Source organism: Rutidosis leptorrhynchoides, chromosome 1 (assembly GCF_046630445.1).
Source record: "Rutidosis leptorrhynchoides isolate AG116_Rl617_1_P2 chromosome 1, CSIRO_AGI_Rlap_v1, whole genome shotgun sequence".
In the NCBI taxonomy this organism is placed as follows: Eukaryota; Viridiplantae; Streptophyta; class Magnoliopsida; order Asterales; family Asteraceae; genus Rutidosis; species Rutidosis leptorrhynchoides.
The window spans coordinates 163,227,942-163,300,030 of record NC_092333.1 but is presented as its reverse complement, the minus strand read 5'-3'; the positions used below and the strand labels follow the sequence as shown (position 1 = coordinate 163,300,030).

General features: G+C 34.6%; 1 protein-coding gene and 1 pseudogene across 1 annotated transcript; one reads left to right on the top strand and one right to left on the bottom strand.

Annotated features, from left to right (window-relative positions):
• Positions 1–32,701: 32,701 nt before the first annotated feature.
• LOC139866729 (alcohol-forming fatty acyl-CoA reductase-like) lies at positions 32,702–39,404 on the bottom strand. Its single transcript, XM_071855019.1, has 10 exons — positions 39,202–39,404; positions 38,934–39,037; positions 36,004–36,206; positions 35,676–35,776; positions 35,360–35,555; positions 34,894–35,055; positions 34,318–34,399; positions 33,849–34,118; positions 33,111–33,238; positions 32,702–33,039 (listed from the first exon to the last, which is right to left on the bottom strand). Exons 1-10 carry the CDS (start codon positions 39,278–39,280, stop codon positions 32,886–32,888), a joined length of 1,479 nt encoding a protein of 492 aa, XP_071711120.1. The 5' UTR covers positions 39,281–39,404; the 3' UTR covers positions 32,702–32,885.
• LOC139887498 (U6 spliceosomal RNA) lies at positions 36,759–36,836 on the top strand (annotated as a pseudogene).
• Positions 39,405–72,089: the final 32,685 nt, after the last annotated feature.

The following is a 72,089-nucleotide window of genomic DNA, read 5'->3' as shown; positions in this document are numbered from 1 at the left end:
ATTTAAGTTATATATGGTCGGTTATACCGCCTGAATTATATTTCTGTAATCTAACTATTATTAACTTCACTAACATTTATATTTATGTTATATATGGTCGGTTATACCGCCTGAATTATATTTCTGTAATCTAACTATTATTAACTTCACTAACATTTATATTTATGTTATCTAACATTTATGATTACTTATTCAATTAATCATTATTTATTTCATGCATACTAATGTTTATTCTTAAATTTATTATTTATGCATAATATGTTTATTCTCTTAATCTTCGTATTTATACTAAACGTATTTATACTAAATGTATTTTATAGTAATCATGTTTATAATAATAAAATTCTTTTATTAAAATTATTATTAATACAACGAGTACATAACAGTCGTTAACGTCAACTAACGACGTTACAAAGGTCATATATATACATAACGGTTGTTAACGTCAACTGACAACGTTACAACGACTATATTTTTCAAATATAAAATAAACATCTCCGTTTTCACATTTTCACAAATCAATCTTCATTTTCTTAGATTACCACTTTCAAAAAGTTTTTGTAAAGATGATCAACACAAGGATGATTTTTCCTATTGTATTGGTCATATTAACTATCATCATTGTTGCTAATATACCACCGGGTGAACCTATATTCTATTCTGCCCTTGTGGTTTTATTATTTGTAATCATACCATTATTCTGTTGTTTGCTACTTATGAATTTAAAATGATTCTAATTTCATGTTAGAAATTGATTATGATTATAATTTATGTTGTTCATCTTTCTGAAAATAGAAAATGTCAAACTTATCAAAGCTTGAGTTTGATGCCCTAGACGTATCGGGAAGAAACTACACATCATGGGTCATGGATGTAGAAATAAATCTTGGATCATTGGGTATTCTAGAAACTTTAAAAGAAAACAATACTTGTTCTGATCAAGATAAATTAAAATCAATTGTTTTTATTCTCAAACATATTGATATCACCTTAAAACATATGTATCTCACTATCAAAGATCCAAATGTTTTATGGGAAAGTATCAAGAGTAGATTCGATAATCAAAAGGAAATATTACTCCCAGCTGCGAGGGAAGAATGGAGAAATCTAAGGTTCCAAGACTTTAAAAAGGTAAGTGAATACAGCTCGGCCATGTTCAAGATCCGTTCAAAGCTTCAATTCTGTGGTCAAGAAATAAGTGATGCTGATATGATGGAGAAAACTTTCTCCACAATGCATTCTGCAAACATCACTATACAAGAAAATTTAAGATTGCAGAATTACAAAAATTTTCCAAACTTATCTCTTAGTTGCAGAAGTGAATAAAGAATTACTGATGAAGAATCAAGAATCTCGTCCTACGGGTGCGCAAACATTCCCTGAAGCTAATGCTATTAACAATAATAATAATAATAATAATAAAATAAATGCACCTGGACGAGGACGTGGGCGAGGTCGTGGTCATATTGGCCAAAATCATCATCATGTAAATTACCATAACAATAATAAAAATCATAACTATGTTCGAAATCACCCTTATGGTAATGGTCGTGGTAGTGGTCGTGGTCGTAATGGTTACGGTGATCGTGGTCGTGGACAAAGAAATAATAATCCACAAAATTATAAATTTCAACCACCATACAATCCCACAAATCATAATGTTGAAGGAAGCTCTTCAAAGAATATTGAAGATTCTTGTTATCGATGTGGTAAAATTGGCCATTGGTCTAAAAACTGCCGAACAAATCAATATTCTGTTAATCAATATCAGGAATCCCTAAAAGGAAAAGGAAAAGAGGCAAACCTTGTGGATGACCTTGATACAAAAATCACTGAGCCAACAAGTGACTACTTTAATGAATAAATTTCCTATTATATGTCCATATCAAATAAATGGATGTAGATTTACGATCTATACCATATCTACTTTAGTATATATTTCCGTATTATGTACTTTCGTTTATAACATATTTTTGAATATAATATATTGATGAATTATGTACTCATTATTTGTTTCTCATACTTTGAAGTTCATGATGTACACTACTGGAGTGCAAAATCAGTCAAATGGTGGGGATCTTTGTATTGCAGACAGTGGTACCACACATACTATACTCAAATCTAAAAAATATTTCACTGATTTTAAAGCAACCAAAGGAACGGTATATTCTATATCAGGTCCTGCGGATTTAATAAAAGGAATGGGAAAGGCAAAATTCATGTTACCAAATGGTACAAATTTTCTGATAAAAAATGCCTTATTTTCTCCCATGTCAAAAAGAAATTTGTTAAGCTTCTCTGGCATTTACCAAAATGGATATGATTATCAGTCAGTGACTACAAAAAATGATAAATACTTAAGTATCACTGAGAAGAATCATGTGATTGAAAAACTACCAAGACTTAGTTCTGGTTTACATTATACATATATAAATGTACCAGAAGCGCACATGGTAGTAAATGAAAAGGCATGTGATCCTGTAATGATCAATCTGTGGCATGAAAAATTAGGCCACCCAGGATCAACAATGATGAAAAGAATAATTCAAAATACACATGGACATCCATTGACGGATCAAAAGATCCCTCATGATGCACTTATTCCATGTACATCATGCTCGCTTGGAAAATTGATAATAAGACCATCACCTCTTAAGGTTGAAAAAGAATCACCAATGCTTCTTGAAAGAATTCAAGGTGATATATGTGGACCAATTCATCCACCATGTGGATCATTTTGATACTTCATGGTCCTAATAGACGCATCTAGTAGATGGTCTCATGTTTGTCTATTATCAAGTCGAAATGTTGCATTTGCAAAATTTCTTGCTCAAATTATTAAATTGAGAGCACATTTTCCTGATTATACTATTAAAAGAGTGAGATTGGATAATGCTGGTGAGTTAACATCTTAAGCATTTAATGATTTTTGCATGTCTATGGGGATTGTTGTTGAACATCATGTTGTCCATGTGCATACACAAAATGGTTTATCCGAATCACTAATCAAACGATTACAGTTAATAGCTAGACCATTGATAATGAGAACAAAACTCCCAGTATCTATATGGGGTCATGCAATTTTACATGCTGCATCATTAATTCTCATTAGACCAAGTGCAAGTCATACATATTCTCCTTTGCAACTTGCTTTTGGCGATCAGCCAAATATTTCGCACCTTAGAACATTTGGTTGTGCAGTTTATGTCCCTATCGCACCACCACAACGTACTAAAATGGGTCCTCAAAGAAGGATGGGAATATATGTTGGATATGAAACATCTTCAATCATAAGATATATTGAACCCATGACGGGTGATGTTTTTACAGCACGTTTTGCTGATTATCACTTTAATGAAACGTTGTTCCCTAGATTAGGGGGAGAAATAAAAAATAAAGAAAATGATGTTTCATGGTGTGAACCTCAATTAATGTATCTTGATCCTCGTACAAAAGAATGCGAGACCGAAGTTCAAAAAATAATGCATATGCAAGAACTTGCGAATAAATTGCCTGATGCATTTACAGATACAAAAAGAGTGACTAAATCATATATAGCAGTAGCAAATGCTCCAGCTCGAATTGAAATTCCAAAAGCTGACAATAATGTCGCTCTTGAGTCTTTGCCACGCCAGAAACGTGGGATACCAATTGGTTCCAAAGATAAAAATCCTCGAAAAAGAAAATCAGCTGATAATGAGGTAAAAGAAAGTGTTCAAGAAGAACCAAAAATCAATACTCCTTATGCAGAGGAGATTGATGATGTCAATACAGAATTTTCAATCAATTATGCACATTCAAAAATATTATGGAACCGAAATGAAATGAAAAATCTTGATGAGATATTTTCATATAATGTTGCATATGATATCATGAATGATGATGATGATCCAGAACCAAAATCTGTCATGGAATGTCAAAATATACATGATTGGGATCATTGAAAAGGAGCAATACGAGCAGAATTTGAATCGCTCAATAAAAGAAAAGTTTTCGGATCTATCATTCTCACACCTAAAGATGTGAAACCTGTGGGATATAGATGGGTGATAATGCTAAAAACGAACATATATTTCATAGCATTATTCCTCAAGAAAGACAAGCTTTTAGTTGCAATTGTTCTATTTACAAGTGATATTCGTTTAAATAATAAAAGGTGAAGACAAAAGACAGATTCGATGAATTGAAGACGCAAAGGTCCAAAAAGCTCAAAAGTACAAAGTACAATCAAAGAGGTTCCAAATATTGATGAGAAATGTCTTGAAATTACAAGAGTACAAGATTCAAAAACGCAAAGTACAAAATATAAAATTGTACGCAAGGACGTTCGAAAATCCGGAACCGGGACATGAGTCAACTCTCAACGCTCGACGCAATGGACTAAAAATTACGAGTCAACTATGCACATAAATATAATATAATATATAATTAATTCTTAAATTTAATATATATATTATAATATATTTATAAATCGTCGGCAAGAAAGAAGCCAAAGGAGGGTGAGCTGTATTTTCAAACTCCGCGACTCGCGGAGTTTGAAGGCAAAAATTGCCGCGAGTCGCGGAGTACCCCTGAACTCAATTCCCTATAAAGCCAAACGAATTCTGATCATTTTTATAATCCAAATTCAATCTCTCTCTATATATGTATACGTAAATATATTTATATTTATATTTTAATTTTAATTTTAATTATAATTCTAATAATAAGGGTATGTTAGCGAATGTTGTAATGGTGTAAGTCGAAATTCTGTCCGTGTAACGCTACGCTATTTTTAATCATTGTAAGTTATATTCAACCTTTTTACATTAATGTCTCGTAGCTAAGTTATTATTATGCTTATTTAATCCAAAGTAATCATGATGTTGGGCTAATTACTAAAATTGGGTAATTGGGCTTTGTACCATAATTGGAGTTTGGACAAAAGAACGACACTTGTGGAAATTAGACTATGGGCTATTAATGGGCTTTATGTTTGTTTAACTAAATGATAGTTTGTTAATGTTAATATAAAGATTTACAATTGGGCGTCCCTATAAATTACCATATACACTCGATCGGACACGATGGGCGGGGTATTTATATGTACGAATAATCGTTCATTTAACCGGACACGGGATTGGATTAATAGCCATTAGAATAATTAAAACAGGGGTGAAATTATGTACAAGAACACTTGGTATAATTGATAACAAAATATTAAAACCTTGGGTTACACTCAGTCGACATCCTGGTGTAATTATTAAACAAAGTATTAAAATCTTGTTACAGTTTAAGTCCCCAATTAGTTGGAATATTTAACTTCGGGTATAAGAATAATTTGACGAGGACACTCGCACTTTATATTTATGACTGATGGACTGTTATGGACAAAAACCAGACGGACATATTAAATAATCCAGGACAAAGGACAATTAACCCATGGGCATAAAACTAAAATCAACACGTCAAACATCATGATTACGGAAGTTTAAATAAGCATAATTATTTTATTTCATATTTTATTTCCTTTATATTATATTTAATTGCACTTCTAATTATCGCATTTTATTTATTGTTATTGTATTTAATTGCACTTTAATTTTCGTACTTTTTAATTATCGCAAGTATATTTTATCGCACTTTTATTTATCGCAATTTCATTATCGTTATTTACTTTACGCTTTAATTTAAGTCTTGTATTTATTTTTAATATTTTACATTTGGTTTTAACTGCGAATAAAGTTTTAAAATCGACAAACCGGTCATTAAACGGTAAAAACCCCCCTTTATAATAATAATATTACTTATATATATATTTGTATTTTTATAAAAGTAAACTAATATAGCGTTAAGCTTTGTTTAAAGATTTTTCCTGTGGAACGAACCGGACTTACTAAAAACTACACTACTGTACGATTAGGTACACTGCCTATAAGTGTTGTAGCAAGGTTTAAGTATATCCATTCTATAAATAAATAAATATCTTGTGTAAAATTGTATCGTATTTAATAGCATTTCCTGCTAAAATTTAATAGTATTTTATACCCCTTAGCTTTGACATCAAGTTATTTTTGGCGCCGCTGCCGGGAACAATCTAGCTTAAAAGCCGGAAGCGCAACGCTACATAAAAAAAAAGATTTTTATTTTTAGTTTACTTTTATTAAAATTCACTTTTGTAAAAATACGTTTTAAATATTCGAAAATATAAAAAGAAAAAGAAAAATTTATATATTTTTAAGATTTTGTTAAATATTTAAGTTTTATAAAGTTTCTTTATTTTTATTTTATAAAAATATAAGTTTTATTTAAGTATTTTGTTTTTATTTAAAACATAAAAACAAAAACTGAAAAGAAAAAAAAACGCGTCTAATTTTAAACTGTACCTGAGTTGAAAATTGGAATCCCGCGACTTGCGGAGTTTGCAGCCTCGAATACCGCGACTCGCGGAGTAGCCCTGACACCCGTGACTGAAACCCTAATTCGCATTAAATACGGAGTAATTATTAATTATTATTATTATTAACCCTAATTACTTATTATTATTATAATTAGTTTTACTTTTTATTTAATTTATATTTTAGTTAAATTAGTTTAATTAAATTGTAAAATTAATAGTTTTAATAAATAATTAATATAAAAATAATATTTTTATAAAATTTGTACTTTTTACAACTTTTTGTATATTTTTATATTTTGTCCCTTTTTAATCGTTTTAGCGTAATATTTGTATTTTTAGCTCATATTTAGTTTTAAACTTAGTTTTTGCCATAGTTATTTTTACTTCTAGATTTTTAGGCTTTGCCGTAGAATTCCTTAAGTGCTTTTTCTTTAGACTAAGATTTAAGTGCTTTAGAATTTTGCGACGCCTTTTTAAGTTTTAGTTTCTTTTTAAGTTATTTCCATTTGGGATTTAGTTTTTCCTGTAAGCTTTAATATTTTTAGACGACTTTTACCTATGTATCAATTATCATTCCAATTAATAATCTCAATTTGCGATTATAATTTTAAGTTAGTTGTAGTAATAAGGTTAGGTTAGTCAAGTGTTTTTAAGTTTTATAAGTTTCTTTTATTTTTCCGTCACCTTTTATTTTTCAACCATTTTTCTTTTTCGACCTTTTTCGACGAACTCTTTTTCTTTCTTATTTCTCATCATTCTAGTTTTTAGGACATAGAGTTTTTATTCTACTTCTTATCTAAATTTCTTAAAATTACGAAAATTTATTTTAAGTGGTTAAATTGATAGACATCAAAATTTTCTGGTTCGTAGTAATAGTTGGATTTGTATGTGGACCGGGTTATTGGAGCCAAACAGTCCTCAATTATATTGAGACCAAACAAATCCTGCCCCTCTGCTGCATCTTTTGGCTATTCGAAACGTGGGCAAAATCAGAAAAGTCTATTAATTGGATAACTTATTATAATTTTTCTTTCCTTTTAAAAACTAATAGGATATTCAGTGAATGCACCGAGCAAGACGTTCATCACCTTTTGTACGTTCACCACCTGTAACTAGATCAAGACATCTAACTAATATTGTCACCGTTGATAATCCATTTTTTGAACCCGACCTCACAATTGAGAATCCGGAGAATATTCAGGGACGATTCGTAGATCCTGAACCACTAAACTTTTCTCCGAAACCACCAATCATTCAAACAGAGATTGTTGAGGAACGAACCATTAAATCAGAATCCTCTAGTGATTCCGATTCAACAAATTCAATTATGGAAGTAACAGAACCATTAAGTATGGAAGACCGAATGAGAGCTAAACGCACTGGCCAAGGTCACGCAATTACTCATCCAGACATTAATGCGCCAGATTATGAAATCAAAGGACAAATTCTACACATGGTGACTAATCAATGCCAATTTAGTGGTGCGCCGAAGGAAGATCCAAATGAACATCTACGTGCCTTTAATAGGATCTGCACACTATTTAAAATCCGAGAAGTAGAGGATGAACAGATATATCTCATGTTATTTCCCTGGACTTTAAAGGGAGAAGCCAAAGATTGGTTGGAATCGTTACCTGAAGGGGCAATTGATACATGGGACGTTTTAGTTGAAAAATTTCTTAAACAATTCTTTCCTGCATCTAAAGCGTTAAGACTTCAAGGAGAAATTGTTACGTTCACACAGAAACCGAATGAAACTCTATATGAGGCGTGGACAAGATTTGGAAAGTTATTAAGAGGATGTCCGCAACATGGTTTAGACACCTGTCAAATAGTACAAATATTCTACCAAGGATGCGACATCACTACAAGGAAAGACATAGATATAGCAGCTGGTGGTTCTATTATGAAGAAAACCGAAATTAATGCTTACAAAATTATTGATAACACTGCTTCCCACTCACATGAGTGGCACCAAGAAAAAGATATCGTTAGATCATCTAAAGCAGCTAGAGCCGATTCTAGCCATGACTTAGATTCCATTTCCGCAAAGATAGATGCTGTGGAGAGACGAATGGAAAAGATGACTAAAGATATTCACTCAATACGAATTAGTTGTGAGCAGTGTGGAGGACCACATTTGACAAAAGATTGTCTCAGTATTGAATTAACAATGGAACAAAGAGAGAATATTTCATACATAAACCAAAGGCCTGGAAATAATTATCAGAATAATTATCAACCGCCAAGACAGATTTACAATCAAAACCAGAATTATAACCGAAATATTCCATACAACAACCAACAAGGTCCTAGCAATCAACAAGTATCTAACAATACTTACAACCAGCAAAGACCTAATTTTCAAAACAAACCACCACAACCCGATGATAAAAAGCCGAATTTAGAAGATATGATGACGAAGCTAGTTGAAACTCAAACGCAGTTTTTCACATCTCAAAAACAAACTAATGAACAAAATGCTCAAGCATTTAGAAATCAACAAGCTTCTATTCAAAATCTGGAACAAGAAGTAAGTAACCTAGCAAGGTTAATAGGTGAAAGAAAACCGGGAAGTTTACCTAGTGATACAAATGCTAACCCCCGGAATGAAACAGCTAAAGCCATTACCACAAGAAGTGGTACAACACTTAAACCACCCGAAATACATGTAACTTCAGATGAAACTATTCCTACTCCACAAGAACCACAACCTGAACAAGATAAGGAAACAGAACCGGTAGTTGAAAAGGTTAATGAAGATAACACAGTTAAGGCTAAACCTTATGTTAAACCATACCAACCACCACTTCCTTACCCGAGTAAAATGAAGAAAGAGAAACTTGAAGCCGAGCAATCTAAATTCTTGGATATGTTTAAACAGATAAATGTAAATCTTCCTTTCATTGATGTGATTTCAGGAATGCCTAGATATGCTAAATTCTTGAAAGATCTGATCACGAATAGAAAGAAAATGGAAGAACTCTCGGCTGTTACTATGAACGCTAATTGTTCAGCAGTGCTGTTGAATAAGATACCAGAAAAACTATCTGATCCAGGAAGTTTCACAATTCCATGTTTTCTGGGTAGTCTTAGTTCAATAGAAGCATTGGCAGACTTAGGTGCTAGTATAAATTTAATGCCGTATTCACTATACGCTAAACTAGACCTTGGAGAATTGAAACCAACAAGAATAAGCATACAACTAGCCGATAGATCAATAAAATATCCTAGAGGGATAATGGAGAACATGCTAGTTAAAGTTGGTACTTTAGTATTTCCAGTAGATTTTGTTGTTCTGGACATGGAAGAAGATTCTCAAGTTCCTCTCATATTAGGAAGACCATTCTTAAACACAGCTAAAGCAATGATAGACGTGTTCGGTAAGAAACTGACCCTAAGTATAGAGGACGAGAGTGTTACCTTTTCAGTTGATAGAGTAATGCAACAACCGCAATCTGCAGATGATACATGTTATTATATTCAAACTATAGATGCACATGCAGAATTGTTAGAAGAATTTCCAGAATTACAAGGAATAGGAGAATGTTCTTTAGGAGAAGGAACAGAACTATTGATGAAGCTGAAATGTTAGCTACACTAATAGCTAATGGATATGAACCAACAACAGAAGAAATTCAAATGCTAAAAGAAGAAGACATATATCGATATAAATCATCGATAGAAGAACCTCCGAAATTAGATCTAAAGCCACTTCCAAACCATTTGGAATACGCTTATTTACATGGTGAATCTGAATTACCTGTAATAATATCGTCTTCTCTTACTGAAAATGAGAAATCACAACTCATTTCTGTGTTGAAAGCTCATAAACCAGCTATTGCATGGAAGATTCATGATATTAAAGGAATAAGTAATTCGTATTGCACACATAAAATCCTTATGGAAGAAGGTCATAAAACGTATGTGCAACGCCAACGAAGACTAAATCCTAATATGCAAGATGTTGTTAAGAAGGAGATTATTAAACTGCTAGATGCAGGTTTAATTTATCCAATTTCTGATAATCCATGGGTAAGCCCAGTTCAATGCGTACCTAAGAAGGGTGGCATGACTGTCATTACAAATGAGAAAAATGAGCTTATTCCTACTAGGACTGTAACAGGATGGCGTGTATGTATTGATTGTAGAAAATTAAATGACGCCACCAGAAAAGATCACTTTCCCTTACCTTTCATTGATCAAATGTTGGAAAGATTAGCTGGAAATAGTTACTATTGTTTTCTTGATGGATTTTCCGGATATTTTCAAATTCCAATAGCACCCGAAGATCAAGAGAAAACCACATTCACGTGCCCTTATCGTACTTTTGCTTACAAACGCATGCCATTTGGACTTTGCAACGCCCCTGCAACCTTTCAAAGGTGTATGATGGCGCTTTTTCACGACATGATAGAAGAATGCATGGAAGTTTTCATGGATGACTTTTCAGTCTTCGGTGATACATTTGAAACATGTCTAGCTAATCTTGAACGAATGCTTATTAGATGCGAACAATCAAATCTAGTACTTAATTGGGAGAAATGCCATTTCATGGTTAAAGAAAGCATCGTTCTTGGACATAAAATTTCAAAAGAAGGAATTGAAGTGGATAGAGCTAAAGTAGATGTAATTGCTAAACTTCCACATCCCACCAATGTTAGAGGAGTTAGGAGTTTTCTAGGGCATGCCGGTTTTTACCGACGTTTCATAAAAGATTTTTCTAAAATTGCCACTCCTATGAATAAACTCCTAGAAAAGGATGCTCCATTCATCTTTTCAGATAAATGTATCAAATCTTTTAATATTCTTAAAGAGAAACTCACTAATGCGCCGATCATGATAACACCGAATTGGAATCTACCATTTGAACTAATGTGCGATGCAAGTGATTTTGCAATGGGAGCCGTTTTAGGACAAAGGATTGAAAAACGATTTCAACCTATATATTATGCTAGTAAGATGTTACAAGGAGCACAAACAAATTATACAACTACTGAAAAAGAACTCCTTGCTATTGTCTTTGCTTTTGACAAATTTCGATCATATCTCGTTCTAGCAAAAACGGTGGTCTATACCGACCATTCTGCTCTTAGATACCTATTTTCGAAACAAGATGCTAAACCACGATTAATCCGTTGGATCTTACTCTTACATGAGTTTGATATTGAAATCCAAGATAAAAGAGGAGCAGAAAATCTCGCCGCTGATCATCTTTCTCGACTTGAAAATCCCGAATTAGAAGTTCTAAATGAATCGGCCATACAAGACAACTTTCCTGATGAATATCTATTGAAGATAGATTATAAAGAAATTCCATGGTTTGCAGACTATGCAAACTACTTAGTATGTGGATTCCTTGAAAAAGGATTATCGTACCAAAAACGAAAGAAATTCTTCAGTGATATAAAACACTATTTTTGGGAAGATCCACATCTGTTTAAAAGTTGTCCAGATGGAATAATACGCCGATGTGTATTCGGAGATGAAGCTAGTAAAATTTTAAACCATTGTCACACAGGACCAACAGGAGGGCATTATCGGCCTCAACTAACAGCAAGAAAAGTTTATGATGCTGGATTCTATTGGCCTACAATTTACAAAGACGCACACCTTCTTTGCAAATCCTGTGATGCTTGTCAAAGGGCCGGAAAAATAAGTCAACGTGATGAAATGCCACAAAATGTCATCCAAGTATGTGAAGTATTTGACATATGGGGTATTGACTTTATGGGTCCATTTCCAAAATCTCATAATAATCTCTATATTCTCGTAGCCATTGATTATGTATCTAAATGGGCGGAAGCACAAGCTCTACCAACTAACGATGCACGAGTTGTAGTCAACTTTTTAAAACGTCTTTTTGCAAGGTTTGGAACACCGAAAGCTTTAATAAGTGATCGGGGTACTCATTTCTGTAATAATCAACTTGAGAAAGTTCTCAAAAGATATGGAGTAACTCATAAAATCTCCACCGCATATCATCCACAAACAAGTGGACAAGTTGAAAATACCAACCGAGCTTTAAAACGTATTCTAGAGAAAACCGTAGGATCAAATTTGAAGGAATGGTCCATTAAATTGGAGGATGCACTCTGGGCTTTTAGAACAGCCTACAAAACTCCATTTGGAACCACAACTTTTAGACTCGTTTACGGAAAAGCATGTCATCTTCCAGTAGAAATTGAACACAAAGCATTTTGGGCTTTGAAGACATGTAATCTTGATTTACATGAAGCTGGACGTCTACGATTAAGTCAACTAAATGAATTAGAAGAATTAAGACATGAAGCATACGAAAATTCGTTGATCTATAAGGAAAGAACGAAGAAATGGCATGATAAAAGAATCAGAACTTCAAAAGAATTTAAGGAAGGAGACAGAGTTCTTCTTTTCAATTCACGATTCAAGCTATTTCCTGGAAAATTGAAATCAAGATGGTCTGGACCATTCATAGTTAAAAGAGTTTTTCCATACGGAACAGTAGAATTGATAAATTCAAATGGGATTGAATTTAAAGTTAATGGTCACAGAGTTAAACACTACATAGATAGTCCGATGGAAGTCGACAACGAAGTTAATCACAATTTCGACACCACAGCTAACTAAGTGTGGGGAGAATCAAGTCTTTTAAGGATAATATGTATTTCTGTTAGAGTTAGATTGTCTGTTTTCGTGTAGTTCTCAAAAATGGAACCCGAATGGTCTTTCCCTAGCAGACCCTAAAGAACTAGTCTTCTCCCCTCATTCTGAATTTTTATTTTTTTAGGTTTTTACAAAATGAAGACTGCCTGTGAACTAAACCATGGTCTAATGCTACACGCTTTGATCACTAAACGTAATAATGACACACTTCCGAGTGATCTAGTATCAGTAATCAGAGAAAGATTAGACGGAGTAAGAAAAGAATCCAGATGCGAAGATAATAAGTTACAATTTGGTAAAGGAAAATCAAAATCCGCAGCGAAGAGGAGAGGACGACACCTTGAAAAATGTCACAAATGTGGAAAATGGTCACATGGAGGTAAATGTTCAAATAATCAAACCTATTCAAACACCGAATTTGTTACTTTATGCAGAGACGGACCGTACATATGTTTAGAAGAAAAATCATTGAATGCTCGAGGTTACGCCTTTGTAGCTATGGAAAACCAATTAAACCGACTATCTTATGAATGGGATAGATCATATAACTAAGAAATCTATTTCACAGGTATGTCTGTACAGTTTTTATTTTTATTTTTATTTTTTTATTTTTAACCTTTTGATAATAAACGCTAATTTGTTCGCTATAAAGTATTAAATTGGTATTGAATAAAATTAGGTTTGGCAACCGAAATTATCGATATCATACAAAAATTTATTACATCACTGCGAAATTTAACGTTTATTCTTAAGGTATAAAAATCTTTAATCAAATCAACCCAAAATATTTCAAAAATTCGTCATGAGTTAAATTAGGTCATGGAACCGAAATTACTTTACCAAAAAGAGGGGCGTATATTTTTGATAATATTTGATTGATTAAAGTGGGATAAAAGCCAAAAAGATTTTTAATTTTATTTTTACCATGTTTTTAAAATTAATATATAAATATTAAATTAATATTGTAAACTTTGTAAAATCAATATATTAAAAATTGTAAATATTTGAATTTTTAAATTAAGTTTGGTGTGAATTTTTAATTTTTAAAATATGAATTTTATTTTTATGAATTTTTAATTTAACTTTGGTGTGAATTTAAAAACAAAAATTTACTTTATTTCGCTAAGTTAAAAATATGATTTTTAAAATTCGTCGTAAGTTGAAGACTAGGTCTTTGAACCGAAACTGCTTTACCCGAGGGAGGGACGAGAACTTTTATTATCATTATTTTTAATCTTATTGAATTAAAGCATGCCAAAAACATTAAAAAAAACCCAAAAATCTAAGCTTTTAAAACAATCGCTTGAAAAAGACAAATTTTAAAATTTTGTCGAAGGACGGACTAGGACATCGATCCGAAACGACCTCGTCCTAAAACAAAGGGAAACAAAATTTTAAAATTAATTACTTAATTGTTTCATAAGTTAAGATTATAAAAAAAAAAAAACAAACCCCGCGACTCGCGGAGTTTGAAGGGTAAAAACCCCGCGACTCGCGGAGGGACCGAATTACAGAAAAAAAATAAAGGAGCTGGAACAGCTCAGTCCACACAACACCCACAAAACATACTGCGAAAAAACCTGAAAATATTACACAAAAATCGAATTTTTTCACCGTTAATCATCAAATCTTTTACTAAAATCATGTTGAGAAGGATGCTATCAAGGAATTACTCAAGAAAAACGGTAAATTTCTACACCTAAACTCCATTTAATCCGAAAATTAGTGTTCTTGAGCAATTTTTTCCCCAATTCGATTTTGATGCTTTCTAGTGTAATTATGCTTAAATTTTTTTATGTATTATGCTTGTATAACCTAGATTGATGCTATTTAACATGATTAGAAGCCTTAAACTTCAAATTTTGAATAATCTAGGGTTTGTGTTCTTGAGCAATTTGGGGCTTTTTGATATAAACAGGTTATGGCCGATTTTTGTCATGAATTGTTGCTAAATTAAATAGTGTAACATGTTTAGGTAGTTAAATGATCCAAACTTTGAGCCTAAACATGATTTTGAGAATTAAAGTGGACTTTTTCAAGTCTAAAATTCATGAACTTGATTTTTGAGAGATAATGCCATTTGAAACTTGTTTAATTGCTAGTAATGATTATTTTGACATGTTATTTGAGTTGAATGCTTATGAACTTGGCGAACATTTTCGTATATGCTTATTTGCAAAAGTGTAGATTTGATGAAAATATGAAAATAAGCTTAAGTTTGATATAAATTGATCATGTCATTGTAATTATTTTGATTGATGATTTTGCTGACACTAATGCATATTTGGATGCACAAAAATTGTGTTTGATGTGTTTTGCAGACTGAAAGGGGTGAATCTTCATCCCAAGCTCGCAATGCTCCTGCTATGAATGCGGAACAATAGGAGGTGGATAACTACTACAAACAAGATATACCTCATCCAGTCATGACATTTTCTGATATGCACTTGGAAGATTTGCACCCGAACCTGAGATTTGACAGACTTTGAATAGATTATCCAAAATACCAAAGGGGTTTGCATACTCTTCATTCTTGTAGCGACCCGACCAAATCATGTTTGACGGCGCCGTCTACTTAGGTCCCGTTACGTGGTCATAAGTCTTTAAGACAAAGTTTGACCAAAATATGTCGCCTTCATTTCAAAATAAAGATTGTTCCCAAAGTTTACAAGAATTGTTCAACCAATAGTTAAGTTACAACGTTATAATACGAATGAAATCTAGGCGACACGGTTTAAAGTAAAGTCAAAAGACGCTCCATGAAATGCACATATACTCGACATCCAATGCAAGTATCAAATAATGAGCGGAAGCATGTATCATGTATCGTTCAAGGACCTGAGAAAAACATAGAAATCTGTCAACGAAAACGTTGGTGAAATCATAGGTTTAAGTAAGTAAGTACAAGTGAACCACAAGATTTGCATCAATGAAATAATAGTAATACATTCCAAAAGTTTGTTTCACGAGCACCCAATTATCAATGCTTAACATTTCCTTCCATTGAACCCCATCACTTAGTGCTAGAATATACACTGTTTCTCGAAAATATATTTCATTCGTAAACGGTAGCGAACCGTTTGAATGAGGGTTTGTCAAACCCATATGGATCCATACAACATAAGTTCTCGCTTACACCCGGCAAGTGTAACTAATGATAATCGAATTGAGGATTTTGTTCTAAACTCGTATGTAGAATGTTTGTTTTCCTGTACTTGTGTTCACTTAGTAAAGAAATGTTTATGTTTTCTCATCCCAAATGTAAGTTCAAAAAGAGTAAAAGTGGGACTATGATCTCACCTTGAGTGCACGAGTAGTAAAGTACTTCGACAAGTAAACGTGTGCAAAGAACAATGCTAGTCTTGACCTAAACAATAGGTTGTATCAATAACGGTAAACACAATAGGTCAAAGATGTTCAATTAGTCCTATGGCTCGTTAAGACTCGATCATAATAGCATGTGAATCAAATTGTCATGTTTCATGCAAGGTACAAGTATAAAAACATGTTAGAACGATTGCACAATTATTTGGTTAAGTTTGATTAAAAGTCAACTTGGTCGGGTCAAGGTCAACAGAAAAGTCAACGGGGTCGGGTTGGATATCCGACAATTTTTCTAAGTTATATAATCATATATGAGCATGTTGGCCAAGTTTCATGTTAATCGGAGGTCCGTAGTATAGCAAACATTTTCATGTCAAATGACCAAAGCAAACAGCCAGTTTTAGCCAAATGGGACGGCGTCCCAAATGGCTAGACGGCGTCTCGATTAAAAGAGTGGGACGGCGTCCCCAATTCCTAGACGGCGTCTAGGTTAGAAAAGTGGGACGTCGTCCTGGGTATCTGGACGGCGTCCTGAGGTATTTCCAGGCCCTGGTTGCTGAAACTCCTAAGTGCACGAATCAAAACTCAACCCAACACAATTTACAAACCGCAAACATTCAAGGCATGCATTTTATATCACCGGAAAGGTATTTTGACAAGGAACGCAACTATGCACTTTTTATCAATCAAACTTTCATTTATAACAACCAAAAACCGCAATCAATGCTCCTCATTCAATGCATACAAGTCATAAATGCCATTTAATGATTCGATAGCCAAATTACATGAACGATATGCCGTTTCGAAGGTAATTAAGCATACAACACAACCTAACACTTACAATTAACATTTCATGTCATTTAATGCATCAAAAATCCATTCCTAGTTCATGAAACCCTAACTAAAAATCACCAAATTTCATAATCAAGTTTAAGAGGTTTCTTAGATCAATCTTTACATCCAAATGAAGCTAATGATACTAGTAACACTTTTAAAACATGCACATTAACAATCTAATAACATTTGATCATCCAAAATCAAGGATTTAGCAAGTAATTTTCATAATGAACTAGTTACACCAAAAACAACAAATCGAGCATACAAATTACTTACACGACATCACAATGAGCCATAGACACTAATTTACATACTTTTAAGTCAAGAACACAAATTTAAAGAAAACTAGTGTTTTAGAAATGTTACCCAAACGAGATGAAGTTGGTACCAAAACGAAGAGGATGAAGAGAGGATCACGAATATGTAATTTATTTTGTTGTAAGCCTCCTAGATCGAATTTAGATGATGATTGAATGAATTTGGAAATTGGGTGTGTTCTTGCTAGAGAGAAAGAGAGAGAGAGAGAGAGAGATGATTGAATGGTGGTGATTGGGGTGGACTAGGTGACCTAGTCAACTAGTTTGCCCCGTGTCAATTTTAGTCCCTCGAGTTTGTAGTCGGGTGCGGAAAATACCTAAACGGAAATTTTAAAACGCGTATTAACGGGAGATGTTATAGACATGTAACGGAGTTTAAATTAGTATAACGGAAAAAGGCGGGATGTTACATTACCTACTCCTTAAAAGAAATTTCGTCCCGAAATTTAAGTAGGCGTAGTAGTCGTTGTTTCTTCCTCGAGATCTTGCGTTTCTGAATTCACAAATAGATGAGGATACTTCCTTTGCATTTGGTCTTGTCTTTCCCAAGTAAACTCGGGTCCTCTTTTGGCATTCCAACGAACCTTGACAATCGGGATTCGGCTTTGTTTCAATGTCTTGACGGAGGTGTCCACAATTTCAATCGGTTCCTCCACAAAATGAAGTTTGTCATCAATAGTAAGTTCTTCGAGAGGGATGACGATATCAGGTTCGGCAAGACACTTTTTCAAGTTAGATACATGGAAGGTAGGATGAACGGAGTTCAATTGAGGCGGAAGATCTAAACGATAAGCAACGGTTCCAATACGCTCCAAGATTTCGAAAGGACCAATATACCGCGGATTTAGCTTCCCGCGTTTCCCAAAACGGATTACACCCTTCCAAGGTGCGACTTTTAACATTACTCGGTCACCGACTTGAAATTCAAGATCGTTGCGTCGTTTGTCGGTATAGCTCTTTTGAAGACTTCGGGCCGTCCTAAGCCTATCTCGGATTTGAACGATTTTCTCGGTGGTTTCGTGAATGAGTTCGGGTCCGGTGATTTGCACGTCGCCTACCTCGGCCCAACAAAGAGGTGAACGACATTTGCGGCCATATAGCGCTTCAAAAGGTGCGGCTTTAATACTCGCGTGATAACTATTGTTGTAAGAGAACTCGGCGAGAGGTAAGTGCTTGTCCCAAGCTTTTCTGAAATCAACCACGCAAGCTCGTAACATGTCCTCTAAGGTTTGAATTGTACGTTCGCTTTGTCCATCGGTTTGAGGATGATATGCGGTGCTCATGTCTAAACGCGTTCCCAACGCTTCTTGTAATGTACGCCAAAATCTAGAAACGAAACGGCCATCTCGGTCGGAGATAATCGATAAAGGTACACCGTGTCGGGCTACGATCTCCTTAATGTAAAGTTGTGCAAGTTTCTCCATTTTGTCCGTTTCTTTCATGGCAAGGAAGTGTGCGGATTTGGTGAGACGGTCAACAATAACCCAAATGGTATCATAACCGCCCGTCGTTTTTGGTAGCTTGGTGATAAAATCCATCGTTATCCTTTCCCACTTCCATTGCGGGATCTCGGGTTGTTGAAGTAATCCGGACGGTCTTTGGTGTTCGGCTTTGACTTTGGAACATGTCAAACACTTGGAAATATAAGTAGCTACGTCCCTTTTGATGTTCGGCCACCAATATAGTTGTTTAAGGTCGTGGTACATCTTATTGGCACCGGGGTGAATCGAGTATCGTGACTTATGGGCTTCATCTAAAATAAGGCTTCATAGATCCCCATAACTAGGCACCCAAATTCTTCCGGCGAAATATCGGAGTCCGGTTTCTTTAACTTCGAATCGAGAGGTGAGGACGTTCAAGTGTTCGAGAGAGATGTTTTCATCCTTGAGAGCCTCATCTTGGGCTACCCGAATTTGGCTATTAAGGTTGGTGTGAATGGTGATGTTTAAAGCTCGGACACGGAGAGGCACCGCTCTTTCTTTTCGACTTAAGGCATCGGCTACTACATTTGCCTTCCCGGGATGGTAACGAAGCTCGCAATCGTAATCGTTTAAGGTTTCAATCCACCTTCGTTGTCTCATGTTTAGTTGCTTTTGATCGAAAATGTGTTGAAGGCTTTTGTGATCGGTGAAGATAGTACTCTTGGTTCCATAAAGATAGTGTCTCCACATTTTAAGTGCAAAGACAACGGCTCCGAGTTCGAGATCATGTGTCGTATAGTTTCGTTCATGAATTTTGAGTTGTCGAGAAACATAAGCAATGACTTTCTTTCGTTGCATCAATACACACCCAAAACCATGTTTTGAGGCATCGCAATATACAACAAAGTCATCATTGCCTTCGGGAAGTGACAAGATAGGAGCGGTGGTTAGCTTCGTTTTCAAGATTTGGAATGCGGATTCATGTTCGGTCGCCCAAATGAATTTCTTTCCCTTGTGAGTCAATGCGGTTAGAGGACGTGCAACCAAAGAGAAATTTTCGATGAATCTACGATAGTACCCGGCGAGACCCAAAAATTGACGAATGTGAGTAGGAGTAGTAGGAGTCTCCCATTTGCTAATGGCTTCGATTTTCGTTGGATCGACTTTAATACCTTGGTCACTTACAACATGACCAAGAAATTGAACTTCCTTTAACCAAAATTCACACTTGGAGAATTTGGCATAGAGTTGTTCTTGTCTTAAAAGTTCAAGCACAAGTCGGAGATGTTGTTCGTGCTCTTCTTCATTTTTAGAATAGATCAATATGTCATCGATGAACACAATAACAAATTTATCGAGATACGGTTTGTACACGCGGTTCATAAGATCCATGAACACCGCCGGTGCGTTAGTGAGACCAAATGGCATGACAAGGAATTCATAACTACCGTAACGAGTCCGGAAAGCGGTTTTGGAGACATCTTCCCCCTTAACCCTTAATTGATGATAACCCGAGCGGAGATCGATTTTCGAATATACACAAGACCCTTGTAGTTGATCAAAGAGGTCATCGATGCGAGGAAGAGGATATCGGTTCTTAACCGTCAATTTATTTAGTTCACAATAATCAATGCACATTCGTAGGGATCCGTCTTTCTTTTTAACAAACAAAATCGGAGCGCCCCAAGGTGAATGGCTAGGTTGGATAAAACCTCGATCAAGTAGTTCTTGGATTTGACTTTGCAATTCTTGCATTTCAGATGGAGCGAGTCTATATGGTGCACGTGCTACGGGTGCGGCTCCCGGAATAAGATCGATTTGGAATTCAACCGGTCGATGAGGCGGAAGACCCGGCAATTCGTCGGGAAATACATCGGAATAGTCACTAACAATTGGCACATCATCGATGTGCTTCTCATCGGACTCGACTTTCTTAACGTGAGCAAGGATCGCAAAACAACCCTTACGGAGTAGTTTTCTAACTTTAATACACGAAACGAGGTTGAGTCCGGTGCAACTCTTATCGCCATAGACGATCAAAGGTTCACCATTCTCGATAGGAATTCGGATTGCGTTAAGATCACAAAGAATGTGAGATTTCGTTTTGACTAACCAATTCATACCGATTATTACATCAAAGCTTCCTAGTTCCATGGGTATCAAGTCAATTTCAAATTCCTTACCCAAAATGTTTAACGTACACCCCCGGTAATATGTGTTGGCACTTAATAGTTTCCCGTTAGCCACTTCAATGGTATAAGTGGTATCTAATGGAAGAGGTGGAGTGCTAAAAGAATGAGTCAAAGTCTTGGATACAAAGCATTTATCGGCACCCGAATCGAATAAGCAAGAGACATAAGAATTGTTGAGAAGAAACGTACCCGTGACTAGTTCAGTGTCATCCCGGGCTTCCTCGGTGTTGATGTTGAAAGCTTGGCCGCGCGTATTGGGGTTATCTTTCTTCTTTGGGCATGCATTTCTATAATGACCCGTTTGGCCACATTCGTAACAAGTGCCCGTCTTTGGTGCATTGGGCCACTTTCGAGCGACGGGAGTGGCACTTTTACAATCGTTGGCCTTATGACCAATTCCTTGGCACCGATGGCAAATTAGCTTACTACATTCTCCAAAGTGATGTTTGTTGCATTTGTTGCAAAAAGGTAGATTCCCGGCATAACCCTTCTTGCCGTCGAAAGTGAAAGATTTCTTGGCAAAGTTGTTGTTGCTTGATTGGGAGGGTTCCCACTTTCTTTTGTTGCCGCCCGATTTATCCTCGGCCTTAGGTGCCGGAACTACGATTTCGTCAACCGTTTCAATTAGTTGGCGAGCCATGTTCATAGCGGCTTGATGAGTAGTGGGTTTGGATGACATCACCCCTTGTTTGATGCTTTTTGGAAGACCGGGCATGTAGAGCTCAATCCTTTGAGATTCGGGGTTAACAAGATTAGGACACATCAAGGATAGTTCGGCGAAGCGTTGATTATAAGCTCTAAGATCATTTCCGACCGCTTTCAAAGCTCTTAGTTCTTCCTCAAGCTTTCGGGTTTCTTCGCGCGGAAAATATTCAACAATCATCTTTTCCTTTAGATCGGCCCAAGAGAGGGCATGAGCTTCATCGGTACCCACCGATTGAACATAGGTGTTCCACCATGTTAGAGCAATTCCGGAGAAAGTGTGAGTGGAGTATTTGACCTTGTCTTGGTCCCGACAACCGCTTATGCTAAAGACGGCTTCCGTTTGCTCAAACCATCGGGTGAGCACGACCGGTCCCCCGGTTCCATCAAAAGTGTGAGGTTTGCACCCCATGAAAGCTTTATAGGAGCATCCCTCGTTTGAGTTTCCGGCTCCATTGTTGTTGTTGTTGTTGTTGTTGTTGTTGTGGTTGTTGTGGTTGTTATTATTATTGTTGTTGGATGAGTGACCGGCCATGGCCGCATCTACGGCGGTAGCTATCATCCGTTCGAGAGCTTGTTCGGGAGTTTCATTGCGGCGTACACGACGAGGAGCCATTGTTCCTTCAAGACACAAGAATATCATTGATTAGTATTCTCAATAATACTAACCGTGATATAGGATAAAGATAAAGAGAAGTTTTTCTTCGACTCGCCTTAAATTCTTTATGTCATAATGTCGGAACGTTCATATGAGTCACCGTAATATAATCCCGGAAATTATATTACCCTGATTCATATGTGCATTCGACATCATTTCATATAGTCAAGGTGGCGTGTCAATCAAATTAAACAACGTGAGATTAAGATGAACTAAGAGTAGATATGAGTAGAAGCGTTCGAGTATAAATGCACAAGTAGTCAAGTAATTCCTACTTCAAGTCTATATGCCGGTTGTAGTCTAGACTCACCAATGTACCCTATGACTCGGGGTCGACACCAATGAACTCTAAATCCCTACAACCAACGCTCTGATACCATCTGTAGCGACCCGACCAAATCATGTTTGACGGCGCCGTCTACTTAGGTCCCGTTACGTGGTCATAAGTCTTTAAGACAAAGTTTGACCAAAATATGTCGCCTTCATTTCAAAATAAAGATTGTTCCCAAAGTTTACAAGAATTGTTCAACCAATAGTTAAGTTACAACGTTATAATACGAATGAAATCTAGGCGACACGGTTTAAAGTAAAGTCAAAAGACGCTCCATGAAATGCACATATACTCGACATCCAATGCAAGTATCAAATAATGAGCGGAAGCATGTATCATGTATCGTTCAAGGACCTGAGAAAAACATAGAAATCTGTCAACGAAAACGTTGGTGAAATCATAGGTTTAAGTAAGTAAGTACAAGTGAACCACAAGATTTGCATCAATGAAATAATAGTAATACATTCCAAAAGTTTGTTTCACGAGCACCCAATTATCAATGCTTAACATTTCCTTCCATTGAACCCCATCACTTAGTGCTAGAATATACACTGTTTCTCGAAAATATATTTCATTCGTAAACGGTAGCGAACCGTTTGAATGAGGGTTTGTCAAACCCATATGGATCCATACAACATAAGTTCTCGCTTACACCCGGCAAGTGTAACTAATGATAATCGAATTGAGGATTTTGTTCTAAACTCGTATGTAGAATGTTTGTTTTCCTGTACTTGTGTTCACTTAGTAAAGAAATGTTTATGTTTTCTCATCCCAAATGTAAGTTCAAAAAGAGTAAAAGTGGGACTATGATCTCACCTTGAGTGCACGAGTAGTAAAGTACTTCGACAAGTAAACGTGTGCAAAGAACAATGCTAGTCTTGACCTAAACAATAGGTTGTATCAATAACGGTAAACACAATAGGTCAAAGATGTTCAATTAGTCCTATGGCTCGTTAAGACTCGATCATAATAGCATGTGAATCAAATTGTCATGTTTCATGCAAGGTACAAGTATAAAAACATGTTAGAACGATTGCACAATTATTTGGTTAAGTTTGATTAAAAGTCAACTTGGTCGGGTCAAGGTCAACAGAAAAGTCAACGGGGTCGGGTTGGATATCCGACAATTTTTCTAAGTTATATAATCATATATGAGCATGTTGGCCAAGTTTCATGTTAATCGGAGGTCCGTAGTATAGCAAACATTTTCATGTCAAATGACCAAAGCAAACAGCCAGTTTTAGCCAAATGGGACGGCGTCCCAAATGGCTAGACGGCGTCTCGATTAAAAGAGTGGGACGGCGTCCCCAATTCCTAGACGGCGTCTAGGTTAGAAAAGTGGGACGTCGTCCTGGGTATCTGGACGGCGTCCTGAGGTGTTTCCAGGCCCTGGTTGCTGAAACTCCTAAGTGCACGAATCAAAACTCAACCCAACACAATTTACAAACCGCAAACATTCAAGGCATGCATTTTATATCACCGGAAAGGTATTTTGACAAGGAACGCAACTATGCACTTTTTATCAATCAAACTTTCATTTATAACAACCAAAAACCGCAATCAATGCTCCTCATTCAATGCATACAAGTCATAAATGCCATTTAATGATTCGATAGCCAAATTACATGAACGATATGCCGTTTCGAAGGTAATTAAGCATACAACACAACCTAACACTTACAATTAACATTTCATGTCATTTAATGCATCAAAAATCCATTCCTAGTTCATGAAACCCTAACCAAAAATCACCAAATTTCATAATCAAGTTTAAGAGGTTTCTTAGATCAATCTTTACATCCAAATGAAGCTAATGATACTAGTAACACTTTTAAAACATGCACATTAACAATCTAATAACATTTGATCATCCAAAATCAAGGATTTAGCAAGTAATTTTCATAATCAACTAGTTACACCAAAAACAACAAATCGAGCATACAAATTACTTACACGACATCACAATGAGCCATAGACACTAATTTACATACTTTTAAGTCAAGAACACAAATTTAAAGAAAACTAGTGTTTTAGAAATGTTACCCAAACGAGATGAAGTTGGTACCAAAACGAAGAGGATGAAGAGAGGATCACGAATATGTAATTTATTTTGTTGTAAGCCTCCTAGATCGAATTTAGATGATGATTGAATGAATTTGGAAATTGGGTGTGTTCTTGCTAGAGAGAAAGAGAGAGAGAGAGAGAGAGAGAGAGAGAGAGAGATGGTTGAATGGTGGTGATTGGGGTGGACTAGGTGACCTAGTCAACTAGTTTGCCCCGTGTCAATTTTAGTCCCTCGAGTTTGTAGTCGGGTGCGGAAAATACCTAAACGGAAATTTTAAAACGCGTATTAACGGGAGATGTTATAGACATGTAACGGAGTTTAAATTAGTATAACGGAAAAGAAAACGGAAAAAGGCGGGATGTTACAATTCTAAAGCTGTTGAAGTACCTAGGGTCATAGAATGGGGACCATTAGAAGCTGTAGAATTGGCCGGGCCAATTAGGGAATTACTTGCACAGAGGTATGGTAATTCTACTTTTAACGACTGGGTACGTTTATTCACCATGCGTAGACCTGTATATAAAGTATGGTGTGAAGAAATGTTGTGTAGTATAGAAATAAATGATCGGGTAGCTAGTATTACCGATCGATCTTTTATTAGATTTTTGTTAGGAGGTTCGATGCGCCACATGTCTTTACTAGACATGGCTCAGGCTTTACGTATATATACGCCTGAGGAGTTAGCATCTGCCGATTGTAGAGGGTTGATACTAAAGAGTAGAAAGATAGATGAAAATTTTGATACACATGGTGTATGGAGTCAAATGACTAGCCATCACCGATTTAAAGGGGAAAATTACTCTTATTTGGATATAGATAGAGCTGAATTAAGAGTAATTCATAGGTTTTTAGCCAATTCGATTACACAACGAGGTAAGAACAAGGAAAAGGTAAATGAACAAGATTTGTTTTACCACATGTGTATTCGAGACCCACAAAGCGCTGTAAGTATACCTTATTGTGTGGGTTATTATTTATCAGCTATGGTTAGGGGGATGAGACCGCATAGCATAATAGGAGGTGGTATATTTATTACTTTGATTGCTGAATATCTCGGTGTGGATATAAGTTGGGGGGGATTATTAGTCGAAGAACCAGAACCCCGCGATACAATAGGTTTAAATGTATACCATGGTGCGAAGGTTTTGAAGAGGCGAAATAACGCCGCAGTACAATACCATGGTAGACATCCACAGGTTGAGAGAAACCAACAGCAAGGTAATGTAGGAGGGGGAAATGAAATGGCAGAAATGTAAAGGTTTATAGCTTCACAATAGTATGAAAATGCTAGACATAGAGCATTTGAAGATTGGCAAGTTCATCAAAACCAAATCATAGCTTATTGCCAACATATAGGTAGAAACTATATTCCTACTCCATCGCCCATATTCCCTTCCTGGTCTATAGAGATTCAACCACCGTATCCTACGTATAACCCAGCCGAAGCATTCTATAGCACCTATGGTTATGCATGGAACCCCTACTGGTATTAATATCATCCCTAGTCTACTTAGTTTTATTTATTTTGTAATTTGTAATGTTGATACGTTTAATACTTATGTTAATATTGTAATAGTTTTTTTTTTTACTAATTTTTTTTTTTAGATTTTAATAATGTTTGAATGTGGGGTAATATACCAAACTTCAAAAATATGTATATATGTTTGCATTTTATCTTATGTACACAACAGGGTAAAACAACGCATTTTCAAAGACTGGCATTAAGTTCAGCAAAAGCAACTAATTTTGACGACAAGATGCAAAATATATGTGAAATAACAACAAGACGGAATGAACAAATGATATGCACCATTTATCATTCAGCAAGCAAACACAAATATGTTTGGAAACTTTGATAAAATTTAATCATTTTCACACAAATCACCCTCAATAATTTAAATTGTTACTGATTTCTTGCAAATGAGGGCATTGCAAGATCTTAAGTGTGGGAAGGGGTTAAATTCTTTCGGATTTTAAAATTTTTTGATCTTAAACACTTGGTTACCATTAGAAATACTAGTAAAGTAGTAGTTGTATTAGAATCTAGTGCTCTCTGATAATAAAGAACAGCCCTAGTCTTATATACTGACTACCCAATTCTAGTAAAATTTTTCAAAATTTTCAATTAAATGAACTCAAAATCATGTTTATACATATTTATGAATGATAAAACTAGGTTTTAACACCAAAATTATTGTTACCTCGAAAAGGACATAAATTGAGAAACAAACCAAAATGTTAAAATTCATTTAAAAATGGAATGGAGGAGAACAAAAAAAAGGAAAAATAAAAGCCAAGTGTGGGAAAATTCTCCAATTTAATCAAAACATATGTCACATATTTTTGTAAAATAACTGAAAATACTTTTGCTTTGGACTAAACTAAAAAGTTTTACCTGATTTACTGTAAGAAAGATGGATCTACACGATGAATCAATTCCATCACTAAAAGGAAGTAAAGTCTTCCGAAAAAGACACGCGCTTCTTGATTTAGGTCATGAAGTTGTCGTCCAGACCAGCTGTAGGTTGACGAAAAATCTAGAAAAGTCATCACTAAAATCAGCAGGAAATCCACGGACCTCAGCATTAAACAGGGTCGCCAAGTGGTCAGATTTATCCTAACCATGAGAAGGATTTATCTCGTACAATGGGGAGGCACCGTGCAAATTAGCTTGATAAGACTAATGAATCAGATCCCCAGAAAGGATAATCTCCTTAAAGATTAAAAATCAGCTTTTAAGACTGATATTACTCAATCCTTGAGATTGACCTTAAAGATTGAGAATTACTAACTCATGGAATTCAATGATATCTAAACTCGAGCTTGAACGAGAAAATATTTTGATCAAAATTATAAACCGATTTGTTTTCTAAAAATCCATTTTCAATGCGTTCATTACCATTGAACGTAAAATCCTAGGAATTCACCTGAAATTCATTAGGTCACCTGAACTAAATCGGGTGTCAACCGTAAGAACGGTGGTTGCATAGTGGTCAAAGACAGGACCTTGTGCCAAACCTACAAATTATAAGGGTGAGCTTTACTATTGCTCCTACCAAGGATAGTAATTGCGTCCGACACGTTATAGACCATAATTAAAGCATGTCAGGGGACATTGCCTTAACAGTTACTTGTTCAACGCTTTCCTTTACAACCGGACGGTAGTTTATCGAAAGGTAATATACGGAGCAAGTAAACTGGATGTGTTGCTTTCCTAATACAAGGTTAGCAAGTGGGTGACACAAAACCGCAAGTTTTGAGCTAAAATTTTCAAATCTGAAACCCACCAAACCCACAAAAATATTTTGCAAACACCGTTGAAGGGTTATTCCGGAAAACTTATCTAGGGTAAAAGCTAGATTGAATTTTCAAAGATCAAATGTTTTCATAAAGATCCAATTTCCTTAATGGATCTAAATTTTTATATAGTCATGTGGGACTGTAAACCACAACGTTACTACCATTGTTTATACCGCCGTAAAGAAATCACTGATGTACAAAGTGTAAAGAATAAAGAAGTGATTCTAGTATTTCAAGACTATATTGCTTGAGGACAAGCAACGCTCAAGTGTGGGAATATTTGATAATGCTAAAAACGAACATATATTTCATAGCATTATTCCTCAAGAAAGACAAGCTTTTAGTTGCAATTGTTCTATTTACAAGTGATATTCGTTTAAATAATAAAAGGTGAAGACAAAAGACAGATTCGATGAATTGAAGACGCAAAGGTCCAAAAAGCTCAAAAGTACAAAGTACAATCAAAGAGGTTCCAAATATTGATGAGAAACGTCTCGAAATTACAAGAGTACAAGATTCAAAAACGCAAAGTACAAAATATAAAATTGTACGCAATGACCTTCGAAAATCCGAAACCGGGACATGAGTCAACTCTCAACGCTCGACTCAATGGACTAAAAATGACGAGTCAACTATGCACATAAATATAATATAATATATAATTAATTCTTAAAATTAATATATATATTATAATATATTTATAAATTGTCGACAAGAAAGAAGCCAAAGGAGGGTGAGCTGTATTTTCAAACTCCGCGACTCGCGAAGTTTGAAGGCAAAAATTGCCGCGAGTCGCGGAGTACCCCTGAACTCAATTCTCTATAAAGCCAAACGAATTCTGATCATTTTTATAATCCAAATTCAATCTCTCTCTATATATGTATACGTAAATATATTTATATTTATATTTTAATTTTAATTTTAATTATAATTCTAATAATAAGGGTATGTTAGCGAATGTTGTAATGGTGTAAGTCGAAATTCTGTCCGTGTAACGCTACGCTATTTTTAATCATTGTAAGTTATGTTCAACCTTTTTACATTAATGTCTCGTAGCTAAGTTATTATTATGCTTATTTAATCCAAAGTAATCATGATGTTGGGCTAATTACTAAAATTGGGTAATTGGACTTTGTACCATAATTGGAGTTTGGACAAAAGAACGACACTTGTGGAAATTAGACTATGGGCTATTAATGGGCTTTATGTTTGTTTAACTAAATGATAGTTTGTTAATGTTAATATAAAGATTTACAATTGGGCGTCCCTATAAATTACCATATACACTCGATCGGACACGATGGGCGGGGTATTTATATGTACGAATAATCGTTCATTTAACCGGACACGGGAATGGATTAATAGCCACTAGAATAATTAAAACAGGGGTGAAATTATGTACAAGAACACTTGGTATAATTGATAACAAAATATTAAAACCTTGGGTTACACTCAGTCGACATCCTGGTGTAATTATTAAACAAAGTATTAAAATATTGTTACAGTTTAAGTCCCCAATTAGTTGGAATATTTAACTTCGGGTATAAGAATAATTTGACGAGGACACTCGCACTTTATATTTATGACTGATGGACTGTTATGGACAAAAACTAGACGGACATATTAAATAATCCAGGACAAAGGACAATTAACCCATGAGCATAAAACTAAAATCAACAAGTCAAACATCATGATTACGGAAGTTTAAATAAGCATAATTATTTTATTTCATATTTTATTTCCTTTATTTTATATTTAATTGCACTTCTAATTATCGCATTTTATTTATTGTTATTGTATTTAATTGCACTTTAATTTTCGTACTTTTTAATTATCGCAAGTTTATTTTATCGCACTTTTATTTATCGCAATTTCATTATCGTTATTTACTTTACGCTTTAATTTAAGTCTTGTATTTATTTTTAATATTTTACATTTGGTTTTAACTGCGACTAAAGTTTTAAAATCGACAAACCGGTCATTAAACGGTAAAAACCCCCCTTTATAATAATAATATTACTTATATATTATTTGTATTTTTATAAAAGTAAACTAATATAGCGTTAAGCTTTGTTTAAAGATTTTCCCTGTGGAACGAACCGGACTTACTAAAAACTACACTACTGTACGATTAGGTACACTGCCTATAAGTGTTGTAGCAAGGTTTAAGTATATCCATTCTATAAATAAATAAATATCTTGGGTAAAATTGTATCGTATTTAATAGCATTTCCTGCTAAAATTTAATAGTATTTTATACCCCTTAGCTTTGACATCAATGGGTTTTTGTGCGAAAAAGAAATGAGAAAAATGAAGTTAAAAGGTATAAAGCTAGACTTGTAGCTCAAGGTTTTTCTCAAAGATCAGGAATTGATTATGAGAAAACTTATTCTCCCGTTATGGATGCAATTACTTTTAGATATTTAATCAGTCTGGCAGTTTCTAAAAATTTAGAAATGCATTTCATGGACGTTGTGACTGCTTATCTATATGGATCACTTGATAGTGATATATATATGAAGATACCTGAAGGATTTAAGGTATCGAAAGCAACCAATGCAGAATCCAAAGAAATGTACTCAATCAAGTTACAAAGGTCTTTATATGGGTTGAAACAATCGGGTCGCATGTGGTATAAACGATTAAGTGATTACTTGATATGTAAAGGGTATACCAATAATCTTATTTGCCCATGTGTATTTATTAAGAAAACAACATCCAGATATGTGATCATAGCCGTTTATGTCGATGATCTTAACATCATAGGTACAAATAAAGAGATCCATGAAGCCATTCAACTTCTAAAGAAAGAATTTGAAATGAAAGATCTCGGCTAAACCAAGTATTGCCTTGCAGATTGAGCATATGCCTAATGGTTTACTTTACATCAAACAACTTATACGAAAAAGATTTTAAAACATTTCAATATGGACAAGGCAAAACCATTAAGTACTCATATGGTTGTTAGATCACTTAATGTTGACACTGATCCATTTCATCCCTGTGAAGATCATGAAGATATCCTGGGACCAGAAGTACCATATCTTAGTGCAATTGGAGCTCTTATGTATCTTACAAATTGTACAAGACCTGACATTTCTTTTGCAGTTAATTTGTTGGCAAGGTTCAGTTCAGCTCCTACCTAAAGACACTGGAATGGGATCAAACACATATTTCGATACCTTCGAGGAACAACTGATTTAGGATTATTTTATTCTAACGAATCAAAACAAGATTTGATTGGTTATGCAGATGCAGGTTATTTATCTGATCCACATAAAGCGAAATCTCAAAATGGATATGTATTCCTAAATGGAGGTACCGCAATATCATGGCGTTCTCAAAAACAAACACTTGTTGCAACATCATCAAATCATGCCGAAGTGATTGCATTACATGAAGCTACTCGGGAATGTTTTTGGTTGAGATCAATGACACAACTCATTTTGATTCTTGTGGACTAGAACGCGATAAAAGTCCAACAACTATCTATGAAAATAATGCAGCTTGCATAGCACAGATGAAAGAAGGGTATATCAAAAGTGACCGAACAAAACACATACCTCCTAGATTCTTCTCATATATTCAAAATCTCATCAAAGACAACCAGATTGAAATGAGATATGTTCAATCCAGCAACTATGCCGATCTTTTCACCAAAGCACTTCCAACTGCTATTTTCAGAACGCATGTTCACAATATTGGCATGAGGCATGTTCAAAAGATGTAAAAGATCAACGATGTCTACTTGAGGGAGAGTCAACTCTATGCTGCACTCTTTTTTCCTTAGCTAAAGTTTTTTCCCAATGGGTTTTCTTTAGCAAGGTTTTTTAACGAGGCAGTACTAGTTGCTCTTTAATAAAAATTGTCGTCCAAGGGGGAGTGTTATAAGTCATAGGTGGCCGACAACCACTTTATGATAAAGTTAAATATGGCTGATCAAATTCACGGATGTATTATTATTCTACCTAACTGCACAGTAAATTATTGTATTATAAATATCAAAGGATGTGATTTGCATAAGATACATACATAGAATATATTTCATATATCACCATTCTTTTTACTCTCTCTTATTTTAAGTTTATTAGTAGCCTATAGTCAAGAACAAACCCACTAAAGGTAGTTATAAGCCTACTGAATTATAACACGAATCAAACCACTAAAGGTAGTTATAAGCCTACTAAATTATAACATAGACAATTTATGTTACTTTATTTTCAAATTATAAACAATCTTTCTGTTGTTTTTTAAGCGCAATAAGTTATATCACCAATATTACATATAGAAAACCAAACATTGGCTTGAAAACAGTAGATAACTTTGTGTTACTTTGTTTTCAAATTATAAACAATCTTTTTTTTTTTTTTTTTATTCGCAATAAACTATATTACCAATATTACATATAGAACAACAGACAATATATATATATATATATATATATATATATATATATATATATATATATATATATATATATATATATATATATATATATATATATATATATATATTAAAATACAATTCTTGATTTAGAGAATAAACACAATAATTTTTCGTAAACATGTATATGTCTACCGTATCGTTGTCGGTAAACAACATTTAATCAATCTTAATCAACCTGTGCGTCAAACGATATTCTTCTTCTTCTTCGGTCCTTCATATATATATAAACGGAGTAACCGAGAGCATATATATATGGTTGCACTTATGATCACTTAAATTCACGTTGTCTTACACCTGGAATGTGTACATGAAGAAAATAATCTTCCCAATTGATTACTCTTGGATCAAAATAAAATATATTCTCTTCATCACCACTTTCTCTAACCGCAACACGTAACTTTTCAGTATTCAAATCATCGTAGCTGTCCCAAATTAATGACAAAGTTAGGCAATAGCTGCACAACATGTTAAATCAAGAGTTAATGATACTTACAAGCTTTTCGTGAATAAGTATGGTTTATAAAGGTCAACTAGCCGCAACACAAAGTTGATTTTTCGTTTAAGATTCTTGTATGTGGCCCCAAGAGCTTGGCAAAATATGAGATTCACAAATGCAAGTACCTAAAAAAAGAAAAGAAAAAATGAGAACCTTTTTATATAATGATGATATTTCCACCCACGTTTTTTATAAATCCATCATCATCATATTAAGTGCTTGTACCGTACAAGCCAAGGTTTCAAAATTCGCTATTCGGAGATTAATCGGTCGGAAATTTAGATGGATTAATCGGTAATTCGGGAATTAATCGAGGATTAATCGGATTGAACTTTAAACATTTAAATATTAAATTTTAAAAATTATATGTGTAAATATAGAAAAAAATCGTAAATATAAAAATATAGTTTAACATAATTGTTTAAAATTATCATTTTGCTCAAAACTATACAGTTCTAGCTGAAATAAATGTTAAAATGTTAACTATTTTTTTACTTTGACCGACTTTGATTACCAAATTCGATTTTGACCCATCAATTGACGTAGACTGTTTTATTAAACGGATTTTTGAAAATCGGTACGGATTGCTCTTAAAAATAATTAATCAGGGATTCATCAGCGAGTAATCGCGTTTTTTAAAACACTGGTACAAGTACTTAAGCATTATAAATGGTGAATTTGTAAACAACATGAATGAAAATATCACTAATAAAAAGAAAGATAAAGGGGACAAACCTTCAAAGGAAACAAGTAACGAAGAGTGATATATCTATAGAAGCTATCCATGGAATTTAAAACAGTAACTTCTCCTACGATGACAGGATTTCCATTCTTGTCAATCCACGGATGCTCGGTGAAATACTGATAGCCACATCTTTGAATTCTAGTGAACTTCACTGGATTTGAAACCGAAGATCCAACATGGTAAATTGTTCCGGAACAACTTTCATTTGCATGAGCCGCCATTGCCGCAATCATAGCATTCACCACCATATCAGCCGGTACCTATTGATGTTGTACACTAATTAGTACGGAGCAATTGCAACTTTTTATAAGATGTTTAATAATAGGGGGATGATTCTCACACACTGTTTTTTAATCCTCACACACCCTTTTACCCTATTATTAGGGAGGAGTTCAAGTAAATTAGTGTGTAAGGATCAAAAAACAGTGTGTGAGAATCATCCCCCTTAATAATACTCACCACATCGTATACAGCTTCAGGATTACCAAGAAAACATGTTATTTTTCCCTTTCCATAACCAAGAGCCAAGCTATCAATGGTCCTGCAAAAATTAAAACAACTGTTAGCCCATAGCTGTTTTCAACTGTTTCTGATTCAAAGTTATTTTAAGTCATGTACATCATAATAAAAATACTCACTTTCCTAGGTAGGGACCGTTTTATAATGTACTTTTGTGAAAAAAAAAAAAAAAAAAAAAAAAAAAGTTAAATAACTTTAAAAGTAATCGTCTTTTTAATACTTTGACTTTCAGATTTTTTGTTAGACAACAACTAATCATGTGATCTTTTTGTTACTACCATACTGGCATAAATATATAGTACTAACACATACTCGTATAAAAATATGAATTCTTTACCATAATTTATACATGACGTGAAAAAGAAGACTGATATCCATTCAAGTTACTTTTAACTTTAAAACTCATTGACACCGCACAATTTAAGATTGTGTCACTATTATCGTATTGGTGTGTGACTATTTGTTTGTACGTAGCTCATGTCTTCTCAAAAGAAAAGAAACTGACTGAAAATGCACCTAATGCCTTCAACCCAGCCCGGAAAGGGTTCTTTGTAGGTACTAGTGACAATGCTTGGACGAAGAATAACAACGGGCATATCGCCTTTCAAGTGCCCAATAAGCATCTCAGCTAACGCCTTAGTAAAAACGTACGTATTTGGCCAACCGTAGTGATTTGCCCTGTATGAAGAAATTATTTAGAATATTTGTGCTGAATAATAAAATAAATTGTATTGAAAGATCAAGATCATCTTAAGATAGTCTAGTAATTGGGGTTCTAAGTTTCTCCAAATAGGTCTCATCTTCAAACTTTACTTGAAGTATATTTTAAGGTGGTCAAGAGAAAAAGGTTAGAAACAATCAAGAGATACCCTACTGCGTACATCTGAGTATAACTCTCCTTCCCTGACTGAACAAGGAACAACCTTATCCATTTACTCGTACTGAAAGATCATTCAAAATAGAAGTGAAACAAATTTCTTACCTTTGCATTCCCAAATCTTTCATAGCCAACTTAATTGATTTTTCATCGGCATTTTTATAAGATTTGACCTCTTTTAGTTTATCTTCGACGATTTTCCTTTCTTCATCGATATCTAGCCCGATTGTTCCGTTGAGTGACTCCCCCAAATTGTAAGGAGTTTCAAGCATTAGTCCTGGCTTCTCACCAGAGACATAGGCTGGATACAAAAATATCCATCGTTTTAATTAGAATATCATATCTATAGAATAAGGGATAATTTTCTCTGTTTTTCTCATGCTAATAATAAAACTTTTAAAAAGTAGGTTTAAAAAGTAACCAGTGGACACGTGGAGAAGCAGCTTTAGATTGACGCATTTCTTAGTGAAGTTCAAAACATTTTTAGCACCAAACGTATTAAGAGCTAGTGCAACATCGTATCTACAGCAGAGCAAGTAAACGTTAATCTTTTCAAAGACAAATCATTCATATAAAACTTCAATCAACTACACATTTCATGTCAAATATATTTGGTATATATGGTTCGTTTATTGCAATGAAATTGGAGATTCGTGTTTATGATCATACAATCATTAAATTTTTTTTTTTTTTTTTTTTTTTTTATATTCGTTAACAAGAGGTGTGTTTAGGTATATATCATATCGTACCTTTCGTCAAAATTGGTGGTGGCAGCGACATTAACAACAACATCAATATCTCTACACATTTCTGCTTTCAAACTAGAGTCTTGTATACCCAAATCCTCGAAGGTGATGTCTCCGGCAACCATAGTAACCTTTTCGGACAAAAAGTTTTCAAAGTTCGTACCATGTTTCTCTTTAAGGACCTTGAACAAGTCCTTTCCCACTGCCTATACATATTGATGCAAATATAAGTGATACCAAATTTCAGTCTTTTTCCATTACTAGGTTTGTTTAGGACAAATTCATATATATAACGTGTGATAACTTTTGGCAACATTAGTTATCATCTCTTTAAGCTTAAACAAGTCCTTTAACTTACAACTTTTTAAATTTAAACTTTTTGTTAACTAAGTTAATGGTACAAATGTATATGCCTAAATAATGCTTGGCGGTGTTTGGTACGTAAACTTGATGTTGGTTATTGGTAGTGACTTGGGTAGTTAGTTTTAGTAGATCATGAGAAGTTTCTAGAGGGTCGATTTCAACCTTCTGCAATCAAATCGAGAAGAAAGAAGCAAGTAGCAAGGCCCAGAAGGAAGAAATCGAGTAGCAAGGCAGATCATAATCGGTGATCTAACAAAGAAACAACAAGTTACTGCATTAGCAAGTTATGGTAATAAAATAAGCAAGAAAAACACGCACGTCGCAAGAATCACATGTTAGAAAGCAGTGCACCAAGAGGAGAAAAAAGAATGAAGCCACAAAGGTTGAAATATGAAGAAAGTTTCCCGTCCCTTCCGATAAAATTCGAACGATACAAAGAAGATCAACATGGTCCATGCGCAAGGATGACACTCGGGGCGGCCGTAGGACTGCAAATGAGCCGAACTATTCGTAAGCTACTCGAGATCGGCTCGTTAAAAACTCGATTCGAGCCGAGCCTAAACGAGCTCGAGCCCGAGTTCGAGCCTAAAGTAAAACTCGTTTAATAAACGAGCTCGAGCTCGAGCTTTGAATGTCGAGCTCGTTAAAGCTCTCGAGCTTAAACGAGCTTATATATATATATATATATATATATATATATATATATATATATATATATATATATATATATATATATATATATACATACATACATACATACATATATAAAGCCCTTGGTCCCTAAAGTACTTTGTTTCATCATAACCCTTCAAGTTATGATATGGTTTCATTTAGGTCCCTAGTTAACGGATCGAGTTAACGGTAGTTAACTATGGGGACCTAAATGAAATCATATCATTACTTTAAGGGTTATGATGAAACAAAAATATTTTATGGACAAGGATGAAACAAAAATAATTAAGGGACAATGATTAAACAAAAATACTTTAGGGACAATGATGAATAAAAAGGTAAAACTTTAAAGACCAACGACGTAATTAAGTCAAGCGGGAAGGACATTTTAGAAAAATAAATAACAATTACTCCGTACTTACTTATATACGGGGATGTCAACCGTAAAGTTGCATGAGTACTGTTTGGTCTGTTACAGGTGGTTGGCTCTTTGCTTGTGCAACAACTTTCACCTGACATGTCTTTTGAGTTCTTTTTGTCAATGTCTTTCGACTCTATTATTTGAGGCAACAACAAGCGTCTATTTATTGGCGACTTGACTGCCGCTTATAGCCTCTATTGAATCTCAAACATGCTTAAAAACCTATGGAAATTTGATTATACCATTTTCCACAGTGCCTTGTTTTTATTTTTATTTTATTTATTTATATTTATTCTATTATTCTTTGGTCGGAGATCCTCACGGAAGCAATCTCTCTACTTCAGGGTAGAAAGATTGCTTTGGTGAGGACCTCCGGCCAAAAAAATTATAATAAAATAAAAAAAACAAAATAAAAAAATAAAAAAAAGACGCCATAGAAATGTTAGAATCAAATTTCTAACAAACCAAATACCAATCATGCAACTTTACGGTTGACATTCCCGTATATAAGTAAGTACGGAGTAATTGTTATATATTTCCCTAAATTGTCGTTCCCGCTTGACTTAATTACGCCCTTGGTCACTAAAGTATTTTTGTTTCATCCTTTTCCCTAAAGTATTATTTTTTTTTCCTAACCCTTAGAGTAATGATATGGTTTCATTTAGGTCCCCATGGTTAACTGTCGCTAACTCAATCCGTTAACTGGGAACTAAATGAAACTATATCATAACTTTAAGGGTTAAGATGAAACAAAAATACTTCAGAGACAAGGAGGAAAAAAAGATAAAACATTAGGGATTAAGGGCTTAATTAAATCTAAATTACTCCATAAACATAAAATATTGTTTTTAAATTAACTGTAATGATAAATGATTATTAACGTGTATAGAAAATTTAACTTTTATTTACCGAAGGAGAAAAAGCCAATAAAGCTTAATGCTGGGTAGACGTTTCAATTTTCCATACATGTTTCAACATTAATTTCAACTTTCCATGCTGTTAAACCGTTCTTATGAATGATTTAAAGTTTTTATCATAAATGAATAATAATCAATCCTAACATAAAGATTGGTGGTGGTTTCCTTGTTCTTCGTTTTTATTCCTCAAGCATTGTTTTTGAATTCTCAACGACACTTCAAATATGCATAATCAAGCTTTATTTTTTTAACAAGGTATACGTTTCAATTTATTTATATCTACTATTTATTCTTTTTTTTGGGTAAAGTATCTACTATTTATTCTTTTCTTTAGCAAACATCAAAGTCCCTTCCTCAAATCATTTAATGAGCTCGAGCTTTGTTTGACGAGTCGAGCTAAATTTTCTTTACATAATTAACAAGCTTAAAACGAGCCGAACTCGAGCTACTCGGGCCTATGTATATATTTCTTGCTATTTTTCTCTGTTAGTTGTGGCTAAATATATGTTAGTAACTAAAACCGACAAGTATCAAGTACACCACAAAATCTCGAACAATACCTCAGTGTTAAAGCGTTGCACGGCGGACTTGGCGTCAGGGGCTCTAACTAGAAGATAAAGCTTCTTCACGTTCGGTTGAACTCTCAATATCTTCTCTACAAAAACTGCATTTAATTACAGTACACATCCATAATTTCTAAGCAGAATTAACGTGGTGAAAATAATTAGACTATAATTCTTTATATGTAATCTTTTGTATATAATTTAAGAACTGCATGAAGTTCATTAGTTCATTTTTTGAGAGAGAGTGAAAGAGATGAAAGTTTACTTTTGGCAAGAAAACCAGTAGCGCCAGTGATTAAAATGACTTTACTTTCAAGAAAATCAACAATGCTACCCAACTTCATTATACAATCACGATGAATAAAGACTCAATAAAGTTGAACATGTATATTTGCAAACTAGTTAGGAGTATAAGATCATGCAAATAATGATATAAACGTACAAGTTAATATATACTTATAATATTTGTAAAATGGAAAGGGTGAACAGGTGAGAAAGGTTAGAGTACACGAAACTACGTTTTACTCCACTCATTCGCTTGTCTTTTTTCATATAGATCACTATAAATATATAAATTCAAAATATATTTTTCAATATATATAAAGATATAATAGAATTATGGGGACCGACTTAATTTTATGTGTATCTTTTTAAAAAGCAAACTCACACAGTTTATACGAATATTTTTACGAATATAGACAGATGTTCACCTCTCAACTCAATCCACAATTTTTAACCTGGAAGGGTTATTTCAATACCGGCAGGTCAATATTCCTTTTATACTTTTTATGTATATATGTGTGCAACATTTTAGATGGATATTTATTACTGTTCGTTGATTAGTTCTCTCACTTCACATCTTGTAATTGTGATTGTTTCAATTATTTAGTATGATGATTTACAACTGATGTGTTGATTATAAGGTGAAACATTAATTGAAACAAGATTACTGTTTCTAACTTAATTAGCTTTAAGTTGTATTTAAGTTTCTAATTAGAAAAGGTTGAGTGAAATGAAAGTTATTTCTTATTTGCCGTATGGTAGGTTAGTAGGTAAATATTAGCTCATTCGATTATATTACTAATTTTCATTTTCATGATCGTACAACTGAAAGAGTAATTGTAAATTTAGCCTCACGTTAGTACATCTTCAAAATAATAGGGAAAAAAAGTAAAGTCTAAGAACATTTCCTACAATATAAGACTAAGAGCCCCTATTTTTTTTTAAACCAATTGGTTGTAGAGAAAGTTTCCCTTACATTTACATACATTTATTTTTGTCACATACCGATGTGAAACTTTAATTTGCACCCTTACACCACTAATTGATTTATTTTTTTGCCCTTTTCATTAATTAAGATACATTTTGATTTAAACGTAATTCCAATTAAAACATTCATTAGTATAATAAAAAGCCTTACTTTAACTAAAAGATGTACAATACATTACATTAAAAATAAAAATAACGAAAACCGGCTTACGGAAAAAGAGCCCCAAGGGAATGGAAAAAATTTAAGACGTGTAAACATCTAAACTCAAACTAGCAGAGTCTAGTCCTAGCTCGTTTCTTGAACTAATCTTATTTGGTTTGGCGTTTTAATAGTTGCACTTCATGTAGAGCAGAAGAATTCGAACAAAAAATGAAGGAGCATGGTGCAAGGGGACCCTCACCAATCGCAAGGGTCGCGGATCGTGAGGATGTGTTCAAGTAGCAAGATGCAACTTTGAAACGCGAAAAACGTTTTGAGGCTTTGAGGATCAAATTCTCGCGAATTGCGAGGTCGTGAAATGCGATCTTAACCGTAGTTAGCAAGTTGAAGCTTTTGTTTTCTTATTTAGTACACTATATACAATAAAGTAAAATCCTAGCCTCTTATAAATCTAACACCTACAGAAATTAATAAGAATTTTTATTAGTTGGTCGAGGATTAAACCAATACCAATATTGGACATAATCACGTTGAATTCCTCATGTGTTTTACGTTTCTTGCAACTATTTTATTCGTTACTTATTGTTATCAGTTTGTTGTGTGGTGGATGATAACTGAACGTTTTCAGTTTTTGTTGGGGACTCGCTAAATTCTTAACCAGTGGTATCAAAGCTCGTGCTATGAGGGTATTCCGGGAACAATGGTAGATAAAAGTGATGTGAAGACACATAGGTTTGATGGGTATACTTTTGGTTTCTAGAGAATAGATATAGAATATATGCCCTATATCAAGAATTTATATCAACCATTATCAGGTATAAAACTTGAAGAATGAAGCAGGAGGATTGATTAAGATCTGTTAGATAGGCAAGTATTGAGGGTGGTTCGAACTTTTCTAGCCAAGAATGTTGCCTACCATATTGTAGGGAGACCACGACATTGGGAGTGATTGCGGTGTTGTCTAACATGTTTGAGAAACCCTCACTCTTAATAAAGTTTGCTTCATAAGAAAATTAGTGAATGCAAAGATGGTAGAGGGTGCTTCATGAGTAGATCATGTGAACGAGTTTAACCCAATTTTAACTTGATTAAAATTTGTAAGGGTTAAATTTGAGGATGAGCTGGAGGTACTGTTTTTGTCTTCATTACCTGAGAGTTGGTCTGGTACAGTGACAAAAGTCAGTGCTTCATCTGGAATTACTAAGGCGACTTTTGAGAGATTACGAGATTTAATTCTTTGTGAATGAATCAGGAGGAAAGATTCGAGTAATAGTTGGTCGGGGAAGAACCAGATCAAGAAGTCAGTCACGAAATAGAAACGTAACATGTTGGAATTGTTAGCAGGTTGGTCATTAAAAGTGAAATTGCCCGAATATGAAGTAAGGTGGGAGCGCACCTACTAGAGTGATTTGAAGATTATCTTATGTGCTTTAGGGGAGTTCTTTCCGGATCCTAGGTGTTGGATTCAGGTTTCTTGTTTCAGGCTACCCGTACATGGGCGAGATGACTAAATTTATTCTGGTGGGGGTCATCTAGCGGATGATTCGGTACTTGTTGTGGGAATTAGAGATGTAGCCATTAGACACCTTGGTGTTGAATGGATATTGAAGGATGTAAGGTTCATTCCCAAGCTCAATAGAAGATTGTTCTCGATTGGTCAGTTGGATATTGTACTACCTATTTTGTGTGGTGATTAGTGGTGGAAGATGCTTAAGAGATGATGCTTCTAGCTTTCTTGCTTTACGATTCGCGACTTCGATACGCTTGATCACTTAAAGGATTATCTCTATTTTTTTTTATTTTTTGTCTTTTTTTATAATTACTTTACTTTAAGACGGTAACTTCTTATATCCATGTTGCGAACTTTCAATCAACCGATCCCAGACTGGAAAGGTCTTAGGTGGTTAGGTGATCTAGCACCACATTATACAGAGAGATAGCATATCCTAGTGATCCTTGGCGGAAGTGAATCTTCACTTAAATAAACATGTATACTGATTTATCGAAATCACCTTAGATTATCTTGTAATGTGCTTTTATTGATAGCAAGCGTTTATTGAGTTGAGGTTTATATTTTTGTGATTTTTAAGGAATTGAAAAGTTGAGGCTCAAAGTGTTTTCTAAGTAAATCATCAACACTTGAGGTAAGTGTTGGAAAAAAGGTTAGTATGGGAGAGTTTTATTTGGTGGTTTGTTCTAAGGGATGTCAACTCAAGGTCCTTTAATTGCACCTATACCACGTATGATAACTATTTACAATACCGAAAGTGAATACACTGAACAAGTTCTAATTTGAGATACAACACAAACACATTCATTTTTAGGGTGAAGCATTTAAAGATTTTTGCTTTTGGTCTCGGAATACCTCACCTTATTTAGCAGGGGTCGTGTGCTTAGTCGTGTTACCTCTCTTAAGATCTTATATCGTTCTTCGCAAAGTTTTTAGTGAGGCAGCCATTTAGACACATCCTCTATTATTATTATTATTATTATTATTATTATTATTATTATTATTATTATTATTATTATTATTATTATTATTATTATTATTATTATTATTATTATTATTATTATTATTATTATTATTATTATTATTATTATTATGTTTTTGTAGATATTTGATACAGAAATAAAATTTCTCACTTTTTTTATTTGGGAAAATGGCAAAAATTCAAGTTTTTTTGAAAACATTTTATCAAAAACATAAGACTTTTACTCCAGCAAAATGCTTTTAGTCTTAATTATTACCCAAACCACAACTGCAGTATAAAATGTCGTATATCCCACACTTAGAGAAACATTGTCCTCAATGTTGTTGGTGGTATTTCCTTTTCACAAATTAAGTTATAGGAATAACTGTCAAGAGGAAATCCCACACTTAGTCTTTTAAATAGATGGGACATATTTCTAAATGTTTTGAATCCCACAATTAGTGACAAGTTTATTATGTGACAGTGTATAATTATCTTATTTAAGTGCGAGAAAATATGACAGATTACTTTCCCACGGAATATTCCATTGATGACCTTTGCAGCTCTTTAGCAAGACTTCTTCATAAATACGCTATTCACTTCCACATCATTCTCCAGTGAATCATCTCATGAGTGTGAACACTCAGGACATGCATTATTCTGTTGTTGCTTATTGCATCGCCTAGGTGTGAAAGATAGTCCGAGACGGTATCACTTATTTTCTCTCTTTGTTTATTATTTGCAACTTGAAAACATAGATGTTATAACCATAACAAAAGATAAAAAAATCAATGCAAGTACTTAAATCTTAGGACCTTATTTCTATACTTTTAGGTTAGCAGCTCTATTCAGGCGCGTTATCCAAAATGTCATATCTTTTCTAAAGGTCTAGATTCTAAGTCAACTTCCCACAATTAGTATCTTTTGACTAGTGTGTTTGTAAAATCAATGAAAAATTGCCTAGATAACCTAAAACACCCCATCTCAAGAATATTAGAACGGACCACAATGTTTTAATCTTAAACCGGCAGTTTCCATTAGTTTAACATTTATAACGATCAAATCCTTCTTATGACTTAATTAACCTATTGTTTTGATGCGCAGTTTACTTATGGTATCCTAGTAATTAGCTTCCAACTAAGCAATCATTAGGTACTTGTCTTTTAAATTCTTAGCAAAATTAATAGTCGCAGTTAAAGTGTCATCAAGGTGATCCTAACATGAAAATAAGTAAGCAATTGCAAGATTTATCAAAATAAGTTCCATAAGCATATTTAATCAAGCAGACATCAACAATTCATTGCATAAAGTCAAATGAAGGTCAAATGTTAGGTACATGTTAAAAGTCTACTTTTATCAAGCATACATAAGTTATATGTTTTATTATTATTAAATAATTATAACTATATTCTATATTGTTTTATACTATTATATTTTAATCTAAATTTTGCATTATTAGTTTTTAAATACGGGTTGCCTCCCGACAAGCGCGTGTTTTTGTTAGAGTCGTTAGCTTGACTCTAAGATTATTTCTAAGGAGATCCAGGAAGATCGCTAGCATCCATCAGTAGATGCCAGTAGAGATATTGTTGCATATCCGAAGAATTGAAGTGGAATATGCATATGATATGCATAATCTTCTGAGAAGGTGAATTAAAGTGAATTGTTTGTTTAACTTGAGGTAAAACAAACACTTTAGCTACTTCTACCTTCTCATGCAATAAGGCTTGGTCAGGGATGTCTTTGTCACTCAGAGATATGTAAGTCATTATGAAGTAAAGTGATGGTTTGTTGGGCATCCTTGATGCAAAACCAATCTTAGTTTTAAAAACAAAAAGTTGTTGAAGTGAATATGTGAAACGATCTCAAACCGATTTAATAATTAACTTGTAAAAATATGACACACTTTTTTTTACCATTGGTATTAACCATAACAACATAAGATTGAGTACACTACTTGTTCAAATGTTAACACAAGTTTCAAAACACAACAAGTTATAAGTTACATCGTCGGGAACTCAAGTCCCATAAGTTGAACCAATTGTTTAATCAAAACGATACCATAATGAGCATGACCGTCGGGACCCATACTAAAAACGCCTTCCATAAATCCGCCACAAGAAAGCTAGGTCAATTCCTTACCCTTATCCTTCGATGTGCCACAATCTATAAAAAGGTAAACAACGAGGAGTAAGCTACAATGCTTAGTGAGTGCAATATACTTATATGCATACGTACATAAACTACTTACTTGCGCAACTTACACATAACCGCATACAAGATAGCATCACTAACGCAAATAATAAAACCAAGTACAAGCTTGCATGTCAATTACATAAACAAGAATATAACACGCTACACTACCCAAGATACAACGTAAGATGCAAAAATGGTTAACCATTCCCAAACTTGCTAATCATCAAATGAATAGCACCAACAACCCGTGTACATGGCCAACGAAGGTGCCCCCCCCCCCCCCCCCGAATGGTACCACCATGTACACCCTAATGTGGTCAACGAAAAGTGTGGTCTCAATTGTTAACACTTCCCACATCCTCACAAGTGGCCAACGAAGAGTGGACCCCAAAGTAATCGCACTCACTACTTTCCCCAAACGCAATGTGGCCAACGAAGAGCGAGTCATTTTTAGAGACATCACTCACCACAAATCTCCAAGTGGCCAATGAAGAGTAAAATCCTTCACAATCGGATGGTACTCGCCACTAACCCGCAAGCAAACACTTCATATATGCACACATATAAATACTCCACTCACCTTGAACAATTAGATGAGTCAAAACCTCTCTAGGACTTTAAGCTTGATCCAAGAGCAAGTTACCTATCACAAACACAACACTAAGCTATAAACACTAATAGCTTGACTCAAAACTCACAAGTGCTAATTTGACCCAAATTGCACCCAAAACACCAACTATGTCAAACAAGATCTAAACTCCCCAAATCACCAAAAGCTAGTGATTTGGTTCTAAACTCAACTAAGTACAACTCATAGTCAAGTGCTAGGAGCACTTCATGACCCATTTCTCTAATTGACCCATTTTGATCCAAATTGGGTTTACACCCAAAATCAACCTCCAAAGACACCCATTTGGGTTCCATTCACCAAAAAGTTCACTAATACTAGTGATTATACCCAATTTGCAAGTCTACACATGACCAAAGCATTTTCCAACCCAAAACCCACCAATAAGAGTCAATCAACACCCACACTAGCTTCAAACACCCATTTGTGAGCTAGATGGGTTATATCAAGAACATGCAATCTCAAATCCTAACCTCAAATTGATTGAAAGTCGGAGTTAAGACTTACCACCACTATCACCTCGTATCTAGAAGCAATATGAACAATGTTAACTCTTGCACTTTGGAGAGATTCAACCCATTTCACCTCCAATCTAAGCTTTCTCACACTAGGAAATGGGTTTCTCACTCTAGAAATTTTGAGAGTGTTTGAGTAGGTGAAACATGCAATTGAAATGGATCTAGAATTGATCCATATGATATAAGGTCGTCCATGTGTGAAAATATCAAGTTGACCCCACTTAAATCCCTTTTTAAAACGAGTTAGAATCTCAGACCAAACACATGAACGTTGTTCCTGCAGTATGGAATGTCATTCCTGCAGTATGGAACGTCGTTCCTTCATATGGACCGTCGTTCCTAATTAAGAACGTCATTCCTGAAATGGCCTCTAACTTGTTCTATTCACTGGTACCCATTTCCCTTGATCACAACGTCGTTCCTGGTTTTGGAATTTTGTTCTTTCACCCGGAACGTCGTTCTTCGTCTTTGGAACGTCGTTCCTCGTCTTTAGAACGTCGTTCCTTTAACAGAAAGTGGGTTTCACAACTTCTTAATTGACAAAATCCGTGCAAGTCTTTAAATCAATTTTAGTGGCACTTTTGAATGCATCCAGGCTTTAGTGGCACCTTTCAGCTTTTAGTGACAGTTTTACCGACGACATATGGAACGTCGTTACTCACCTAAAATATGGGTTGTTACAATATGTCTCCTCTTTTTCCTCTATTTCTAGTTCATCCTCCTTATTAGGTTGATCAATCTTATAAGAAATGCTATCTCTATGGGATTGTAATTTTATCGTAATGGATAACTCATTGACATTTGCTTTGGCAGTTTTCATGAAGGGTTTTCAAAGGATGATAAGGATGTACACTTCCTCTAGAGCATCGATCACCAAAAAGTCGGTAGGATATAGGAATTCGTCAACCTTAATTATATATTCTCAGCTAGTCCCTTGGGATATCTAACGGACTGGTCACCTAGCTGGATGGTCATTTGAGTGGGTTTAAGGTTTCGTATTTCAAGCCTTTGGAACATTGAGTAGGTCATCAGATTGATGTTCGTGCCTAGATCAAATTGTAAGACCCAAATATTTGTAGTGTACATAAGTGTATTTATGATACTTGAAGTGGGGGTTTCGTTATACATTTTAAAAGAAAGAAGAATCTGACCTGGGCAATCTGCGTACCGCGCCATTGGTCTGTGACAGATTCCTTTCTTTTAAATTAGATATTTTGGGGGCTTTTTGGTAATTACACATGGGGGCCCGAATTTAAGGCCTAGATCAGTTCTTGGAGCTTCATTTACTCCATCTTCAACAACCCTTACCACCTCCATTTAATTTCTAAAGAGAGAGTGATATTCTAGTGAGGGAAAACTCATTTTGGGGAAGAAGAAGAAGGAATCTTGCTTAAGCTCAAGTTCTAAAGTTGTTCATCTACTTCCTAGCTACGTTTTGAGTGTGGTGGTATGTTCTAACTTTGTTTTCCTTGTTTAATTTGATTAAGGGTTAGGGTTTGGGGTAAGTGATGAACTTAAAACCCATTTGTTAGTGAATTGGGTGTTTTGGGTGAATTTGGGCCATGTAGACTCAAAGATGACTAACTAGGGTTTTTCAAGGTATTAATTGATGTTTACGAGCTTAAATTAGTTAGTCAATTACTAGCACACCTAGATATAAGTAAATGGGCGTTGTGTGGGTTTGTGGATGACTCGAAATGGGTGTGTTGACCTTAATTTGGTCAAATGGGTCACAATGGACCTAAGTTAGTTAATGTTTGTGTGTAATGCATAAACCTCGCGTTGAAATGTGTTTTAAACCTAACTTGCTAATGATTAGGGTTTCGGGGATGTTAACCCAAATATTAGGGTTAAGGGTGCAAATGGGTTGAAATTGCACCATGGGTCAAGATAACACTAGAATGGAGTTTTAGTTGGTTGACCAACTTGAGTTTGTGATTGATATTATGTATAATGTAATAGGTACGTTACATTGAAGATTTTTGAGCTTGATTATCTTTCACAAGAGACTTTGAGGTGAGTGGAGTAATTATACGTATGTGTATATGACGTGTTTATTTGTGGGTGTTATGGTATGAACCATCGAGATGGTAGTGCCATAACATGTGTGCGATAAGATGTGAACCACGAGCCGGTAGGATCGAGTGTGAACCACGAGCCGGTAGCACTATAAACTAAGATGTTAACCACGAGACGGTAGCATCGAGTGTGAACCACGAGCCGGTAGCACTATAAAATAAGATGTGAACCACGAGCCGGTAGCATTGAGTGTGAACCACGAGCTGGTAGCACTATAAAAGAGTATGACTCAATTGCGTATGGTGTAAACCACGAGCCGGTAGCACCATAGCGTTTATGGTTAACCATATTGAGATTGTCGATTATTTAGCATATTGTTTATATATATATATATATATATATATATATATATATATATATATATATATATATATATATATATATATATATATATATATATATATATTGTGTTGAGTATATGCTAATGCAGTTTTGTGATAACGTACGACTTGTTAAGTATTTTGGGTACGATGACATGCTAATTGAGTTACGAGTTCGTACGAGGTATTTAATGAATGTGATTGCAAATAGATGGGGTATATATATGTATATGTAATTATTGCATTCACTAAGCTTTGCTTACCCTCTCGTTGTTTACCTTTTATAGGCTCAGGTATGGACAAAGGTAAGGGCGTTCGTTTGGAGTAGAGATCCCTCTGTGTTAGGGGACGCTTTTGGAGATATTAGCTTTTGGAGTTTGACCGAGACTTGGGTAGTTTAACCCCAAACACCATGCTCGTAGTGTCGTTTGGTATTTAAACTTTTTGTGGTCGAAACTCGCGTTTTGTATTAAACTCGTAATTCGGGCCGATGTGGGCCCCGCTTTGTAAAAACTTATTTTATGTTTGAATCGTGTTAGTTTTACATATTGGAATATGTTTTTAAAAGCGTTTAGTCTAAATATGTCGGGAAGTGGGCGATCTTTTTCACAAAAAGGGAAAAGTTGGACAGGCCGTTTTGGCGCGCTGCGCAGGTCAGTGGCGCGTCGTGCCACTATGCTGTACAAGATATTTTTTTTATTTTGCATATTTCGATTCCATATGGGTTGGGTTGTTACAAGTGGTATCAGAGCATGTTTTAAGGGATTTAGGCGACTTGAGATAGGTGCCTAGACTTAGACTTTATTGTGTGTGCGCTTTATGCGGGACTTGTAGGACTTTGGGTCGGAACGGGAAATGCTAGTGCTAGTGTTTGCGTGAATTAACCTTGCACTAACTGTTTTGTGTTGTTTTAGCAATCATCAAGCGAGATAGACGTTGTAGTAGCAAATTAATGCGACATGATCGCGTAACAATGATTAGCTACCATTGTTATGGGTTCAAATCGTGTCAAACAAGCGATGTATGACGATTGTTGAGCAAGATGGGCAGTGTGGTGTATATATATATACATATGTGTTAAGTCCTTTCGTTTTGTTGCTTAATTTACTTCGTTTTATAGAATGAAGATGAGAAATGGACATGACACCAACGACGGAAGTACGAGTGAGGACGTTGAACTCACGGCCAAGGTTGAGGCCATCTTTAAAAGGCTAAAGAAGGATTTTCTTGACGATGTCCGAAAGGTCTTCCAAGAGTCGGTTGATGGGCAAGTGACCGAAATGATCAATGAACGAATGAAAGCCGCAATAGAGGAGGCTTTAGAGGCTAGAAACATTTATCCTCGAGGCGAAGGGGGTGAGGGTAATGGTGGGGGTGGAAGGCGGGACTTCCACTACAAAAATTTCAAGGATACTCAACCTCCGATGTTTAATGGGGTGAGGGATCCATTGAAAAGCACTTGTTGGATTTTCGATATCGAGGGGGCATTCCGTACCGCGGAGTGTCCTCCCGAGAAGAAGACGAGGAATGGGTCTAGCATGTTGCGCGAAGAGGGTAAGTTGTGGTGAGACGATAAAATCAAATTATATGGAGAAGAGCAATGCATGTGCTTGACATGGGAGGAGTTTAAGAAGGAATTTTTCCAAGAATACCGAACTTCTTTCGATCTTGATAAAATCCGGGACTAGTTGCACAATTTGCGACAAGGTTCAATGGACTTGGTTACTCTCAAGTCTACCTTCTTGGCAAAGACTCGTTTTTGTCCGGAGTATGTTGGTGATGATCACAAGTTAATGCTAGATTTCTACCGTACTTTAAGTGATGAGTTGAAAGGTAAGATTAGCCAGGGAATGGCTAAGTCTTTTGAAGATTTATACGAATTGGCTAGGGGTTTTCAGCCGGAGGCTCCAAGAAAAAGAGATTTCACTTTTTCAAAGAGAAAGTTTGAAGGTTCGAGTTATTCGAACTTTTCAAATAAAAAGAACAAGAAAGGCTCCGAAAGCGTTAATAGTGTGAAGAAGGGTGCTTCTGGGGGTTTTGGACCCACGTGTTATAATTGTAATCAAAGAGGGCACATAGCCCGTGATTGTACCAAGGCATCGACCAAGCTTACTTGTTATAATTGTGGTAAAGAGGGACACAAGAGGCCGGAATGTCCCGATTTGAATTATGATCATGTGAAGAAGTTGGAGAGAGCGGCGGGTACGGCTAGGGGTCACAATTACTTGATGACCAATGATGAGGCCAAGCAATCCAACGAAGTTGTTTCAGGTACTTTTATGGTTAACTCAAATCCGGCAAGGATTCTATTTGATAGCGGTGCAAATTTGTCGTTTGTATCTCTAAAATTTGTGCCTAAACTTAATAGACCGTTAGCTAAGTTAAGTCGTCCGGTTGAAGTCGAAATAGCGAACGGCAAAACGGTGCTAGTGGTTGATGTGTGTAAAAATTGTGATGTCGTTTTTGGTGCCGAAAACTTTAAGATAGATCTTATCCCCATGACTTTGGGTGATTTTGATATTGTTGTTGGTATGGATTGGTTCGATCATAATAGGGTCGATATCGCATGCCACGAAAAATTTATTCGTGTGAAGACCCCAAGTGGGGGAGAGTTAATTATTCATGGTGATAAGGGTAGAAGACTTGTGCCGATATGCACTTTTGCACGGGCACGTCGTTTCCTTGATAATGGTGGCATGGCTTTTCTTGCCCATGTTGTTGATACTCGTGATGAGCCACCACCCATTCGTGAAATTCCGGTGGTTAGTGAATTCGAAGACATTTTTCTGGACGAGTTACCGGGTGTTCCGGCGGAAAGACAAGTTGAATTTCGCATTGAGTTAGTTCCGGGGGCTACCCCCATTGCTAAAACTCCTTATCGTTTAGTGCCGACGGAAATGCAAGAGTTGTTAAATCAAACCCAAGAGTTGCTTGAGAAGGGTTTTATTCGACCGAGTGCTTCGCCATGGGGCGCTCCGGTTTTATTCGTGAAAAAGAAGGATGGAAGTATGCGGATGTGCATCGATTATCGGGAGTTAAATAAAGTGACGATCAAGAATCGTTATCCATTACCTTGGATTGACGATTTGTTTGACCAACTCCAAGGTGCAACGTATTTCTCTAAAATCGACCTACGATCCGGCTATCACCAAATGCGGGTCCGTGAGGAAGATATTGAGAAAACGGCTTTTCGAACGCGTTATGGGCATTTTAAATTATTAGTTATGCCTTTTGGTCTTACGAATGCACTGGCGGTATTCATGGATCTTATGAACCGAGTGTGCCAACCTATGTTGGACAAGTCGGTAATTGTGTTCATTGACGACATACTTGTCTATTCGAAGAGTATGAAGGAACATGAACATCATTTGCGAAGTGTGTTAAAGATGTTATGGAAGGAGAAGTTGTATGCTAAGTTCTCCAAATGTGAATTTTGGCTAAGGGAGGTTCAATTCCTTGGCCACATTGTGAACAAAAATGGTATTCAAGTAGAACCGGGGAAGATAGAGACGGTGAAGAGTTGGGAACGACCGACTACACCTACGAAAATCCGAAGTTTTCTCGGATTGGCCGGTTATTATCGTCGGTTTATCCAAGACTTTTCTAAGATCGCTTCTTCGTTGACAAAATTGACGAGGAAGAACGCGAGATTTAATTGGGAGAACGAGCAAGAAATTGCTTTTCAATTGCTAAAAGAGAAATTGTGTCAAGCTCCGGTGTTAGTGTTGCCGGAAGGAGTGGAAGACATGACGGTTTGTTGTGATGCTTCGTTAAATGGGCTCGGGTGTGTTCTAATGCAAAGAGATAAAGTCAGCGCTTATGCCTCTCGACAATTAAAGGAACACAAAATGATATATCCGACTCATGATCTTGAGTTGGCGGCGGTTGTGCATGCGTTGAAAATTTGGCGCCATTACTTGTATGGTGTCAAGAGTACGATTTATTCGAATCATAAGAGTTTGAAACATCTCTTTAATCAACGAGATTTGAATTATCGTCAACGTAGGTGGATGGATGTGGTGAAAGATTATGATTGTGAAATACTTTATCATCCGGGCAAGGCGAATGTGGTCGCGGATGCGTTAAGTCGAAAGAGTCATCACCCGGCGTTACGATTGGGATTGTTACGTATGATTATTACTAACGATTTTCTTGAAAAACTTGGTGTGATTCAAATAGAGGCTTACGTTCACAACAAGCATGTGGAACGAATCATGGGGCAATCGGAGTTCATTACTATGGGCTCGCGTGGTTTGCTGTCTTTTCAAGGAAGAATGTGGGTGCCTAAGATGGGGGATTATCGACGAGTGCTACTTGATGAAGCACATAAGTCAAAGTATTCCATTCATCCTGGTGCAAAAAAAATGTATCTTGATTTAAGGAAGGAGTATTGGTGGCCGGGCATGAAACGTGATGTAGTTAAGTATGTTGAGCAATGCGTCACGTGTTTGCAAGTTAAGGCCAAACACCAAAAGCCGTATGGTAAGTTACAACCGTTAGAAATCCCAAAGTGGAAATCGGAGCACATTACCATAGATTTTATCCCAAAGTTACCAAAGACAGCGAGAACCCAATTGGATTCAATTTGGGTGATAGTTGACCGATTGACGAAAAGTGCTTTGTTTCTTCCCATTCGGGAAGCGATATCATCTGAGACCTTGGCTAAGTTGTTCATCAAGGAAGTCATCTCTCGACACGGTGTTCCTATATCTATTATTTCGGATCGAGATACCCGTTTTACGTCTCGGTTTTGGGAAAAGTTTCACGAAGATATGGGTACACAATTGAAATTGAGCACGGCGTATCATCCTCAAACGGACGGTCAAACCGAACGTACGAACCAAACTTTGGAGGATATGTTACGGGCGTGTATTATTGATTTTGGTGGTAGTTGGGATGAGCACTTACCTTTGGTGGAATTCTCGTATAATAATAGTTATCATACTAGTATCGGGATGCCACCGTATGAGATGCTTTATGGGCGAAGATGTCGAACTCCAATTTGTTGGGGTGAAGTGGGACAAAAGCAAATCGGGGGTACCGATTTGGTTTTAGAGACGAATAGGAAGATTGATATGATTCGGGATCATTTGAAAAAGGCTCAAGATAGACACAAGTCGTATGCCGACAAACGTAGGCGAATGATCGAATTTCAAGAAGGTGACATGGTGATGCTTAAGGTTTGCCATGGATAGGCATTATTCGGTTTCAAAAACGGGGAAAGTTAGCTCCTCGGTTTATTGGGACATTTAAGGTGTTGGCTCGTGTTGGTGAAGTTGCATATCGTTTGGATTTACCCGAAGAGCTTGCGGGTATCCATAATACATTTCATGTTTCCCATCTCCGTAAGTGTCTTGCGGATGATTCATCTTGGGTACCATTAGACGAAATTGAGCTAAATAACAAGTTAGAATATATTGAGGAGCCGATTGCCATACTCGATGAGAAGGTCAAAAGGTTGAGAAATAAAGAAGTGAGGACTTTTAAAGTTCAATGGCGTCGGAGTAAAGGTTCCGAGTTTACGTGGGAGCCCGAAGAATTCGTGTTGGTTTATCTTCCTTCTTGTCATGCGGCTTGGATCGCGAGGACGTGCTCCGATTCAAGTGGGGGAGAGTTGTAAGACCCAAATATTTGTAGTATACATAAGTGTATTTATGATACTTGAAGTGGGGGTTTCGTTATACATTTTAAAAGAAAGAAGAATCTGACCTGGGCAATCTGCGCGCCGCGCAGGCCTTTGGCGCGTCGCGCCATTGGTCTGTGACAGATTGCTTTCTTTTAAATTAGATATTTTGGGGGCTTTTTGGTAATTACACATGGGGGCCCGAATTTAAGGCCTAGATCAGTTCTTGGAGCTTCATTTACTCCATCTTCAACAACCCTTATCACCTCCATTTAATTTCTAGAGAGAAAGTGATATTCTAGTGAGGGAAAACTCATTTTGGGGAAGAAGAAGAAGGAATCTTGCTTAAGCTCAAGTTCTAAAGTTGTTCATCTACTTTCTAGCTACGTTTTGAGTATGGTGGTATGTTCTAACTTTGTTTTCCTTGTTTAATTTGATTAAGGGTTAGGGTTTGGGGTAAGTGATGAACTTAAAACCCATTTGTTAGTGAATTGGGTGTTTTGGGTGAATTTGGGCCATGTAGACTCAAAGATGACTAACTAGGGTTTTTCAAGGTATTAATTGATGTTTACGAGCTTAAATTAGTTAGTCAATTACTAGCACACCTAGAGATAAGTAAATGGGCGTTGTGTGGGTTTGTGGATGACCCGAAATGGGTGTGTTGACCTTAATTTGGTCAAATGGGTCAAAATGGACCTAAGTTAGTTAATGTTTATGTGTAATGCATAAACCTCGCGTTGAAATGTGTTTTAAACCTAACTTGGATAATGATTAGGGTTTCGGGGATGTTAACCCAAATATTAGGGTTAAGGGTGCAAATGGATTGAAATTGCACCATGGGTCAAGATAACACTAGAATGGAGTTTTAGTTGGTTGACCAACTTGAGTTTGTGATTGATATTATGTATAATGTAATAGGTACGTTACATTGAAGATTTCCGAGCTTGATTATCTTTCACACGAGACTTTGAGGTGAGTGGAGTAATTATACTTATGTGTATATGACGTGTTTATTTGTGGGTGTTATGGTATGAACCATCGAGCTGGTAGTGCCATAACATGTGTGCGATAATATGTGAACCACGAGCAGATAGCATCGAGTGTGAACCACGAGCCGGCAGCACTATAAACTAAGATGTGAACCACGAGCCGGTAGCATCGAGTGTGAACCACGAGCCGGTAGCACTATAAAATAAGATGTGAACCACGAGCCAGTAGCATCGAGTGTGAACCATGAGCCGGTAGCACTATAAAAGAGTATGACTCAATTGCATATGGTGTGAACCACGAGCCGGTAGCACCATAGCGTTTATGGTTAACCATATTGAGATTGTCGATTATTTAGCATATTGTTTATATATATATATATAATATATATATATATATATATATATATATATATATATATATATATATATATATATATATATATATATATATATACATTGTGTTGAGTATATGCTAATGCGGTTTTGTGATAATGTACGACTTGTTAAGTATTTTGGGTACGATGACATGCTAATTGAGTTACGAGTTCGTACGAGGTATTTAATGAATGTGATTGCAAATAGATGGGGTATATATATGTATGTGTAATTATTGCATTCTCTAAGCTTTGCTTACCCTCTCGTTGTTTACCTTTTTATAGGCTCAGGTATGGACAAAGGTAAGGGCGTTCGTTTGGAGTAGAGATCCCGTTGTGTTAGGGGACGCTTTTGGAAATATTAGCTTTTGGAGTTTGACCGAGACTTGGGTAGTTTAACCCCAAACACCATGCTCGTAGGGTCGTTTGGTATTTAAACTTTTTGTGGTTGAAACTCGCGTTTTGTATTAAACTCGTAATTCGGGCCGATGTGGGCCCCGCTTTGTAAAAACTTATTTTATGTTTGAATGGTGTTAGTTTTACGTATTGGAATATGTTGTTAAAAGCGTTTCGTCTAAATATGTCGGGAAGTGGGCGATCTTTTTCACAAAAAGGGAAAAGTTGGACAGGCCGTTTTGGCGCACCGCGCAGGTCAGTGGCGCGCCGCGCCACTATGCTGTACAATTTTTTTTTTTTTATTTTACATATTTCGATTCCATATGGGTTGGGTTGTTACACAAATAGCGTGTAGATTATTCCTAATTAATATATTGAGCAAGGAAGAATGAATAGTTCTTTGTTTCGTAGTTTCTTAGGGAAATTATTTAGGAGAATGAGTGAACACTCGGTGCTTAGTGGGATACTAGGTAGCTCGGGTACCTTATCCTTTATAGATAGAAGTCTCCTAAAATACTTCCTTTTAGAATGTATTCATTACTATCAATGAAACACACGATTTGCTAACCTCCTTATATGGTATCAGAAGATCGGCTCCTTCTAGCTGATTAATTAATTCCTGCCTTCCTTCTATGATCAAACTTCAGATCACCATCATGTCTTCCCACATAATTCCCAATGATCTTGACCCTAAAAGTCCTATAATTATTGTTTCACTTTCAAATATAATTAAACTAACTTTTTTTAATTATATTTCCTGGAAATTAAAAGTTCATGTGACCTTGGATGGCTACAGCTACCAAGGATCTATGGGATAAGCTTCCACCTACGCAAGCTCATCTTGTGGACACATAAAACAACTCAAGTTGTGTTTCAAACAACTTACAAAAGGTCCACAAACTATAACCGAGTATATGCATGTTGTTAAATCATGTACTAATCATCTTGCATTACTTGGTTTGAAGGTTGGTCTCGAGGATCTTACTGATCGCATCCTAGAAGGTTTGGATGAGTTTTATCAAAGTTTTATTGATGGGGTAAACGCACGAGATAAATCGATTACCTTCGAAGAACTTCATGAAAAGTTGTTGAATCGTGAATTGTCTATCAAATAATAACCAGTACCCCCACCACACTTTCGATCACGGCTAACCCTACATTTACTCGTAACCAACCTCCTCCTGCTAATAATCAGTCACGGTCTCAACCACCTTTAAAGTCCACCTCTTCATTCATTGGATCTCGCCCCTTTCTTGAAAAAGTATTAATAGTGCAATGTTAAAGGCGACTCCCTATAAAAATGTTCGATTTTTGCAGAACAACCTCCATCAATCAACCCACCAATCCATCGATTTACTTCACCTCAAGCTAATGTTGCTACTGTGTAATCTTCGAGCAACACTCCTATATGGTTGCTTGCCACTGGTGCGTCTCATAATGTGACACAATATATCGCCAATCTATCTTTGCATCAACCATATGATGGTACTGATGAGATTATTATTGGAGATGGTAAGGGGTTACACATTACCCTTGTTGGCAGTAGCACTCATAAAACTTCACAGAAATCTCTTTCCCTCTTTAATGTGTTATATTCGCCTAACATACATCGTGATCTGCTTTCTGTTTATCAACTTTTCTTAGATAATCATTTTCTAATCTCATTTTCTTTCGATTTCTTTATTGTGAAGGATCGTATGACAGGCAAAACTCTCATCTTGGGCACTCCTAAACACAACACATATTAAATCTCTGATGCAGTGTCATCTACTTGTGCCTACTCCTCCGTACGTGCTGCCCTCACCAGATGGCACCATCGTTTGGGTGATCCAACTCTAGAGATTTGAAAGTCTATTGTTTCATCTTTAGATCTCGGTGTTTCAAATTTGGGTTCATTTAATTGTAATGCTTGTTCTTGCGATAAAAGTCACAAACTTTTCTTTTGGCACTAATTCTTTACAATCATATGCTCAACTTGATCTTATTTACTCAGATTTATGGACGTCTCTCGTTTATTCTTTTGATGGTTAAAAATATTATGTTATCTTTGTTGATCATTTTACTCATTATATGTGGCTATATTTGCTTTAAAAGAAATCTGATACAAAACCTGTGTGTATTCGTTTCAAAGCTCTTGTTGAGAAAATTTTCTCTCGGGTCCGTTAAAACTTTTTTCTCTGATAATGGTGGAGAATTTATTGCCTTAACTAAGTTTCTAGCCACTAATGATATTTCTCACAAAATTTTACCACCACATACTCCCGAGCACAATGGATTTGCTGAACGCCGGCATCGGTATATTGTCGAAATTGGCTTATCCTTGTTGACTCACACCCAATTACCCACTAAATTTTGGTCCATAGCCTCACCACTACATCATATCTAATTAATCTCTTACCCACTGCAACTCTATCCAATAAAACGCCCTACGAATTTCTTTTTGGTTCTCCTCCTAATTATCTTAAACTACGTAGCTTTAGTTGCCTCTGCTAACCCTGGATTCTCCATACACCACCCATAATCTTGACAATAGATCTTTACCTTACGTCTTATTTGGGTACTCATCCACTCAAAGTGCTTATCATTGTCTTGATCCCACTACGAAGAAGATTTACACCTCACGTCATGTATGTTTTGTTGAGGATTCTTTTCCTTACCTGTCTCTCCCCAAATCTTCCTCTATTCCGTTGCAATCTACTTCTGATCCTTAAATGCTCTTTAAATGTTCCAATCCTACCTACTTCATGTATTGTTCCAGAGCCTACTCTCCCTACCTCTCCAACTACATCTTTCACGGGACCTACTCCAACACCTTCCTCATCGCCTATTACCACTTCTCAGCCACTTGTCTCAGATTCTACTACCCTTCCTTCTGCCATCGAAATGTCTCACTCAGTTCCCCAACCTTCCACACCTTTCACCATCAACACTCGATCCAAGAATCGCATCTTCAAACCAAACCCCAAATATTTTAACTCTGCTACTCTAACCTTACTTGCTCTTTAACCATGAGTGTTGCCCAAGCCTTGTGTGATCTGTTATGGAAAGATGCCATGGTTAGTGAATCTATTCTTCATAAGCTTCATATATGGGATCTTGTCCTGTCCAGTTCTGCATGTAACCTTGTTAAATGTAGATGGGTGTTCCGAATTAAATACAAACCGGACGGTTTGGTTGAGCGTTACAAGGCACGCTTAGTTGATAAGGGTTTTCAACAATGCCCAGGTATTGATTATATAGATACTTTCAGTCCTGTGGTCAAACCTGCCACCATATGTACTCTCTTGTCTCTTGAAGTTACCAACAATTGGTCGCTTCGGCACTTGGATATTAATAATGCCTTTCTTAATGGTACTCTCCATGAAGACGTATAAATGACTCAACCTCGAGGTTTTACTAATTCGATTTTTCCTACTCATGTTTGCAACTTCGTAAAGCCATCTATGGGCTTCGCCAAGCTTTAAGAGTGTGGTACACTGAACTCACCACCTTTCTTCTTGGATATAAGTTTAAGCACTCTCTGGCAGATGCATCGCTACTTATTAACACTTCACGGGCCGCTCCAATTTATTTGATAGTTTATTCAAACGATATTGTGCTCACTAGCCCCGATCCGCGTGTATTGGATGATTTGTTGCTTTTCTATCTCAGAAGTTTGCTCAAAATGATCTTGGTTCATAATATTATTCTTTTAGGTTGAGATCATTCCTTCAGCACATAGACTTTACCTTAGTCAACAGAAATATATCATCGACCTGTTGGAGCGGACTGACATGCAATTTTGAAAACCAATAACAACTCCTATGGCCACGGATTGCTCTCTTCATTTGCAATCAGGCACTTTAGTAAATAATCCAACTGAATATGATGCTATTGTTGGGAGCTTACAATATTTGTCCTTGACTTGGCCCGATGTTGCTTTTGTAGTAAATTGCCTCTTGCAATTTATGCAATCATCGCGAAGTGACCACTTGAGTGTACTAAAATGTGTCCTTTGCTATCTTACTGACACATTAGATCATGGTATTACTCTTTATTTCCTCTTTCATCTCCATGCATTTTCTGATACGGATTGGGGGCAATAAATATGATTATATATCTACTATGGGTCGTATCATATTTCTTGGACGCAATACAATTAGTTGGACTTCTAGAAAACAAAGATTTGTTTCTCAATCTTCCACTGAGGCAGAATACAAAGCAGTGGCAGCTACTACATCTGAAGTTCTTTGGATACGAAGTTTATTAAGTGAACTGGGTGCCCAGTCTGCTATTAAACCAGTGATCTATCGTGATAATCTTGGTGCTACCCTTCTGAGTGCTAATCCAGACTTCCATTCTCGCATGAAACACTTGGCATTATCATATCATTTTATTCGTGAACAAGTGCTGCTTGAAACCATTCGTGTAGCTCATGTTTCTACAAAAGAACAGCTTGTTGATTTACTCACCAAGCTATTGTCCAATGCTGTCTTTCTTTATCTTACATCCAAGATCAGACTCTCTTCACGGACGCCCGCCTTGAGGGGGAATGTTAGGAATAGATAATAATGTATTTATTTTGTATATATCTTTTCCTTAGTTATAGATGTTTGTTATGTTGTAGATCCTATTTTCTTGTTCTTCAAGATTGTATTCCTCATATATAATGTGTTCATATCTATCAATGAAACACATGGTTTGCTAACCTCCTTATAATTTTAGGGTACGTTTGATAAGACGGAATGATTAATAGTCGAATGCTTTAAATTTTGAATGATTCTAAAGTTCTTATTGAACTTACATCTGAATGATGATAACCTGTCTGAGAATTATTCTAAGTGAATTATATGAATGATGTAATATTGATGTATTAATATATTTTAAATGAAAAAATAAAAGAATATTAAGTATTTGATACGTCTTATGACTATAATTTAGAAAATGATATTAAAGAAAACGGTGGTGTTGAATGGTAAAAATAGTATTTTAACTATGGATAATTCATGTTGCTTAATGGTTCAAAATCATATATCATTCATATGTCAATAAAAAATGCACTGAATGCTAAACAATTTAGCATTAAATGCTTAAGTTTCCAATTAAATGACAATCAAATAGACCCTTATATTAAAAAACATTATTGTTTATGAATAAATAAAATTATTTAATAAAACGGTAATATGATTGTGACTACACAAATCTTACGAATTTACTAAAAATAATATTTTTAACCTTTGCTGCTTGTTACAGCCAACAACCTTCACCATCCCTCCATCGCGTCAAGAAGGAAATACGTAAAGGCGAAACCGAAAACAGAGTCGTGTCTATAACATTCTTCTAGAGATCTCCTAAAGACACTTGACGAATAAATCATAGATCGGTCTAGTCCTAGAAATAGTAGTTTTCTAGAATAAATAACTTATATATTAAATGTATCATAAATAACTTATATATTAAATGTATCATTCTTACCTATTTAGGCCATGATCAGTGGCGATTCCAGAAACGTAATGGGGTCCCGATTGTTTTTCAATACTAATTATATTTGATTACTATTTTAATAGATGTTTATCTTTAAAAAACTACAATCTCATGTCATATATATATATATATATATATATATATATATATATATATATATATATATATATATATATATATATATATATATATATATATATATATATATATATATTCTCTATTAATCGAGTCAACAGAAAGCGTCGATTTATTGATGACTTTACTGTCGCTTAGAACCTAAATTGAATCCAGACAGGATTTAAAACCATAGAAATTTGATTCTATCATTTACATGGCGTCTCATTTTTTATTTTTTTATTTTATTTTTAATTTTCAAAATTTTTCCTACTTATAGACCGGAGGTCCTTGTGGAAGCAATCTCTCTATCTATAGAACATTAAGAGAGATGACTTTCTCTACTTTTGGGAGTCTTTCAGTTCGTGTGGAGAAATGACTTGTCTTTATTCTATGATAGAGGAAGAATTATCTATATCACACATCCCTCATACCTCACATATGCGTGAATGGATTTTCTTATTGTTGTTATGATATATATATATATATATATATATATATATATATATATATATATATATATATATATATATAGGGGCGCGATCCATGGGTAAGCTTAAAAACGGCTAAGAATGAATAAGCGAAATTTCAATTTTTCTTTTTTTAAAAAATTATCTTTTTAGGGTCTCTTAATATGTAGATTGAAGAAACGCAAAAATTACAAAAAAAATAATAACGAAATCGTTAAAAATCGATGATGAATGATAATGATCGTGATGTATTATTAAATTATCATTCATATGAATATTGATGAATGATTAATTTATTATTTATCACTATTTAGACTAATGATAAATTAATCATTTATCACAATTATTATCATTCATCTCATTCATCAATATTCATATGAATGATAAATTAATCATACATCACGATTATTATCATTCATCATCGATTTTTAACGATTTTTAATGCTTTTGGCTTATAAAAATATATAACAGGAGAGCATTTAGATGCAAATTTATGAATCTAAAAAAAATTAAAAAATAAAAATTTTGATTTTCTTATCTTCACTTAGCCACTAAAGTTGTTTAGCCAATGATTAAACCACTATATATATATATATATATATATATATATATATATATATATATATATATATATATATATATATATATATATATATATATATATATATATATATATATATATATATATATATATATATATATATAATCCAACTAGTTAAATTTAGCGGTATCATAAAGAGTTTATTGCAAAAACTATAAATATAAAAAATATATGAGGTCATATTGTTAAATTTATTGGAGTCATATACATTTTAAAGACTATTTTCTACAAAATTTTTTCAAAATAATCATATTTCATGATCCTACGGGTCAAAGCATAGTTCCCCCGTGGCCGTAGTAGGTTAGTATAGCTAATAATACTGAAATTTTGGAATACAATAATATAATACTACAACAATGGCCAATTGCACTAACGTGGACAATAATATAATACGTGAACTATATATATATATATATATATATATATATATATATATATATATATATTATTGAGAAATCTAAGAATGTTGTAAGCATGATTATGGTGTTAACATGATCGATGAAGTAGAACTTCTATGAGGTTAATCCAATTTTCCACGCACTTTATTCCGGAATGGTGTGCCGGATCCGTTTACAGTGTGACGGATGGACGGCACACATTTGGTTAGGTAAAGGGTCTTACATATGAGTATTGCCCCATATTTATCCAAGTGCTACTTCACGGTACTTCTCATGTACGGGTAAGTTTATAGTCAGTTTACATGTTCGTTCGTAATATCCTTGTAGAGGTTATCGGGTGACCAGCGTGTTTAGCTAAGTAGACCTCAATGTGAAAATATGGTTCATAACATCTCGGTGCTTCGAATTCGTGTAATCGGTGTCGATGTCCGACATACTTGTCCGGTTAGGATGTGCTTATGTGAAGTCATGAACAGCTCTTATCCGGGACATTTCTTCCCGGATGTGTATTTGAATAATCTTCTGGCAGGTTTGCTTGGGTATGACCTGAAAAAGGTATCTCCTCCTGTACCGTTATGTCGGTTAAATTCCAGACGGAAATTCGTCAAGTCATGAAAAAATGACCTTTTTATACGAATCGATATACGTAACATCAAGTCCTCCAGTTTGGTGATACCAGCCGGAACGGCTGGGTGTCCAAACTTAAAAAAATGAGCCCAAATAGCTGATTGGACATTCATTAAATGCGTTTGTCTTTTGAAAAGACACTTTTTGACGACACACCCCTTCTGATGATTATTTTCTTTTTTAATTTTCGAAAGATTCTTGTGGAATGGTTTTTGCAACTTTTCATCATTACCTTTTTGGATACGTGTTTTTGATCGCCACCGTGGGATTAAAATGCTTTAAACCTATAAATAACAACTGCTCCCATTCTTCTCACTTTTTACAACTTCCAAATTTACAAACGCTCTTCTTCTGCTAAAAAATCGTAACTTGCATGAAAAGGTAATTGCTTTCTTCTGATCTTCCTCTTTATTTTTTTATTTTGACTTAATGGCAGATCATTCCTCTACTTCGACAAGTGTAGACATTGCATAGTCGTTATTTAGGGATTCAGTAGATGTTGATAGTGTCATGAGTCTTGTTTTTCATGAGCTTTTCTTACTGGATATGTTCTGGCAGTTCTTGATGCCATCTATCAAGCCCATAGGCCTGTTCCGAACAGGTGACCATGTATGGAGTAGCCATCATAGTGGGTAACTTCCAATTACCTTATTCAAAATTCATGTACCGATTTTTTGAGCATTTTAAGGTAGCTCCTGCCCAGTTGCATCCCCATGCCTACCAGAAGTTGTTTATGTGGGAAATATATCTCAATTACTATCATATCCTTTCCACCGTTCGTATGTTCAGTTATTGTTTTACTGTATAGAAATTGGAGGGGGTTATTTTTGTGACAACCCGGAAATTTCCAACCAAATTTAAACTTTAATCTTTATATGTTTCTGACACGATAAGCAATATTTGTTAAGTTAAATTTCAAGAATTTTAAACTATGTTCATACATTCATTCAACCTCGACCAAGTTCCAACGATTCACGAACCATTAAACGAATATGATTATATATGTATATGTGTATATATATTATAACTTGAAACGTAAATAAAATATTAGATTAAATACTTTATATGATTGTATCTGTTTCAAAATGTTTATCAATGGAATTAGAAGATAAGATCAAATGATTGAATTATCAGATATATTGAATTATGATTACAAGTATCTGTTGAAAGGCCCACGTTGATTTGAGAAATCTTTCCATTTTAACAATATTCGGAAAATGGTAAAGTGATTTATAAATAAGAACAAATTGTCAATCATTGAGAACTAGACAAAGGATAGTGGAAGATTGAATCTCATAAAGACTCGATTGATCTATTTAGTTTCAAACGTACAAAAACGTTTTCAGTTTAAAAAGAACTTTATTATTAAAACTTATATAACTTTTATAAATATCTAGAACCACTTTTGACAACTCATTACTTAACTAGTATGATAAAGATAACGATATTTATATTTTATTTTATATATATAACGATTTAAATTAATATTATATATATTTATACGCGTATTATATATACATAGTTTTATACTTTTACTATACTTAAACTTTACCTTTACTTTATTTTTACTTTACTTTAACTTTAATAATTCACTTTAATAATTCATACTTTAATAATTCACTTTAATAATTCATACTTTAATAATTTACTTTAATAATTCATACTTTAATAATTACTTTAATAATTCATACTTTAATAATTCACTTTAATAATTCAAAAATCTATTATAAATAGAATTCAATAGTTTCATTATTTCATAGAAACTTGAAAATATTTTTCTCTAAACTCTCTCAATCGATTTACATATATATATTTACTCCGTATTATTTCAAGATATTATTAGTATACATAAAATATTACGACGGAGTGCTGTCCGAGTGATTTCGAAATTGTTTTTCGAGTGGGATAGGATTAAGGAAATTATGGGTTATAGCTATGGAGGTGATTGAGTATGGTTCACGGGTATGCTCGTGAGGTCAATATAGTGTTTATCATTTTCGTTGCGTCTACGTACCTTTCCTGCAATATTGAATCTCAATATTGATACGTGAGTACTCATAATTTAACTTTTACATACTAATAGTGTATCCCTGACTAGTGCTCGAGTATTTAGGATTATGCATTCTTGTACTTTTGATATTGCCCTTAGACAGGTTAGGTTGAATGTTGAATTAGTTACACCTGCAGTTGAGATAAGGTATAAGATATGCATGTCCTTGGAAAGCTAGCGAAAAATTAAAAACTTTTCATTTAGATATCGAATGGTTTCGATGAACGGATTAGAAGTTATAATCAATTGAATTTTTGATATTTTTATTAAAAATGATTATTATTATCGTCGTTTTTATCGTCGTTCTAGTTTTATCTTATTATTATCATTATTATTATCTTTATCAATAAAAGGGATTTATCATTAAAAATTGTTATTTTTTTTATTATTACTATCGTTATTATCGTTAAAGTTATAATAAGTATTATTATTATTATCCAATTATTATTATTATTATTATTGGTATTATTATTATTATTATTATTATTATTATTATTATTATTATTATTATCATTATTAATATATATATCATTATTTAAAAATGGTTATTGTTATTGTTATTATAATTATTACTATTACTATATTATCATTAAGATAATTATTAGTATTATCGTTAACAATGTTATAGTAACTATCATTATTAATATTAGTGTAATTAAAAAAAATATTTGTAACACCTAATTATTTTGATTACTATTATTATCATTATTATGAACATGATATAAAAGATGATTAAAAGCTATTAAACGAAACGATTAGGAAATAATGGGTAAGAATATCATGATGAATTTAAAATGTTATAAGATATTGATTTAGATAAAATTATCGTTCTTATTATTTTTATCATTACTATTATTATTAAAAGTATCGTTAGTATTAAAAATATCATTTTAACAAAAATTATCATTTTAATAGAAATGTCATTATTACTATAAAATATCATTATTATTATTATTTTAAATAGAATTATTATTTTAAAGATAATATCAAAAATTATCGTAAATATTAAAGTTATCATAATTAGAATTATCGTTTTATCTAATGTCATCTTAGTAATTATAAATATTGATATTTTTATAATAATTATTATTATTACAAAATAATACAACTTTTACTTACTATCATTATAGATATTATTTTATCAAATAAATATGTGATAGAAACATATTTTACTACGTGTAATAACTTACTTTAATAATACCTATCATATTATCTTTATAATATTAAATGAACCCTATAAATTTTATTACTTAATATATATATAAGTATATTTTATTATATAAATTTAATATAAAATTTTATTTATTAATAAATAAATTATATTATTTACTCTAATAAATCTTTTAAAAATATTTAAAAATATAAAACAACGATATTTAAACTATATATTAATCATGTATAGATTTTTGGAAATTATTTTGAGTCAAATTTACTTTTGTTGACTTTTGCATATTAGTCTCGAGCATTAGGATTGTGGTACACTATGACTTGACCAAATTTGTTAGACAAATATTGACCAAAACATAAATATATATAATTAATTTAGGTTCGTGAATCCGAGGCCAACCTTGCACTTGTTCAATGACGTTATATGTATTTTTACTACGAAATACAATATGGTGAGTTTCATTTGCCTTTTTACCCTTTATATTTTTGGGCTGAGAATACAAGCGCTGTTTTTATAACTGTTTTACGAAATAGACACAAGTAATTGAAACTACATTATATGGTTGAATGATCGAAATCGAATATGCCCCTTTTTATTAAGTCTGGTAATCTAAGAATTAGGGAACAGACACCCTAATTGACGCGAATCCTAAAGATAGGTCTATTGGGCCTAACAAACCCCATCCAAAGTACCGGATGCTTTAGTACTTCGAAATTTATATCATGTCCGAAGGAGGATCCCGGAATGATAGGGGATATTCTTATATGTATCTAGTTAATGTCGGTTACCAGGTGTTCACCATATGAATGATTATTTTTGTCTCTATGCATGGGACGTATATTTATGAGAACTGGAAATGAAATTCTTGTGGTCTATTAAAATGATGGAAATAAATGATTATGATAAACTAATGAACTCACCAACCTTTTGGTTAACACTTTAAAGCATGTTTATTCTCAGGTGTTAAAGAAATCTTCCGCTGTGCATTTGCTCATTTTAAAGATATTACTTGGAGTCTTTCATAGCATATTTCGAAGAACGTTGCATTCAAGTCATTGAGTTCATCAAAGATTATTATTAAATCAATTTATAGTTGGATAGTGGATATTATGAAATGGTATGCATGCCTGTCAATTTTCGATGTAAAGAAAGATTGTCTTTTAAAAACGAATGCAATGTTTGTAAAATGTATCATATAGAGGTCAAATACCTTGCAATGTAATCAACTATTGTGAATCGTTTATGATGTATATGAACGGGTCCTTTCAGTTGGTATCAGAGCGGTGGTCTTAGCGAACCAGGTCTGCATTAGTGTGTCTAACTGATAAGTCGATAGGATGCATTAGTGAGTCTGGACTTCGACCGTGTCTGCATGTCAAAAGTTTTGCTTATCATTTTGTGTCAAAAATTAACTACTTATCATCCTCAGGAAATTACCTGCTTATCATTTTTAGTCTAAGACACGTCTTGCTGCATTGATTGCATGAATAGTGTATAGACAAAAATTCATATCTTAGCATATCTGCTAAATCATATCTTATCGTATCTGTTACTTTAAACTTTGCCTGACATATCCCGCAAAGTCCTCCGTAATCTACGAAATCTTTTGATCTATATATATATATATATATATATATATATATATATATATATATATATATATATATATATATATATATATATATATATATATATATATATCTATGTAATTAGAATACCATCCGTTAGCCAAAATCATTTCATAAAAAAAAAAAAATCCTTTATCCAATCGTACGAAATGGAATTCGTCATCAGTTCAAGTCACTCAGATTCCGAAATGGAATCCCATTCAAGCTCCGAAAGCAGTGTGACCGGAATAGATCAACCAATCAGTCATCACCTATTCTGGATGAATTGGGGATGGGTTCGTAGCCTCCTCAATCATTGGAGACAAGAAGAAGGTGATCCCTTCCATCCACCACATTGCCTTCTTGACGAAGAACCTGAAGCACTTACCGGCGAACCTGTCCGAAACACCATGTTCTCGTTCATTTCCAGAGTATCTCATCACGATTATATATTACATCAAATTTTAGATTTTATTTATCCGCTCGTCCGAACCGACAATCACCCCGGTGTAATAGAAGAAGTCAACGAGCTTCGCGCTCGGGTAGTGGCTTTGGAGAATATGGTGCAGAGATTACAAACACCAGCAGCAGCATCAGCAGCATAACCAGTACCACCATCATCAACGCCAACAGTACCATTACCACCTCCAACCATAACCGCATCGTAAACCTCAACTTCACAATCTGTCCCACGAGCATCAACGTCATACGCACCATAGATACCAAGGAGTACCAACAACAATAACTGACAAAGTATTAATTCATAACTTCATTGGAGAAACATTCTACGGCGATTATGTAATCTCTAAAGTCTTAGAGATTATCTAATCTAGCCCTAACCATAAATCAGTTAAGCGAATCAAAAATGATAGAAGGAAGAGTAGAAATCCTGACAAAAATGGTGTGTGATTAACAAGCTAAACTTGCTTTACCAACAGCATCAGCAGTACCGTCAGAGTTACCAGCATCGTCAGTACAGTCAACATCCGAATCAACAACACCGATAACATCACAAACTCTGTCAGTTCAAGAATCACTGTGGACATCATTACGAATCAATAACGTGTATATTGTATCAACGAGTTATGAAGAATTAACTCATTCCCTCTCAAGAAATTATATGTATATTATATATATATATATATATATATATATATATATATATATATATATATATATATATATATATTTTGAAATAAATCTTTCCGTGCTAAACTATTGTGTGTGAATCTTAACTACTCGGTTAATTCATATTACAAATATGCAATAATGTACGTCCTTCGGCCGCAACTTAACCAGCGTTAACTACAATCTCTGTCGCAATTCAACAAATTCCAATTCATAATAAATCAAGTATATATTTGATTTTACACTTTCATCATCGATGTACCAGAAACTTTTCAGATAACATCATTAGTACTTTGCGAAATTCACAAGAATTCCACGAACCGAACATCATACATCAACAAATAACGAAGTATTGATTCATAATTTCAATGTCATTAAAGAAATACTGCGTAAAAGTTATGTACTTTTTAAAGCCTTTAGGGATTATTAAATTCTAGTTTCAACCGTAAATCAAATGATTTTAATTTAACATTAACTCATTAAATCTATGTTACATCTGAATAAAATATACATATATATATTTTCATAAAGACTGTAATAAAATTCTTTTGTACAAAATATTAATTGTGAAAAATTTTTTTTTAACGGGTAGGTAATACCCGAGAGATATATAAATTCACAAATAATATATTACATTCTTCGAATCTGATTCAGCAAATTATCCATTATACTCCCTACTTTCACAACAATATACATTCTTTTATAGAAATCAAAACAACCATACTCATTCAAAATTTAATTACATATTCTGATTTTGAAATCTCAAAATTCAACTCGAGATATGACCAAAATCATCACTCTTAGATCCTTACATCTTTCACAAGCTATATTTTGACTTCAAAACTGTGTTAGAACATCAAATGTATGTTAACGATTACAATCTGTGTTCAAACCCTTCGAAAATTTCTGAAGACACTTCGAATGATGAGCAATCGAGATGATGATCCAACCACATGTTACCCACAGTTATGTACCCGAAAAAAACTCTTGAAACCAAAGTAAAAGTTTAAACAACGTATCCGCGTTAGATTCTTTGGCATTTATTAGCAAAAATAACTTTGCGACTCCTATTCAAAGTAGCCAGTTTTATCACAGCTCCAGCAAGTCAACTTCGACTTTTCAGTCAGACTAACCTTATTATAACCTTGAGATATACACCATCGTTACCAGGGAACCTTTTACATTCCACCACATTATTAGCAGATGTACCAACAACTTCATTACCCTTTGACTTTAGCCTCTCCAAAAAGTCATTATAATTATTTATTGAAACCCCATCATTTACTCATTCGCATCTTGTAATGAGAATTGCCATACGAATCATTGGGAATTAGCAATCAGTATTTTGAAATTTGGCAGCATGTCTACGCCAACAGTTATATGTGTATATATAACGTCTATCTTCTGGACTTAATTTGAATGTGAAGTTTCTGAAAAACACTCCGAACTAAGAATTGGTTCTCCGAAAATGGAAAAATTATGATGAAGCAGCAAAAACTAAAAACGACTTTAAACGGTAAAATCTGAATGATAATGATGAAGTGTGCTGGCAAAGCGCAGAAAAAGAGAAGTTTTGGAACTGGAAAACAGATTGAGCAAAGTAGGAAGGAGGCTGTGGACAAATTACAAAGACTGAACCTGACTTCAAAGGATCCAAATGATTCAGTACCTGGTGAAGTCATTAACGAATACCTTGCTCCTAACTCTAAACCCCTGCGGACAATATTCTTCATCATCCTCTGATATTAGAAATTCTAAAATATCATCATATCTTTCATTATAAATATCCTCCATATTTCTGAAGATATTTTCTTAATTTTTCTTATTTGAAATCATTTACCTCTTCGCACTATCTGTATTACATCATAAAAGAAACTATTTTAGTTTCTAAATTCTGAAACATTCAAGTTTAAAATAGGAATATTTTGAAGTAGTGTTGGGAACTGAAGCATGAATTAGTATAATATAATGACACTTGATCAACGTGATTATATTACAGTAAGTCATGCTGAGTTTCTAAATGGAACATGATGATTCACAGATCATAATATCATTATGTGCCATGTTATACGACTCTTGTATTCTATTTAACCTCTAAAATATCAAGAAAATATTTCTTGATGATTCGGCCTTTTCCAAGGTATTCTAGTAATTTGACAAGTCAAGATCGTGCCATCACAATTTCCTTCCTAGAACATTAACAATGTTCATTATGAAATTCATATATGTGAATTCTGGACCATTACAAGCGGTGCTTAATCGCAAGAAGAAGAAACAAAAGGACAAAACTCCGAAATAAAAATTGGGGTATAAATTGCAGCAAATAAAAGAGAGTATTAACTGTTAATGATAATGATTATAGAAGACAGAAGCAGAGACTTTGAAATATAAGGGAACATATAAAGCCCAACGATAAACCAGAAATTATAAACCATATATATCGATGCATATAGCAATATAAAGACACGGGAGAACTAGAAACACTATAAACCCAAGAGTATAGT

What these genes read in the sequence shown, in the direction of transcription:
- LOC139866729 (XM_071855019.1), bottom strand. Translation starts at nt 39,280, where the DNA reads ATGAAGTTGGGTAGCATTGTTGATTTTCTTGAAAGTAAAGTCATTTTA. An exon ending in ACCACCAATTTTGACGAAAG is followed by an intron (nt 35,777 to 36,003) that starts GTACGATATGAT and finishes GCTCTGCTGTAG; the next exon opens with ATACGATGTTGCACTAGCTC. An exon ending in CTGAAGCTGTATACGATGTG is followed by an intron (nt 34,119 to 34,317) that starts GTGAGTATTATT and finishes CAACATCAATAG; the next exon opens with GTACCGGCTGATATGGTGGT.